Source organism: Nelumbo lutea, chromosome 1, assembly GCF_056320005.1.
Source record: "Nelumbo lutea isolate HS-2025 chromosome 1, American lotus-T2T, whole genome shotgun sequence".
Classification (NCBI taxonomy): Eukaryota; Viridiplantae; Streptophyta; class Magnoliopsida; order Proteales; family Nelumbonaceae; genus Nelumbo; species Nelumbo lutea.
Genome location: NC_142684.1, coordinates 174,415,659 through 174,477,159, shown reverse-complemented (window position 1 = coordinate 174,477,159; position 61,501 = coordinate 174,415,659). Strand labels below are relative to the sequence as shown.

General features: G+C 39.4%; 4 protein-coding genes across 5 annotated transcripts; 2 read left to right on the top strand and 2 right to left on the bottom strand.

Annotated features, from left to right (window-relative positions):
* Positions 1–9,039: 9,039 nt before the first annotated feature.
* On the top strand, positions 9,040–18,773 carry LOC148879313 (serine--tRNA ligase-like). The gene is made up of 9 exons (XM_088960821.1): positions 9,040–9,639; positions 9,743–9,813; positions 9,922–10,083; positions 10,181–10,286; positions 13,614–13,807; positions 17,407–17,510; positions 17,639–17,822; positions 17,971–18,150; positions 18,277–18,773. The coding sequence occupies exons 1-9, from the start codon at positions 9,507–9,509 to the stop codon at positions 18,493–18,495; spliced, it is 1,353 nt and encodes a 450-aa protein (XP_088816947.1). The 5' UTR covers positions 9,040–9,506; the 3' UTR covers positions 18,496–18,773.
* A 6,168-nt stretch (positions 18,774–24,941) lies between these two features.
* On the bottom strand, positions 24,942–39,808 carry LOC148879312 (uncharacterized). Of its 2 annotated transcripts, XM_088960820.1 has the most exons (7): positions 39,554–39,710; positions 39,389–39,428; positions 39,178–39,258; positions 34,994–35,186; positions 33,159–33,426; positions 25,530–25,770; positions 24,942–25,382 (listed from the first exon to the last, which is right to left on the bottom strand). In XM_088960820.1, the coding sequence occupies exons 1-6, from the start codon at positions 39,608–39,610 to the stop codon at positions 25,564–25,566; spliced, it is 846 nt and encodes a 281-aa protein (XP_088816946.1). In that variant the 5' UTR covers positions 39,611–39,710; the 3' UTR covers positions 24,942–25,382; positions 25,530–25,563. The 2 variants fall into 2 exon arrangements, with proteins under 2 accessions (XP_088816946.1, XP_088816945.1); XM_088960819.1 differs by lacking the exon at positions 24,942–25,382 and having other exon boundaries at positions 25,396–25,770; positions 39,554–39,808.
* Positions 39,809–40,056: 248 nt separating this feature from the next.
* LOC148879311 (Pentatricopeptide repeat (PPR) superfamily protein) lies at positions 40,057–43,207 on the top strand. Its single transcript, XM_088960818.1, has one exon. The coding sequence runs from the start codon at positions 40,059–40,061 to the stop codon at positions 42,327–42,329; it is 2,271 nt and encodes a 756-aa protein (XP_088816944.1). The 5' UTR covers positions 40,057–40,058; the 3' UTR covers positions 42,330–43,207.
* Positions 43,208–45,804: 2,597 nt separating this feature from the next.
* Positions 45,805–52,853, bottom strand: LOC148879310 (peroxisomal adenine nucleotide carrier 1-like). Its single transcript, XM_088960817.1, has 5 exons — positions 52,385–52,853; positions 47,891–48,122; positions 47,416–47,562; positions 46,408–46,568; positions 45,805–46,313 (listed from the first exon to the last, which is right to left on the bottom strand). Exons 1-5 carry the CDS (start codon positions 52,525–52,527, stop codon positions 46,022–46,024), a joined length of 975 nt encoding a protein of 324 aa, XP_088816943.1. The 5' UTR covers positions 52,528–52,853; the 3' UTR covers positions 45,805–46,021.
* Positions 52,854–61,501: the final 8,648 nt, after the last annotated feature.

The window sequence follows — 61,501 nt, the reverse complement described above, 5'->3', positions numbered from 1 at the left end:
TTGGTTCCACTCTTTGGAATTTGGACCATACATGTATTCAATCTTTGACAAACATTCACAATAAATATTGTGGAATCCTTCAAATTTTGTTCCACTTCCTGTTACATCTTTTATCTCCTTTTCCTCGATGGCAGAATGGAATTTATCAAATAGAAAGCTGGATAGGAATATAGGATTAGTCTTTTGTTAAGTGGAAGCATATTCCCGTGCGCTTGATTATGGTTCTAGCATCATTGGAGATAATGTGGATGCTGGAATGCATTAAGGGTCACACACTTTTCCCCCTTCGGCCTGGGGTATTGACACAGATGAAGAATGTTTTTGGGACATTAGTTTATGCTGGAGGACCTGATCGGTGAACTGGAGATCTTAATATATTATGTACATATACATATGAACGATGCTTAGTTTTTTCCCTTAATTTCCTGTGTACGGATGTATATCCAACACTGATGACCCAGTGGCCAGTAATTGAGAACTTGAGATAGTCACCTGACGTTCCTCCAAAATAGGTGTTGTATCAAACCATCGGAAGTTTGGAACTGCTGCAAGGCTCTCCATGACTGACAATGAAAGGAAATTCTATCTACTCTTCTTGATTGAGATGAGGTATAAAGGAAAGTAAAATAAAGAGAAATTAATTTGTTCTTTTTAGGGTATTTTAATAAATATACGTCTTAATGAAGTTGGTCAAGGGTAAATGTGGTGTTTTAAAAATATTAATGCATTACTTGAGTTTTTCTTTTTTTTTTTTTTTTTTCATTTGGAGAAAGGGGGTATTTGCATCTTTTTCAAAACCAAATGGAGGTTTTTGTTAGGATCAAAACACGGGAGGTTTGTAGAATTGCCAAAAGAGAGTCGAGGGAGAATTTTATAAATTTTCAATAAAATGAAAACATAGCAAACATGAAAGTATTCGGTAATTGTTTGACGATGTATACATTTGTTGTTAGTTTTCACTTTCTATTTTCCCACAGAAACCATATATTTATGCATTATACATCATGGGGAACTCATGGGATGGGGACAGACCAGAGTAAAGGTGAGGGCCACCTTGACCTTGTGACTAAGAGCCTGTGGTTACATGGGTTTGATCCTGTGCCTCCTCTTTTTAAGGAATGTGGACTGATCACTCAAATGACTAGGTCATCAACTCTGTTGTGGTTATATTCCAACTATTAAATAACCTCTCCAATCCAAATTGAACTTTAAGCCCACAAAAAGCTTAAAAAAGAGGCCTAACTTTGGCCCTTGCTTATTAAAACTTTTGGTTAACCAACAACTTGACCCAAATGGTAGCCCTGTTTCGGGTTTGTAGCATTCAATGAAATCATTATCATTCATGACTTACATGAAATATGTTTCACCAATCCAATTTATTTAAGTAATATCCACTATTAATTATTAGTACTTAAATCATTTCTTACCACTTCTACTCATGTCCTTTCCTGTCTACCATTAGCTCTTTTAGCTCATTTCATTTGTAACAAATCACTTCTTCTAATTGTAGTTGTTGGCAATCTTCTATACACATGACCAAACCATCTTTCTACTCTCTCTCATTTTATCACTTATTGAAACTATTCTTATGATAATATGGATGACTTCATTTATGATCCTATCCTTTCTAGTTTTTTATTCATCCATTTTAGCCATTGGTGATATTCAAATACTCAAAAGAAAAAAGAAAAAAACTCATTTTCTATACTAACCATCATTTCTAATTATTTTCTTTTTAAAATACCAAGCATATCTAACTTTCCTTTACTTCATCCAATATTTATCATCCATAAACTACCAACAAACGTCACAACAAGATACTACAACCTAGAAGTCTATAACATCTTCCCATGAATGGCAATGGAGATGTTCCCAGTGTGTGGCTAGGGGTGTTCACTATGGTGGTGTTCGGCACCGTGTTCATCTGTTTCGGTCCCGTCCATGGGATGAAGACCCGTACGATTGGGTGTGGATGGGACCGTTCACACTCCAATATAGCATGGACCGGTCCCGTCCACACCCCAATATATTGTCAACAGGAAAAACTTCGTGGATACGTTCCCTCCAAAGCTTATTTTTTATCCCATGCTTCAAGGAGAATGGGTCAGAGGCAATGTGATCTAAGACAGATTGCAAATACATAGAGATGCACCTTCAATTTTATCTCTGAAATTCATGTAGTTGCATTTCGGTTGTATGATCTAAAATATTAATTATTCTACTTATTTTTTATAAAATTTTTATGTTTTTATAAATAAAATAATATTTTTAAATATTTAAAATATATTTTTTAATTATTTTACTATTGTTTTATAAAAAAAATTAATATTTATTGGTTAATATTAATTCGTTGATGCAAATTTTAAAATATTTATCATATAAAATGAAAAAATTAGATATTTATGATTAATTGTGTATATTATTCATAAAATGTATATGAGATACATGGAATAAAAAAAGTGTGGTGTGGACTGGACTGTCCACACAGTTTGTCCACAGTTCAGAACAACTATGGGCTGTGGTGTGGTGTGGATTGGTCCTTGCCACAAGGTGTGTTGTAGACTAGACCTATTCATGGACTAGTCCGGCCCCTGGATGGGCTTGAACACAGATTTGAGCCCACGGGCTTGACCTTGGGCCAAAAAGCCCAACCCATGTTTATTTTGGGTCGGGCTTGGGATTTGTCAAAACAGCCCGGCCCGAGCCCGACCTAGCTCGACCTTTAGGTTAAATCAAAAACATTAATATCCTAACCCCTCTTCTCACTCATCTCTTCCATTTTGTTGTATTACGAAATTATTATTTACATATATGCTATTAGCCTATGTGCTTTTGTTTGCCTATATGCTATTGTTTGACCGTATGCTATTGTTTGCCCTTTGTTTATCCTGTAATTATTGAAATACTGGTTTCAGGCAAGTTCAGACGACCTGATACATTATGGTAATATTATACTATTAGGGATTTGTTAAGGAATCATAAAAACAACCCGATGCATTAGGGATTCACTACACATATTTATTGGCTTAGTTTGTCCTTTGATGAGGGGCATTTTAGTCAACCCACTTGATGGTGGACATGTGGACGTTGTCAGCAACATAACGTCCAACTCAACAAGACAGCTCGCCAGATCAACATGTGGCAGTTTATAACAGGTGCGTGGCCGAGCTGAGGCGAATTGGCTGTTCAAATGTGTTTAGTATGCAGATGATGGAGGAGCTGGTTAAAAGACTAGCGGAGCAAAACCTGAGCGATCAAATGGTCCCTGTAGGGTATGGGCCTTTGCTCAGAGCATCGCCATACAAGAAAGAATTTAAGTTCATAAACCAAGTAAATAAGCTGTCTGAGTAGGGCAATGCAGACATGTCGGCTGAAGGTCTGTTTTCAGGTGGGCAAATGCGTTTCCAAGGAGCAGAAATAGAAAGGGTTCGCTCAACTTGGGAATCACTGTGGCTGGGCAAGCTTCTCTCAAACATGTTAAGAACCACAGTGAGAGGTCAAATGTGAGCGGATCATGTCGGAAGAGTCTGCTCCAAGAGGAAGCTGGTACCAAACCAGGGAGCTGCAACATCTTCCCGACAGAGGGAATCTTTACTGTAATTATTTCTCTGAGGAAGCCTCGCCAGCAACTAGTGATGGAGAAGAAGGAAAGAAATGATGAGGATGGGATAGCTGACAGGGGGAGATCGAGGGGTGAAGTACTACATATAGGGGCACACCAGTCGCAAAGCGAATGGCTCCGGGTCCATAGCGAACAAGAAAGGGGAGATGATGTGGCAAATTTCCTTGAAGGTAAAGGATTATGTGGCAAGAATGAATCAGATGGGACAAGTATGGGAAGGATAAATAAAGGAAAAGGAAAGGCTTTAATGAAGATCCTAGAAAATGAAAGGTTGATTAGCTATTCGAGGAAAAGAGGATCAGAAGGAGTGGTGATCAGAGAGATAGAAGACTCCAACTCTGATTCCGACTTGCAACCAGCCAGAGTAATGACGGAACTGAAGTTATCTAGAAAAGGAGATTGGGATAGGATGGGTGCGGATTGGGGAAGTCAACACATTTATGAGGAATGGGAGGAAGAAGATGATTGTGATTTTAATGATTTATTGATTGATAACATAGAGGAGCAAGGGTATAGAGAAGAGGAAGAGTGCGAGAAGGAAGCGGCAGCAGTAGATATAGACTTAGATGCTATGAGCTGCGTTAGAAGGAGAATGGGATAGGGAGACATGCAAGGTGAAGAGGTAAGTTCCAGTTCCCTCCTTAAAATTTCTGTAGTTCAAGGTTTGTGGTAGCTTCGTCTGGATACAATATTAAATTAGGATTGAATTTCTATTGGAATTTTGCAAATGAAAAAGTCTGGAAAGTCTGGGGCACATTAAGGAACAATAGAATTAAAAATGTGATTATGGCCTTTGATAACAGGAGAAGATTAAGTAAGAACTGTTTGAAAAAGTATAGAAGAAAGCTAATAGGTACTAGTGACATATGGGTATTAGCAGACACTCTCAGGGTAAGAGAGACTAATATTAGGAAATGTAGAACTTCTATCATGAACTGGCAGAATTAGAGAACAAAAATAGAGCTTAGGGATCACAAGATTAAGTTAGAAACAGTAAACTAGGTTTTCATGGTTCATTAAATCAAGGAGGGGAGCTCATAATGGTCAAACAACAGGAGTGATGATGGAAATGACAAGAAAAAGCTAATAAGTGGGTTTGGGGACCTGTCCCGCAACAGACCCCAAGTGGCAAATGAAATTTTAAGTTGGAGTTGTCAGGGCATGGGGTCGGTCATGACAATTCGAGCACTTAGAGAGACCTGCACAAATCCTGGAGTAGATGTAATTTTCTTAATGGAAACAAAGACTATTTGCCTTAATTGTAAAAAATATGTCAAATGGGTAAAAGAATGGAAAGGTTGGGGGTGGACTTTGTAGGTCTCAGTGGAGGTCTAGCTCTTTTTTGGAAAAAAGAAATAACAAGAAATGTTCTATATGCTGACAAAAACTTCAGACATGTTGAATTTACCACCCCAAGGGGTCTGATATGGCACTATTCTTTCATCTATGGGGAACCCAAAAAAGCACATAAGAAATCTTTTTTTAACAAATGGAGTAACCTAGCAAAACTTGTTGCAGGTCCATGGGCATGTATGGGTGATCTAAATTTTATCTTGTATAATTTTGAAAAAGAGGGGGTAGAATCTATAGTGAATCCCAATTCCTGAAATTTAGAATTTTATTAGAAGATTGTGGGCTTTACGAGGTTCAAAGTGAGGGTCCAACCTTCACCTGATCTAATAAAAGGGAAGGTACTAGGCTCATCAGAGCCAGACTTGACAGGGTGGTTTGTAACTCTCAATGGCAAGACCATTTTGCAAATTGCAGAGTTAAAAATTTAATTACATTATGATTACATCATCACCCTATCCTGTTAGAGACTGATTCTAGGAACAACATCTGGAGGAGAATTTTTACGTTTGAGGAAATGTGGATAGACCATGAGGAGTTCTAAGGTCTACTGGAGACTACTTGGGGAAGTAATAGTAAGGGATCTAGTCAAATGAAGTTGGGGAATAAGTGTAGAGTTCTAAAGGAAAAAATCAAAGTGTGGAATATGGTAACTTTTGGCAATGTAAAAAAGAAAATTCAGGAATTCAATGACTTGCTTAGTGAGGAGGTGAAAAAAGTAGGGAAAGAGTTTAACCAAAACAAAGAAATTTTCTTAGAAATAGATCTGAATTCTTGGCTGAAGAGAGAGGAGTTATTGTGGTTACAAAAATCTAGGGTGAACTGACTGCAAGTTGGAGATAAAAGCTAAATTCTTTCACTTAGTAACTAAAGGGAGGAGCAGTAGGAATAGAATAACAACTCTCAAAAGGTGTAAATGGGGAGTGGCTATTATCTGAAGAGGAAATATCTAAGGAGTTGGAAAACCATTTTAAGAGCATTTTCAGCTCTTCGAAGTTAGTACAACAAGAGGATTTCCTAAGTTGCGTCACAACCAAGTTGAGTGAACAGGAGAGAGATTTGTTAGAAAGAGAAGTCACAGATGAGGAAATAAAGGGGGCTCTATATCATATGGCACCTAGGAAAGCCCCAGGACCTGATGGATTTCCAAACTTCTTTTTTCAAAAGTTTTGGAGAACTATAGGAGCTGATGTGATTAAGGTTGTTAAAACTTTTTTTTAGTCAAGATATTTACTTAGAGAGTTTAATGAAACCTATATAGCCTTGATTCCAAAAATAAAATACCTAGAGGAGGTTGCTCACTTCAGACCCATCAGCCTTTGCAACTCCATCTATAAAATCATAGCTAAGGTTCTAGTTAATAGGACTAAGCCTCTTCTAGGAGGATTAATTAGTGAAAATCAAAGTGCTTTTACTTTAGGCAGATACATACAGGATAACATCCTGATAGCTCATGAAATTATACATTTTATGAAAAATGCCAGAGGGAGGACTCCTTAGATGATGTTGAAACTTGATATGAGCAAAGCCTATGAGAAGGTGGAGTGGAATTTCTTGGAGAGAACCATGATAAAGATGGGATTTGGAGCAAGGTGGGTAAATTGGGCCATGAAATGTGTATCTACTGTATCTTATAGGATCTTGGGCAATAGAAACCCTGAACAAAAGTTTGTCTCAGAGAGGGGGCTGAGGCTGGGAGACTCTTTGTCCCCATACTTATTTTTACTTTGCTCTGAAACTCTGTATGCAAAGATCATAGAGCTTGCCTCCCAAAAGAAAATAAATGGCATTTCAATTACTAAGAATTGTCCAACTGTCTATCATTTATTTTTTGCAGATGATAGTTATATATTTTCTAAAGCAGTGATGGGGAAGGGCAAAGTATTCTGGATGCTCTCAAATCTTATAAAGAAGCGTCAGGACAGTAGGTAAATTTCTCCAAACCAGAGGTATTTTTCAGTAAGAATTTGCATCATAGATTGCAAAATCTTTTGGAAAATTTTTTAAGAATGAAAAGAGTAGAATCTCCTTCCACATATCTAGGGCTTCCCACAAAAATTGGTAAAACAAAGAGAACCCTTTTCAACTTCTTAATTGAGAGAGTGGAGAAACTGCTATTAAAGTGGCATGAATCTCTTTTATCTCAAGCAAGGAAAGAAGTCCTGATAAAAGCAGTAGCCAGTGCAATCCCAAACTATATAATGCCTTGTTTTCTTCTTTCAAAGGAAGTGTGTAATGAACTAAAGAAGATCCAAACTAGGTTTTGGTGGGGGGGACAAAGGACTAGAGGAAAACACACTAGGTCTGCTGGGAGGTTTGCAGCAAAAATAAATGTGTTGGAGGATTGGGGTTTAGAGATCTTTATAATTTTAACTTGGATTTGCTAGCAAAACAAGCTTGGAGATTATGTAATGAAGAAAATAACCTTGGGTAAAGATCATCAAAGCCAAATATATCAAGAGAAAAAATTTCCTAACTGATAATCTGCCTACTAGGGGTTCTTGGGGATAGCAAAGTATGGTGGCAATTAGAGAGGTCCTCTAGAAAGGGGCCTGTCGGGCCGTTAACTTTGGTACAAAAGTTAGAATATGGGATGATTCTTGGTTGAAACAGATTGAGTCATTTAAAATTATGGGGCCCAGGACAAATAACCCAAAGTTGACTTGGGTAAAGGATCTCATGGTAGAGGATGGTAGAAGATGGAATACAAGATTGGTGGAAGAAAATTTCGGGGAGGAAATTGCTAAAAACATTATGAGTGTAAATTTAGTGAGGGGAGTCTAAGAGGATAAACTTAATTGGGCCTTTCATCCAAAAGGGTTTTACATAGTAAAAACTGGGTACTATGCCTTAATGTTACAAAGTAGTCGGCCAACCATTGGGACCTCAGACCCTCTCAATGCAGTAAACATGGGGAAAAATTAGTGGGGTGAAATCTGGAAAGTAAAAATTGACCCAAAAAAAATTATTTGAAAATGTTTTCAAAATGCTCTAGCAATGAGAGAAAACCTCTATAAAAGAAAACTCTCGAATGATAGCATCTGTCCAATATGTGAACAATAGATAGAAACCATTATGCATTGCCTTTTGAATGTGAACATGCAAAAGCTACCTGGTTTGGTTCTCACATGAATTATATGGGTATAAGAGGAGGATCGATTAGTTCCTTCAATCTAGGGATCTCAACTTGGGTGGACCTGTGCTCAAAAGACAGGGACAAAAAATATGAATTGCTTTTTGTCTCCTTTCTTTTATGATGAAATATTTGGAAGGCTAGGAATGGTAAAATTTTCGAGAATGTTGACCCGATTCCCATAGTTACACTTGCTATTTCTTATAGGATTTGGAGGGAGAGAGTGATGACTTCCCAAGTAGGATTGCGGGATTCTTCTCCTCAACATCCAAGCCCGAGTGAGAAAAGATATTCTTTTTGGGAAGCACTAGAAGCAGGGAAGCTCAAGATGAATGTAGATGGGAGTTTTTTGTCCTGGTAGTTTAGGTGTTGGTGTAGTTCTAAGAAATGATGCTGGATTAGTTATAGCTGCAATTTTTGGAAAATCAACAGCTTTGTCTCCCATTCAGGCTGAAGCAATGGCGAACCTCAACAGTCTAGAGGTTTTGAGTATGTACAAAGAGAAAGATATAGAAGTGGAATCGGACTGTCAACTTCTAGTGCGGGTTCTAAGGACAGAATACTTGGACTTGGTCTCAGATGCAAACTTTCCACGCATGGATATTAAATTACTTATTGAAGATTTAACAATTTCCTTTAATCATGTAAATAGATCTTGTAATGCTGATGCACATATGCTAGCCAAGAGAGGTAAGAGTTTGGGTTGCTTGCCCAAGATCTACTTGGGTGGATCCAAGATTTGGCCAACCAAGACTTAATTAGACCCTAACTTTTACTTTTTGTACTCTGGGTCTTAGTTTAATGAACTCTTTTTGCTAGTTTTACAAAAAAAAAAAAAATTATTGGACTTTTTTTTTGGTTTGTTGGAATTGGTTTATGGCATTTCAACATATATGGCAATGAATAATACCCCATTTTGAATTAAGTTAAAGGTATTTTAAGAAATTTCTCTTTTCCAACAGTCCCATTAAGAGGAGTGGCAAACTGTTGGGAGTTCAGGGGTGTTTTGAAAGTTCTGGAATATCTTTTCAAATTTTCTTTTGGGCTTCATGATGGGCTACACACCGGGAGACGGAGACCGCAACGGGGATAGCCCGTCCCCAATAGACTGGCTTGTTTGATTGTTTCTTTGAGGTTTTCTTGCATGCAACTCTTCATATGGCTGGCTCAGCCCAGTTGGAACTCGGTAAGTCGGTAGAATGAGTTAATTGAAGAGCCAAGTGGGACGAGTCAAGTTCGGGTTCAGACAATCCGGAGGGAGTGATCGTTCATTTCGCGCCACCAAGTATTTAGGGATCTCGATTTCGATTAGGGTTTTGGGTGGTCCACTGGTCCGTCACTCTATCTGTTTCATCAACTATTCGCTGCCGCCTTCTGCAGTGCTTACACTAACTAACAGAGATGCTGGACATCAATCTCTTCCGAGAAGACAAGGGCCACGATCCCGAACGGATCCGTGAATCGCAGCGCCGGCGATACGCCAATGTCGAGATCATCGACGAGATCATCCGCCTGGACAAGGAATGGCGACAGCGTAAGCTTCGAAAGTTTTGGGTTTTAGTCTTATCTCATTCGTTGTGCAACTTCAATTTATGAAGAATTCAGACATTGGGTTCCTCTTCGCTTTGGTTACACAGGTCAATTCGAGCTTGATAATCTGCGGAAGGACTTCAACAAGATTAATAAGGAAGTTGCGCGCCTCAAAATTGTGAGCTTCCTTTTGCTTGTATTTCGTCTAGTTTTAGTTGAACTTATTTTATTATATTGGTTCGATTGGTCGTAGTTTTAGAATTGAATTGTATATTTACTTTGGAAGGCCGGTGAAGATGCGAGTGAAAGGATAAAAAATACGGATGAGAACAAGCGGTTGACGGCAAAGAAAGAAGTCGAAGTTCAGGAGGCCAGAGAGGCCTTGTGTTCGAGATTGGAAGTTGTCGGAAACCTTGTGCACGATTCCGTTCCTATCAGCGATGACGAGGTATATGGTTGGTCACAATTTCTTTAGTTTAATGCAAAATGAAGTTGAATTGGATATAATTAATATACGTGCTAACTTTATTTTTCGTTTGTATTAGGCGAATAATGCAGTAATTCGATCGTGGGGGGAGAAACGGGAAGAGCCTAAACTGAGAAATCATGTTGAACTTGTTGAACTTCTTGGAATTGCAGACATGAAGAAAGGCACGTAAACAATCTCTGAAAGTTTCCCTGGCAGTTTTTTGTAACCTGTGGTAGACTCTGATGTGAACAATTTCAGAAACGCGTTTGATGTTTCTGTATTTTCTGAATTAATAACACACACACACACACCATGGTTTTGTGATATTTGCAAATGAATGTTAAAGAACCTTGAAGGGGAACCATGCTGTTGGATCTATTTGAAGTTGCATGGGGCTTTTGATGAATTTAAGAGACATCTTTTGCTTCTATGCTATTTTCTTAAGGTATCTATTTCATGTGTTGTTAATCTCAACCAGGGGTGGAGCCAGGGGGTGGCAGAGGGGAGATGCCCCCCCGTGGTATGTGGTATGCCTTAAAAATCCTCCACAATCCCCATTTATATCCCACTTATATTTGCACCCCCCCCAAGGAAAAAATCCTGTCTCTGCCCCTGAACTCCACATAGTCTTGTATGATCATCTTGTAGCTCATCTTTTTAACGAATTTAAGAAAGTTAATCCGAAGATCAGTTTTCTTAGAGAGCATTCGGGTCAAAGGCATTTGAGATGCATATAAAGTTTGGAACTTAAACGAGGAAGTCTTGTGTCACATTGAAAGTTTCTCTAATAAGTGTTGTAGATTGTTGAAGCTAAGTTTGCAGTGTAATCCTCCTTGGCTTCTTTTTTAACCATTTTAACATTGAATTACATGATTTCCATCGCCTTTTGGCATAAATTATTTGTTAGTCTATGCATTTCAAATCTTTAAGCTTAATTTAATTATGAATTTTTCATTTGATCCTTGTTCCTGTGCATGTGTCTGCAAGTGTAGATACCTCTACATATACTCTCGTTATCATCATTGACTTGACGCATGGATGGTAGACCTGGAGGTTCACCAAGCTCCCCAATCAACTGTAGGTTTGAGTTTGTGGACACAACCCAATACATGAATAAAAATATTTTGACCTCCTATTTTCCCCACAACTGATGATTTGATTTATTAGTCATCTTTTTGCTGATTTAATTGGGCCTCTAACTTTAGTAATGAATTGCAAATGAGTCAATTGGCAATTGTAGTCAGAACAATTTTATCTTGTTAAGTTGGTTTTTACTCATTTATTTATTATCCATCTTTTCTCTATCTGTAATAGTGTAAATTTCTCCTGTACACCATCAATTGACAACTGGTTCCTACCTAAAGTGTCCATAACTTGGACCATGTGAAATGGAAAAACCCATCAAGGTGTAAGAGCATTGACATATGTGTTAGATAGTGTCACAACTTTATTCATAAAAAAAAAGACAGTGCACAGCTTTCAATATGAACCACCACATATACGGATATACCCTGTTTAATCCATTTTGAATCAGAACTATGCCAGCCTGGTCCAATGACAAACTATTGGCTGACAACTGGCCACCTTGGCTGACATGGAATATAAATAATAGGAATGATCAAATCTAAGGGGGTATCCAAGATCCAAATTCCAACTCTCTCTCTCTCCCTCCCCCTCTCTTCCTCTCTCCCTCTCTCTCTGTCTCTGATCACCAACATTTTGCAGGAACTACAGCAGCATGATCCCTCTCCAGAGGGTATGTTGTGCAAGCCCCTCTGGAGATCTAGCCATTTCCTTCCATCCCCAACCAAGTATGGCCATTTTCCCTTCAGACCTTTGGAGAAGTCAGGCCATGGCTGATCCATCGTGTTACACACCATAGTTGTCAAGGCGACACCTAGCGACAAGGCACCCTTGAAGGCTTGCCCCATCTAATTGCCAAGCAGTTTTGTATATTCTGTTATAAAATACTATTATATTCTTAAAATTTTGAGATTATAATTATAAAATAGACATCGTTAAACTAAAATTATCATTTTGTCTTTATATACTAATTTCTTTTTATTGTTTTCTTATTTGTTAGGGTTTAATCAACACAGACATTGCTAACTGCTATATTGAACCCTCAAAGACTTCAAAACCTGAACTAATAAGTAAGGAAGAACTTAAATTTTATCTAATCAACACATTTTCTTCTTCGACTTTGTCTTCTTCTTCCACCTTTTCTTTTCTTTCTTTTCCTATAACAAAAATAGGGGTTCAGCCCCTGTATTTTTTGAGTTTTCTTTTCTTTTTTCTTCTCATGAATATGTCGATTTTCTAGACTTTCTCATGAGGTTTATACTTTTCTTATGAAAATTATGGATAATTATTAAGGAAATATGGTTATGGAACCTAGGGAACTACCCTAGGATATATGTTTTTACTTAAAAAAATTCATCACCTAGGTGAATAGGCGACAAGGTGCCCCCCCATCGCCTAGCCTTGCCTTGGTGCCTTGAAAATTATGTTACAAACACCAGGTTGGAGGGGGAGGAAGAAGAAGAATTTGATTGTATGTAAGAGCAGGGTATCAAGTTTTGCTAATCTTAGTGAATGATGGATATAATAAAATCTTGTGTTTGAATGTTTTTATGTTCTTCTGGAATAAAGGCTTGCATATCCAATTCCCATATTGAACGAACTCCTTTCTACCTTACTGAGGGAATGAAGCTTCAAAAACTGGACTAGCTGCTATAGCATTGAAATCAAGCTACCCAATACTTGATATTTGTCCATTATTTCATGAGAAATGTTGGAGCATGATATTTTTTATGCTTTTTATAACATCTGTTTAAGCTAAAAAATGGTTAGATTATCAGCAGAGGTTCATTATATTGTGAAAAAAAAAAACATTTTGCTCACATGGATGATGATCTTGGTTCCAAGTTTTTGTTGTGTGAAATTGATTCTCCAATTGCATTCAACAATCTGCGAAGACTGCAAATATTATACTTTCCAATTACTATCTTAACTCCTGACAATTCCAAGCCTTATCATCTGTGCTTGAACTTGAAGATATGTACGTATTGAATGAAACCATAACAGTAACAAAACTTTATCAAACAGAAGAAATAAGTGATTACAAAATTATATGCAAACCAAGAAAAAACCTCTTTAGAATGGAGGCAATGAATCTACAAAACAATTGTTATGCACAAACATATATCTAAAGGTAACAGTCTTATTCATCTATCTTCACATCTCTAGCCAAATGATCAATCGGTTATTTGGCTGACTTTTGGATTCACACAAGTGAGATGTTCATGCTGTAAGCTGGAGTTTTGGTCTCTCTGAACTAGATGTTAACCTTTTTTGGTTCACTAAAAGTTGATGTATCCAACATGGGCATGGAACCCATTTTGAACCGTCCATGACCTAGATTGAAAATGGACAGTCTAGAGGTTATCTTAGTGCTTGTGGATGCTTCGTGTAGTGTTCTCATTTATGAAAAAATTCTTAATGTGTAGGTGCTAATGTGGCTGGAGGAAGGGGTTACTATTTGAAAGGGGCTGGTCTACTACTTAATCAGGCATTGATTAACTTTGGCTTAACATTTTTGGCAAACCGGAAATACACACCATTGCAGACTCCATTTTTCATGAAAAAGGATATCATGGCAAAATGCGCCCAACTAGCTCAGTTTGATGAAGAACTTTACAAGGTGACTTTTCTCATTTTGTCCTTTCTTTTGTGAAACTTGCCTAGTACTGTAGAGTTGTATAAACTTTAAACTGATATATTTTATTATGCTTATAAAGGGCTTTCACTTGTATCTATAAGAATATTTCATGTCTATTTCTGTAAAAACTGAAATTGTTGATCACATGCATGCTTAATATTGTTTTTTTTTGAAAGGCAAGTAAAGAAATTGTATTGCAAAAAGAAGGGTGGAACCCCAGAGATTATAAAGATGGAGCCTAGGCATGGGAATTGTAGCTTTTTTTATCAGTTATCAATTAACAAGAAGAAACAAATACAACTTATGAGTAGACCCGGCTACCTCACTGTGACTTAAACCTTGTCAAACTAGAAACTTTTTAGATCTTCAACCTTAAACTCAGCCCAAAATCATTGTTCCCTGTTAGCCCCTTTGTTTTGCTAACTGATCTGCTAAACTGTTTGCCAACCTTGGAATCCACTGAATTAGCAGCTGCATGTCCTTTGAAAGTCTTTTAAACTTTTTTATTTCATTTCCAAAAAACCAAGGAGTCTTTCCGTTCTGTTTCAGCCAGCTTATAACTACTTTGGAATCACCTACCATAACAACTTTCTCACTCCCAACTCTATAACTTTTTGCATCAAATACCACTGCATTTAGCTCAGCTGTAGTGGAGTTTCCCATTCCAATAGGGCCTGAATACAAGCCCTCAATAATTCCCTTGTCATTTCTCATCATCCCTCCAATTCCAGACGGTCCTTGGATTACCCAAACTTCTTCCATCAAAGTTCAATTTGAGAAAACTAGATTCAGGAGGATCCCAGTCCCTTAGGACTGGTTGATTGTTAGGCAGAGAATTTTTCTATGCAGTTGGTTGATTGTCATTTCAAGGCCTTTCAGCGAGGCAGCCTTTAGATTTTTTTTTTATTATTTATTACAGGAAAAAGAAATGCAAATGAAAACCATGGCAACGTTTGCTTCTGTAGTATTTACTCTGTGCATGACATGCATTTAATGTTAATGCAAGAAAACTAGTTATTTCTTAATACTGGTTGCAAGGAAAGAAACACCGAAAAAAGTAAAAAACTAAAAGTTGGGAATAGAACAAACTTAAAATATTTTCTCTTCAACCTTCCTCTTCTACTTTTATTGGCAATGAACCATGTCTGACCAGAACCTCCTTTCAATCTAGAATTCTAATTTTAAACCCTGATCCTTCAAAAAAAAAACCATTAAAAAGCTGTTATTTTTTTTCAATCATCTAAAAGAATGGTCAAAGCAAGTGGTGTTGTAGAAGTAATTCAACTGTTATGTTACAAAGCAGTGATTGCAGACTTTGCCAAGTATGTTTGTTTTTTTCGAGCTTGTACTATGTTTTTTTTTTTTAATTTATTTTTTATCAGTAACTGAAGTTTTTTATTTATTTTACCTTAGCTTTTGATAACAAACAGTTAGTTGTCCATTCACTGAAGTATATAGGAGGGTTGCCATATAGTTTATTATCTTCTTTTGGCTTTAAGATTTTAATTAGAAAAAAAATAATAAACCATAATCAAGTATCTAAATGTTCTTTAGACCAACCGATTCATGTATAGTTTATTATCTTCTTTTGGTTTTAAGATCTTAATTAGAAAAAATGATACTTAAACAATAATCAAGTATTTAAGTTTGAAAGGACATGTCTGAAGAAAGTAGGGAGTTCCATTGAATGGAAGGAAAACATTTGGATGGTTGACATTATTTTGAGGATTCCAAATTATAACCTTAAGCAACTATTTTAAGAAAAGTTGCAACAAAAAATAAGAAAAAGAAAACCATAATCTAGTGATTTATAACCACTGCTACCAAGGCCAATTTCTTGAGTGCGTACCAGTGTTTTAAAAGCGCAAGGCACAGAAAAGGCACAAGGCGAGGTGCACGCCTTTTTGAAGCAAGGCACAAAAATACCAAAAAAATGCTAAAAAATAAAAAAAGTCAGAAAATTCAAAAAATGCAAAAAATATTAAACATAATGTTAATAAAAAATATAAACTTAAATTTTAAAATAAATGTTTTTAAAAACATATTATCTAAAATTAAAATACATAACATAACATGTAAAGCATATTCAAATGAAAATTTATAAATAAAAGCAAACATATAAAGTATTTTCAAGCATGTAAAACCCACAATCTCTTTTTTTTCCTCAATTGCATTACTTCAAGTAGCTAATGTAATGTAAAACATATTGCATTCTTGATTCTATGAGTCACCTTTGTACCATGCCTCTCGAGGTAAGCCCGAACAAGTCCATGTTAGGATCTTAAATTCTTATTTCTCACTTAAAAAATAATTTTATAACTTTATTTGCCTTTTAAGAAGATATTTTATTGGAATGAATGAATGAACAACATTAGCAAATAGGGGGTTCTCAGAGCTTTGGTGAGCGAGCGAAAAAAGCACAGAATTTTAAAAAGGTGCACACCTAGGCTGAGGCTGAGGCGCACCAGGCGTGTACCTTTTGAAAGGGGTGCACCTAGGACCTGGGCGAGGCGCATACCCTAAAATGCGCCTCGCCTGTGTGCCTAGGCGTGCCTTAAATCGCTGGTGTGTACACAGTTGAAATAGGGAAGGAGTGTCAGTTTTGCCGTTACAACTCCCACCCCCAAAGGTTTGTTGCATTGATTACATGTCATACATACAGTGCCTATAAAAATAAGTGACTACATTTCCAACTTTCATTAGCACTTCATAATAGAGTTCAACCTGTGATGCACAAGTTATTTCTTTTTATCAATAACAACAGATTTCATTAAATAATAGTAAACTTACAAAGAAGAGGAGCTAAGGTATCTTAACTCCCTAGAAGTTGGGAATGCGCCTAAACTGATAAAAACAACAATTACAACTAAGCCCAGAACCCAGAAACCCTATTAACCCCTTTCCTAGCTAATCCGTCAGCAAAGCAGTTTGCATTTCTCTTTACCCAAGTACACTGAACTTTCATATTCTTGATCAGCCATTTGAACTTTCTCTTTTCATTACTGTAGCTCCACATCTTAGAAGTGTCTCCTTTTAGCCAGTCCACTACAATCACAGAATCTCCCTCTATAATCAATTTCTTGACATTTAGGTCTTTAGCCCTTTGTACCCCTTCTAAAGCTGCTAACACTTTAGCCCTCAAAGAGTCTCCCACTCCATCAGGCACGTAACTGTGATGCACAAGTTATGATATATGCTGTATCTGTTGGGGAATATCATTACAGTACCGACTTTGAACTTCCCATGCACAAAGCTTGTCAGACTGGTATATTCCGAGGGCTAAGCACATTATTCCTATTAATCTGTGTCAAGGGAAGCTCTTTCATCTACTATGTTCACAATGAACCTCTTTTCTTGCTCATCAAAAGGCAACTTCGCTACATTCATTTTAGACTTTTTATGTGGATCTATTTATGCTTATGTTTTCTGCATATTATGTATTCTGAATAGATGACAAATGCCTTTGAAAGTTCCATGGTCATTTATTTGTTGATAAGAACAAATGTGCTTTTATGTGGGTACCCCTTCTTATGGAAAAAGAATGAAGTATTTATGCTTACAATTGATCAAATTACTTACAGGTAACTGGTGAGGGAGATGACAAGTATCTAATTGCTACAGCTGAGCAGCCACTGTGTGCTTATCATCTTGATGACTGGATACATCCTTCAGAACTTCCCGTAAGGTATAAACCAAGACTTCTGGGATATTATTATCCACAAAAGGATCATGAAGTCATATAGTTACTGTTGATAGTATTTCACTTGATGATTTAAATAAATCCTTCACCACAAAGATTGGATCTGTGGCTAGATATGCAGGATATTCAACTTGTTTCCGTAAGGAAGCTGGTTCACATGGTCGAGATACACTAGGTATTTTCCGTGTCCATCAATTTGAAAAAGTGGAACAATTCTGCATCACCAGCCCAAATGGTAATGATTCATGGGAAATGCACGAGGAAATGATAAAAAACTCGGAGGACTTCTACAAGGAGGTATAGATCTTGCTCAGAAACCCTTAGGAAACAGCAACCATGTTATCCTTGCATCTCTCTATTTTATTCTTATAATCTTATTTTTTTCTATTTGAATGATGATCTGTTACCCATGGAAGTTGTCTGACATATGTATTCTTTACTGCAGTTGAATATTCCCCATCAGGTTGTGGCAATTGTTTCTGGTGCTTTGAATGATGCAGCCGCCAAGAAGTATGATTTGGAAGGATGGTTTCCTGCATCCAAGACATATAGAGAGCTGGTTTCCTGTTCGAACTGTACAGATTACCAGTCGAGGAGATTAGAGATTCGATATGGGCAGAAAAAGGTAGGCGCCTTGCTTCCACTTCAAACCATTACTTTAAAATGCATGCCTTGAACTCCAAATCCATTTATGAAGGACTCTTTCGCTATTTGTTTTGGTATTTACAGCTTATTATTCTTTTGGTTGCAGAGCAACGAACAAGTAAAGCAGTATGTTCACTTGTTGAACTCTACCCTTACAGCAACAGAGAGGACTATTTGCTGTATTCTCGAGAACAACCAGAAGGAAGATGGTGTGGAGATACCAAAAGCCTTGCAACCCTTCATGGGTGGCATTACCTTTATTCCTTTCCAAATCAGTCCACAGACAGAAGCCAAGGGGAAGAAGTCCAAAAGCAATGGAAAATGAAACAGGAAGAGATTCTGGCCCAGATGACAGTTCAATTTCTTTCTCCATTTCAAAAAGGTGTTGCGAGGTTAAAAGATATTAAATTAAATGGTAAAAAGCCAAAAGGTGACATGCCAACACATTTATAATGTTGGTTCCATGCTCTTAAACATCATTAATCAATAACTACTACAAGATTGATTTGAGATGTTAGAATTTTGAGAGAACTCCACCGATGCCCATACGAGAACTGTTGCGGGTGGTAAAAGGTGATTATTAATGGATTGGATGGTATCAAACGTGCCAGTGATCTCCTCTATATTAGTTACTTAAAGGTTTATTGACGGACAGGATCTGGTATAGTCCCGGACACCATCCAATTTCCTCGCTTTCCATGCTAATTTGCTAAGTAAGAACTTAGATCAGGCTCCTAACTTAGGCCCAGAATCAACGCAATAAACCGATGACATTCTACGTGTACTGTGGACACCAACTACGCGAGGTGGAAAAGGGACCAAGCAGATGATAAAGTGGAGATCTGAAAAGATCAATGGATAGCCTTGAATTTTTGACGTTTATTCGAGATGGTAAATCAACGGCGACTGGTGGAGTCCTATTAAGAGACCATTATGAGAAATCCGTGGCAGTTGAGGCTCAACAGAATGCGATACATGCAGGAGAAATGGCATATGGCGTATGGTTAAAAATGTTAGACGATATTGGAGCGGTTTTCAGTAGGGGTGTTTATGGTCAGTTTGGTTTGGTTGCAGGTTGTTTGGCCAATCAAATCAATTTGACTGGATTGAAGAATTGGTCACCCAAAATCACTGACCATTAATGAAAATTGGTTAGCTTACATTGTATATGTTTGGGTTGGTTGAAAAAATTATTCCAATACACTAGCAGAATTGTGGATAGAGAACTATACTAGCCACTTACCTAATTATACTAGCCACTTACCTAATTTATTGTAGAAATTTTCGGGATCAATGATTGGACCATGCAAAATAGAAATACCTTTTCTTGGATGAAGGAACAGATGACTCGATCCATTTCCGTATGATCATGATATATGTAATAACTCGGACATCCATTTCAAATGCATATCCCATTTTTGCACAGCAGGGTTATGAAAATCCACGAGAAGCGACTGGGTGTATTGTATGTGCCAATTGCCATTTAGCTAATAAGCCCGTGGATATTGAGGTTTCAGTACTTCCTGATACTGTATTTGAAGCAGTTGTTAGAATTTCATTTGCAGAGAAGGAAACAAAGGGGCTGATTATAGCCATTAGTTAATATGGGAACATCACCCAGATCTGATTATGTGCGGGAAGCAACCAGGGTTTGCCATTGGACGGCTTTATGAGAAGTGTGATGGGAAGTGCTTAATATGTGACTCGTATGTTCGACCTTGTACCCTTGTGCGGGTCTCTGATGAATGCAATTATGGGTCATTCCAGGGACGATGTGTGATCTGTGGAGGCGTGGGGATATCCGATGCCTACTACTGCAAGGAGTGTACTCAGCAGGAGAAGGATAGGGATGGATGTCCAAAGATCGTCAATTTGGGGAGTGCTAAAACAGATCTCTTGGCTTTAAGAAAAGATGATGAGAGATGTGAAATAATTCTTTTTAGTTTTTACTACTTAAAGGCGACTCCCTCGTTTTCTCTTTTATTCTGCTGCTTACTCTATGGCGTCCTTACGAACTGACACCATTCATGTTTGATGAAAGGCGTACTGTCGGTCAAGTTTGTAAAAGTGAGTATGGTAGGTGGAATTGTTGATCCTGTAATCCTGTTTAGTACTTACTATTAGCTCAAGTTGAAATCAGCAAAATGAAAAATTTGATGACGGTCTTCCAGAAAAAAAAAACTGGATGTTGTGCTCTCAGATTGTTCATTGACTTCATTCAGCTTTTGCCTTCAGGAAATCCTGTCTTATTTTGAATTGTAAAATGGGCCAAATACTGTGGGGTTGTCATTTTCTCCAACTATAGTAAAAGCACTTGTATTCTTAGATTGAGGATGGAAAGACTGATATTTGAATGAATACACTAGAGTGGTTATGCGTTCCCCTGGATCATAACAATTCAAGCAGGTTCAAACTTATTTGATAAGAAACTGAAAAAAAAAAAGGAGCAATAAAACTTTGATTGGATGCTCATTTAAATGCATCCTTTTTATGATAAATAGGGCACATTCACTACCGTTGTAGGCTTAAGACTTCAGATAAATAAGGGGCCTGCCGAAGTCACCTGTGTGCATGTTTCGGGTTGATCAATACAATTTGGTGAGAGATATGCATAGTCATATCACACTATCACATAGAAACTAAGCTAGAACGATTAGTACCATTGTTGTTGTTTCTACGTGAAATGCCAATTTGACATTTAAACTTTCAAGGTATACCTGTTTCAACTATAAAGCCTCAAATAACAGTTGTATGTCAATTGGTATTGATCAACTCAAAACGTTTTAGGTAGAAACTGCAATGGTATCAAATACAGTTTTAATTTGGTAAGAAAAATAAAAAAGAGATGAATGCTATGGTTAATAAGGTTAGCTATTTTATACCCACTCGCAACTTTGTTTTTTTTATAAGGATCCATCAACTCATAAAAGTACCAACAGAGGGCTGGCTCCTTGTGTGTTAACTAGTTTGTTCTGGCTTTGACGTGGAATCAAATTTCGCAACCAGCACTTTGAGGAAAAAGGAGTCGGGAAAGTTATTAATGGTGCATAACATCAAATATCAAAAAAAAAAAAATCGACTCATTAAAGTTCTTCAAAATAAGCAACAATGATTCTCTTTCTTCTCTTACATGGATATAACCAGACCAGAGGAGAAGAACAAAACGATTATTAAAATCATGCGGATCTATAACACAATTTTTGAATAGCAAGACTAACAAAGGAGGATATCCTCTGATATTCTGACTTACCCAGATCAATCTAAAGCCGTCCAAGAAGGCAAAACATAAAATTTTGTTCCACCTTGGGTAAGTGATGTAAAAAGCCTCCTATTTACACAACTCCACTGTAAATCTTTAACCCACCTATGATGTAACGAATCAGGACAGGAAGGTATGTACTTTTTGGTGGTCAGAAGGTGAAGGGAAACCCAAGTCTGAAATTTTGCCAAGATACCCATTCATTTAATTGAGAAAAAATTGGTGATTAGTATTCTAAAATGCAAATCATTGCTTCCTCAATATGTCTCGTCCCTGATTAATCAGTAGATAGATATAGGATCAGAATATAAAATGAGATGAGATCACTGATTTGACAAATGTTATTATACCTAGCTATTCTTTGTCTTTGGCCATTGGGTCGATTACTTGATCATCAGGGATTCAAAACTTTGAATACATTACTTATACAAAGTTGTACTAGTAGCAGGTAATCAAAGACCATTTTTAACTTAGGTTCATCTTGTGTTCTCAAAGGGTTGGACTGGAATAAAAATCGAATCTTTGGTAACGTTTGCACAAAGTGACTACTCTTGGATTCAAAAACCGCATTTTCATTCTTTGTCAGACTGAGATATTTACTATTGCACCAACCAAATGGCCGCTTAATTACGGTCATTTTAGCCTCCCAATTTGAGGGAGTCCCTAATCGTCGAAGCCGATTAATCCTTCAATAAATTAACAAATGGTTGCTAATTTCTACACTAAAAACTCAGGATCAAAAGAGTTTAGTCTTTCTAAAGTGATTATTATGGAGCAACATGGTTTATAACCTGATTGTATTTCTCAAGAGAAATGCGATTAAAATAGGGTGGCTCAGGAAAATAGATAGGTTTTTTTGGGTAAAAGACTAACCCCCTCTAGTGTTTAATCTCCCCTATCAAGTTTATGATCCCTAACGTTATAAATAAAAAGTCTCCTTTTCCCTTTTTAATTTTTCAAATTTTCATAATAGCGGAATCCATCATTCCATAAAATGACCCATGTTTTATCTCAGTTAGTTCAACAGTTCTCTATGCAAGGATGGGTATCCTTTATCTACTCAAGGTATCCGAGGCCTAGACAACAATGAAGCAAAATACATATAATGAGTATAAATGTTGCAACTGAATCAGTGAATAAAAGGTTCAATATGAGAAGAGCACAAATACAAATATATAATGTAAATACAAGATTTAGAAATACCAAAATTTGCATCCTCTCCATCTATGATGCAGAAAAATTTGTGCAGCCATGAACCAATCGAGGATACGTCACGTTTGGCCAAATCCACTAACTTAGCAGAGTCCAAACCTTAAACGGGCGTATGGGCTCCAAAATTCCGTCTCTCAAAAATTCGCTCCCCTCCATCTAGCCCAAATTCAAACTATTCTCTCTCTAGCCACTGAACCGCCCCAGGGCTCTCAGATTTCTGCAACCACCAACCGCATCTGCTGCCGCCAGCTATTGTTTGAAAGAGAAGATAATAGTGCATCCTGAGTTTCTCTAGGATTCCTTTGACATAATAGCGTTATCAAGAATACTTCGTGCTCATACGAAATCAAATTATTGTTTTCGGGTTGGTGACTATTGAAATGAAGAATGCTAAGAAGTAACGCTTGTTGATGCTAGATATGAGGCTGAGGGCAATAAAATAATATCCTTAGTATTTGAAGTTAATTAGTCCGATCTGTAAATAAGAGAAGAGTACACCATAGAAGCCCCGGTTGTTATTCCAAGGGTGGAGATTCGGACAGTTAAGTTAGCCCAATACTTAAAAAGGGGTCAAATCAAGCAAAAGATGAGATCTTAGAACTTAGTCCTTAATGACTAAGGATGATTCTCTTGGGATTTTGAATGTGAGTGCCTCTCTTTTATAGTTAACCTTGCCTTAGGAGTGATTAGACACAATTGATGATGTGCGGCCAGGATTTGATCTCACCAACACCACGTGGCGCGATATAAGACCTGCCAAGTATCATTACAGAAAATCATTACTGCTTGAGAAATCAGGGTCCCATAGTTTTAACCAGGTTGACATGCTTTTGCTCTGATCCTACCTTATCTATATTGTACGCAAAGGTGTTTTTGCGCCTTGTTAGTTGTTGCTTTCTAGCATCCCTTTTACTGTGACTGTTTGGAAAATGAATTTGTTTAAAGGATTTCCTGGTGGAAAAACTTTACTTCATAGGCTGCCATTGCATAAGCCTAGTACCATTTTAACTCCTCGTACTTACTTGCTAGCATTCCTTTTATTCTATCAGTGTTCAGCAGTTTATTTAACGCTCTTAACAAAGTTTTGAGACTTGGCATATTGTTTCCTCAAATTGAAACACTACTATTCCTGTTTTCTATGAGTTTATGCATGAATCATCCTTTTAGTTTCTGGCTTTCTGCTCCACTATTTTAATGCCGTCGCATAATGGGCATTTCATTAATGATCGAGAAAGTACCAATGACCCTTGACCAAACTCATGATTGGGCATTACAAAATCTCCCCACACCTCAAACAGTTTTCATGGTACATTGAGTGGTTCACAAAGGCTGGATTTAAAGTACCAATCAATCATGGTACATTGATTGGCCAAATCCATTGCAGTGGCGGTGCTATTGAGAGGTGATTGTGTTGGGTTGAAGAAGAAGAAGAAGAAAAACGGGGAGAGAGGGAGAGAGGAGAGAGGGCTAGAGGGGAAAGGATATCTTTGAGAAGCGGGATTTTAGAATGTTTGGATTTGGCCAAGCGTGACGTGTCCTTTAGTGATTCATGGTTGCAAAAAATTTTCTGCACCATGGATGCAGAGGATGCTTGCTCGAAATACCATATTCTAAACAGATAGCCTGTATTCTAAATAAAGATAGGAAACATGTCACACTTTAAAACATAAATTAATGTTGCAGAAATTTATATTCTAAGATGAATGAGAAGAAAAACTAGAAATGACAGGATCAGAAATAAAATCATTACAAAGAACCAAAAGTAATTCAAACAGATGACGAAATGAGATGAAATAAACTGACATGCTTTGGTTATAATCATAAAAGACCATTTAGAGAACTTATAAGAAGAAGAAATCTGCTGCAAGCCTACAAGTTGAAGGGACAGAACAAAAAGGATGAGTTATAGTAGTAAAAAATAATTTAAAAATTTAAACACCCATAAGTCAACAATGGATATGACATTGAAGAAAATGGAATGATGAAAAAGGATTGATAAAGTCGACCCCATATAGTTAAGGCTTAGATGATGATGATGATAATCCATCCCACTCCTGTTATCGCCGTAATTCTATGTATTTGTTACACTCCATTCTTGGCTTCCTTCAATACTCTGTTCAGTGTCTACCAATTAGATGAAGGCTAAGAGTGAGCATATGAATATTCCAATTAAACGACCATAACCCTGAGCAATAAAGAATTCTCAAAAAGTCAATCAAATAGTGTGTAGAAGTACATGCGTCTAAATGATGACCCTAGCTGAATGTAAACCGGACCACTTTGGAGAGCCAATAACCAAATTCTTCAACACATGGCAATGAATGTAACTTAACTGGTAATTAAGGATCAAGCGAATATCTAAAAACATTTCAGGCTGGTAGCCATTTCAAGCGTCTTAATCAGCTAACAGCTAACAGGTACCATGTACCAAAAAATGAAAGATCAACTAATAGATATCAATAATTAGGTAAAAAAGAAAAGACGGAACACAAAATCATTTCAACTCAATATAATTAATTTTTGCTGGCCCTCTTTTTTTACCACAATCACAAAATATATATAACCAACGATGCTCCTAAATGGCCGGCATTTCACTTATTGCTAAGCACCACCTTCCATGGCTGTCCGTGTCCGATGCTTGTAGGTATCAACTCATGGGTATCCAAATATGCACCTCTGTGACTCTGACAAATGGGCAAGAAGGAAACAATGCGATGCTGTTTATAGAATGAGCTCATCATCTGTAAAATGCGCTTGGTCGAGGAATTCGGTCATTGCATTTATATTTTCCAAAATGAAAGAAAACAATTCATAAGTTCCACCAATGAAAAGCATATATGATTAAAAAGTGGAACTACATATAGCCATTGCTCAAAAAAATCTGATACCTATGATCTATGTCCCATTAACTTCGCTGTATGTTTATACTGTAACAGTGAACAAATAGAGCTTAAGCATGACGGCCAGGGCCAGCTGCAATAGGAAGATGCCCGCCACAATTAAAATCCATCTTTCACCTGAAGACATAATGTGAGCTCTGAGATTGAGGGAAACAAAGGCTGCTGACATGAACCCTGCAACACCTGCAACCGCCCACCTAAACACTTCCAGAGGTATCACGGATAGACACTGCAGTCAAATGTAGCAAAGATTTCATCAAATTAAAGCAGCAGGTGTGCGTGTAAGGTAGACCATGGATCAGTATAAAATAATAACTGGCTTATTAATTGGACAAAATGATCCTACCAACATTAGATGATCTGTCTAATGGGGGGGGGGGGAGGGGGGCGATGGGGGTGAAAGATTATCCCACCCACATTTAGAGTGGTCAAAAGTCAATAGATTAATTTTGATGGACATCTAAACGTTCTATGCAATCAGAAGCCTCTTATTATCCCCTCCACCCCAAGATGCAGGGAGTCTGGAACTGCTTTTAAGTTTACTTCTGTTAAAAGTCTGTTAGTATATGTTAAAAGTCTGTTAGCATATGTTAAAAGTCTATTAGTATACTCAGATTAGTACCGCAGGGTACTGTTGTAATTTCTCCCTTTTGTTTATGTGTTTATGTCTCCCTAATATAAATACTAAAAGCTGCTGCCGCCAGCCTAACTTTTGGCTCTCAAATCTTTTTTCTCTTTTCTCTCCTCCCTTCCTTCTCTTCTTCTCATCTTCCGGACAATATGGTATCAAAGCGGGACTATTAGATCTGAAAGGAGATCAAGCAAGCCTTCTTTTTCTGTCTTCTCTCTTCACTACCTGCTGTTGGTTTTACTGAAGATCCAGAGTACAGCACTGGATTGTTCCAGAAGTAGGTTCACTCCATTTTTTTTTTAAATTTTTTTCTGGTCGTGTACCAACTACCAGGACAGAACCTGTAATCAGTGTTTTAAAAGGCGTGGGAGACGTACGCCTCCAGGCAAGGGCACTCCCAAAATGCTCTGAGGCATATGCCAGAGGTGCTGACACCTCTGAGGTGTACTAGAGGCGTACGCCTCATGCACTTTTTTTAATGAGGCGCGCTAGAGGCATACGCCTCATGCACTTTTTTTAATGAGGCGCGCTAGAGGCATATGCCTCATGCACATCTGATATAAAAAGACAGAAAAAAAAAGGAAAAGAAAGGGAAGGGAAGGAAGGGAAAAGAAGGGAAGAAAAAAGATAAGAAAAAAGATAAGAAAAAAGAGAAAAGGAAAGGAAAGAAAAGGAAGGGAAGAAAAGATAAGGGGAAAGAAAGTGGTTTGCCCCCTGCCCCTTTGGCTGGGGGGCGACCCCCCTGCCCCCTTTTTGATGCAGCCCAATTTTTTTTTTGAGTTAGGGGGGTCTTGCTTCACTTCAGCAAGTTCGCTCGCTCACCCCCGCTTCGACAAGAACCCCCACTTCAGCGAGTTCTTCTTAATATAAAAGATTTTTATTAAAAATAAAGAAAAAATGAGATCCCCCCTTCCTCTTCATCCTCCTCCTAACCCTCCTCCTCTTACGCCTCCTTGTGTTCGGGAGGCTTACGCCTCTTGCGTTTTGAACTACACCTCATGTATCTAGGTAGTGAAACACCTCGCGTCATGCTTCCACGTTTTAAAACATTGCATGTAATAGGTTCACTTAACTGATGTGAGGTGATCAGCACCTCTTCTTTCCTTTTTTGTGGGATCGGTTGATCCTTGTGATGATTTGTAGGTTGGCGATGACCTGTATATGCTTTGACAGCAGTCCTATAGTATGTTTGTAGGTCAGGAGATGACCTGTATGTACTGTAACAGCAGTAGACTTTTCTTCTTTGATGATTGAAGGGCTGTGTTTGAACTGAAAGGTGGTTGTTTCTAGTTTCCTGGGGTGTTGGACTGTACTGTTTTAGGGTTTTGTGACTAATTTGGGTGTGACCTAAAACAGTTATCATGAGTGGTGAAGATTCTGCCACATTTGGTGTTTTCTCAATGCAGAATGGACTGAGTGGGGGTATGGATTTATCTTTCCCTATGGCTGTCCTACCTCTTGATGGTTTGAATTACATAGAATGGTCGAAGGGGATTAGGTTGTACATTATTGCAAGGGGAAAGATAAGATATATAAATAAGGTTAAAAAAATCAATACGATACGCCCCATATTGGGCGTATCGTATCGTATATTTTGGGTCCTGATACGCCTGTTTACATGTGTTTTGGGACCCCGCTATTTTTTAATGAAAAATATGGGTATTAAACTACCCAAAAAACAAATTTTGAAAAAAAAGACCATATTTCCGCATGGTTCAAAGTACCGATACACCTCTGCCGATATGCAGAGGCGTATCGATACTTTGAACCATGTATATAAATGAAAGAATTAAAGAACCTAATTTTGGCAATGCTGAATATGATATATGGAATCAAGAAAACAGCATGGTTATGTCCTAGCTTTTAGTCTCTATGCAACCTCAAGTGAGACGAAATTTTACATAGGCTGAAATGGCTTATGAGATTTGGGAACAAGCAAAGTCAAACCTATTCTAAATTGCGTCACTATGCAAAGATCTATCAATTACAGGCAAAATCATCTACTTACAAACAGGGGGAAAGGAATCAACCTATTTAGACTTGACCTCCATCTTGAAGGAGTCAGATCACTATTAGAGTGTGAACTGGAATTGTGATGAAGATGCAAAAGCATACAAGTCCCTTGTTTCCCAGCAACGGGTATTTGCATTTCTCCATGGCTTGAACCCCGTGTATGAATCCATTAGAGTCCAAATCTTAGGCAGCAAAGATCTTCCATCTATCCAGGAGGTATATGCATTAATACAGTAAGAGGAAAGTAGAAGAAATTTGATGAATAATTTTGGGGAGGATGCAGTTGTGTTGGCAGCGAAAGGGAATGCTGTTATAGGTGGGGGAAATCCCTTTAAGAAGGGAGACTTTCAACAAAGGGTAGACAAGAGCACCCATTGCCAAAAGTCTCGACAAACCCGTGATACATACTAGGAACTTCATGGGAAGCCAAAATGGGCTCAGGAATTGAGGTGACGTTTGATAACACTTTTCAGACCTCTTAATTATGAAAACGTTGCTTTTCAGACACCACCTATGTTTGGGTTGAGTCTGAAAAAAGGATCTGAAATGCATTTTTAGATCTTAAACTTTAAGACCCAGGCCAAGCACTGAACGCGGTCAGATGCATTTTAGACCTGGCCGAAAGTCTAAAATATCCTTGATATTTTTAATAATGACAAATTATACCCTCATTTAAACTCGATATAAGCCTATTTAATCTGTTGCCATCGAACGAGAAGGGAGACAACGATGGAGAACTCAGAGAAACCCTATGATGGAGATCTCATCGGAAAGAAAATCTCTCTCAAATTAGACCCTCTTCAGATTTTAGACACTTAATATCTTTTTAACTTTTCAGATTTCAGATTTATCAAACACTACCTAAGTAAGTAATAAACAAGGTTCAGATCTGAATAAGAAATCAGGACAGCAAGGTCTGAGAAAGCTCACTACGGCAAACATGGCTACTCAGGAGAATCAACCCCCTACTACTATTGTAACTTAGATACATACCTCTAGTTCTGACCCTAGGAAGGATATCATTAATTCCTTTCATGACCATTTAGAACTCTATGGTAGGGCAATTTGTCAGATGGATGCTCCTCCTCTCTTAATCTAATTTGTGTATACATCAGGTAATTCTGCCACAACTTTCCATGTATCGTATCATTCCCCTGACTCTCCTTGGATAATTGATTCTTGAGCGTCAAAACATATGACTGGTAAGTCCACTTACTTTCAAATCTATCATCTTATCTCTAGAAGAGACAAGTGAGACTAGATGATGGGTCATACACTTCTATAGCTGGTCAAGGAACCATTTCTCTTCCCTTTGGTCTTACCCTTTCCAATGTTTTACATGTTCCAAAATTCCCTATTAACTTGTTCTCTGTTAGTAGTATCACTAATTCATTAAAATGCTTCGTCCATTTTTTCCTTCTTATTGTGTGATCCGAGATTTGGCCTCAAGGAAGACGATTGGTAGAGGACGTATGGTGGATGGATTCTACATGCTGGAGAGTAAGGTTGGTCTTACAGTCTAAGAGTCAGGTTTATTTATGGCACATTCGTCTTGGCCATTTATCTTTTGAGTCTTTGAAATTGGTATTCCTAGAGTTGTTTAAGTCAGTGTCCATGTTAGAGTTTACGTGTCAAACGTGTCAATTGAGTAAACATTGTAGATCTCATTTTTCTTCAAAGAATAATAAATCTGAATTTTCTTTTCATATTGTTCATTATGATGTTTGGGGCCCTGTTACTTTACCATCTGAGAGTGGCTACAAGTATTTTATTACCTTTATTGATGATTACTCTAGATACACATTGGTGTATCCCATGTGAACTAGGGATGAAGTACCAAAAGTTATCCAAACTTTCCAATGAATGATCTTCACCCAATTTCAAACTGAAATCCAAGTCTTCCAATCCAACAATGCCAAAGAATACTTTCATAATGATCTCGCGGAGTTCTTTGCTTCACGTGGATCACTTCACGGTAGCTCATGTGCCCAAGCACCCCAACAAAATGGTGTTGAAAGAAAGAACCGACATCTTCTTGAAGTGGCTAGGAGGTTATTGATTCATATGAATGTCCCAAAACGTTTTTGGCTTGAGGTTGTTCTTTGTACTGCTTATCTCATTAATTGTATGCCCTCTTGCTGGTTAGAGTGCAAAGCCCCACATCAACTCCTTTTTCCCAAAGCTCCTTTCCTTTCTATTCCTCTACGTGTGTTTGGTTGTCATTTCTTTGTTCAAAACTTGTCATCCACTTGTGGAAAGTTGAATCCTCGTGCTATCCCTTGCATCTTCTTGGGGTACTCCACAACTCAGAAGGGGTATTGGTGCTTTGATCCAATCTCTCGAAAATATTACATTTCTATGGATGTCTCTTTCTTTGAGAGTGAGTCTTTCTTCCCTGTTTCTCCTCAGGGGGAGTGTAGGAATGAGGAAAAACCGGTTTAGCTCCCTCTTCTTCCTGATCCTCCTCCCTTTTGTGTTTTCTTTCATCGTCATAAAGGCTAACCTTATTCAAGAGATGTGGAGCACCTAGAAGCTATACAACCAATGCCATCAAACTCTCTAGGGGTGGATCCTACCCAACCAGGTACCTTGTTTCCCATTGATGTTCCTAACCCTATTGCTATTTATACCTCTATTGTTGATGACCTTAACCTTCCTATTGCTCACCGGAAGGGTATTAGGTCTTACACTACTAAACATCCCATTTCCCATTTTGTTTCCTATGAGAACACTTCACCTTCCTTTTGGGCCTTTCTTTCTTCCATTAACAGTGCTCCTATTCCTAAGAATGTGGCAAAAGCTTCATTGGTGCCTAAATGGACAGATTCTATGAAGGAAGAAATTAATGCTTTGCATAAAAGTGGCACATGGGAATTGGTAGATCTTCTTGAGGGGAAGGAACTAGTTGGATGTAAGTGGGCTTTCATGGTAAACATAGGGCTGATGGCACAGTGAAAAGGTATGAAGTTTGCTTAGTGGCAAAAGGGTTTACACAAGTGTATGGAGTGGATTATGTAGAAACCTTTGCACCAGTTGATAAGATGAATTCCATTAGAGTCCTTTTTCTCTTTAGCTGCTAATCTCGATTGGGACCTTCATCAACTAGATATCAAGAATGCATTTCTAAATGGTGATCTTGAAGAAGAAGTGTACATGGTACAACCCCCTAGTTTCTGGGCTTAAGGTGATCAACAGAAAGTGTGTAGGTTAAAAAAACTTGTTGAGTGAGTTGGGATTTGCAGTTGATGAACCTATGACCTTATATTGTGATAACAAAGCAGCCATAAACATTGCTGCTAATCCAATGCTGCATGATAGAATTAAATACATCGAAGTCGACAAACATTTTATCAGAGAAAAGGTTGTCAAAGGGGAAGTGTGTACCCCCTATGTCAGTTCTGAAGACCAACTTGCAGACATCTTCACAAAGGGGTTACATCACTTACGACGTCATGATTTATGTTCTATGTCCCAACTTGAGGGGGAGTGTTAAAAGTCTGTTAGTATATGTTAATAGTCTATTAGCATATGTTAAAAGTCTGTTACTATACTTAGATTAGTACCGCAGGGGTACTGTTGTAATTTCTCCCTTTCTTTTATTTGCTTATGTTGCCTTAAAATAAATACTAAAAGCTGGCGCTGCCAGCCTAACTTTTTGGCTCTCAAATATTTTTTCTCTCTTCTCTCTGCTCTCTTCCTTCTCTTCTTCTTCTTCTCATATTCTAGATGATAACTTTCAAACAGGGGCCACTTTTTTACCAACAATGGTTCATTGTTTTCAATACAACTCACTGGAAATATCTGCATTTGGCATCAGTTTTCTGTAAGCTCATGAAAGCAATGCTTGATGGCGTAAAAGATAAAACCATTAACACTTATAAGATGCTACAACAGAGGCAGAACTCTTGGTGCTTGTCCCCTCATGTGTGTCCTCTGTCCTAAGAGAGGGCAGATCATCAATCATCTCTTTTTATCTTTGCAATTCAGGTCTGGAACCATTTTTTACTCCTTTTTGGGACTTCTTAGTCATTGCCTTCAGATGTTAGTATGCTGTTTTCTGCACAACCTGATTCTTGCTATATAAAAAAGGGGGGAAATTCTATGGCAGTGCACTAGAGATGTCATCTTACAGTGTCTGGGATAAAAAAAATGTTATGATTTTGACAAGTCAAAAAATAATTTTTTTTTTATCTTGTTACAATGAGGACCATCCAATGGGTTCTTATCTGAGAAGAATTAGTGTCCATGAAGTATCTAATGAGGGTCTGGCAGGATATTGCAGGATATTTTGATAGACTGAGTATGGTAGAATGGAGGGCTCTGGAAGGAGGGAAACCAAAATTAAATTTTATCCCTGGCAATCTGGGAGTCTCTGTTTTTGTTTTTTTTTTTTTTTTGGGGGGGGGGGGATGCCCGGAGGGGGTATTAGACATGGTTAGTAATGGCAGCATTCCACTCAGTTTCTCAGGGAAATGGGTTTTGGGAACTCAGTGAAAAGCAGAAATCTTGGCTTTACTAACATGCTTGCTCACAGTTGGGCTATGTCTGGATGGAGAGAATTAATTGTTGAAGGAGACTATCAGGTAATTCATCAAAAAAAAAGGAGACTATCAGGTAGTCATCAGCTGGCTGAGAGGTCAGAGAGAAGAATTACGTATCTTCAAATTCCTAGTTAGAAAAATAAGAGCAGGTTGAAGACTTCAATGCCATGTTTAGGTGGGTCCCAAGTACAGAAAACAGTGCAGCTGATTATCTGGCCATAAAAGGGGTCAACAAGGATGCTATTGTATTGGGAATGCCAGGACCTGGGTCTTAGTTGTAATGGAGTTTTTTGTTCTATTAACATCAGTCGTAATGCAACCCTATTTTGCATTGTTAACCATTTTTTTGTTAAACTAAACTGACTTCTTCTATGATAAAATTAACATATGACTGTTGTTTTTCAAAAACAAAAAATGAAAAAAAACACTTACCGAGGCAGGAATGAAGACAAAGAGGGAGTACCCATATAGGCAAAGTAGGTGCACAAAGCCGAATGGTGCTGAGAAGTATTTTAGGATGAAATACACGGCAAGTGGAACAATGGTGACATAACCATAAAACAAACCAGCTGACCATGAAATAAGTTGGATGTCATAGTCCCACTCTTTGTTTTGCAGTTTGCGTGCTAGGTATGTGACAAATGTTGCAATTGATGCTGCTACAAATATTAACGTAGTACATATCCAAAATGGTCCATACCTGCCCAGAATTTGCTTTTAAAATTATAAGACATTTCATCACCATTACAAAAATTGAGAGTAAATCAAAAAAGTCCCTAGCAACTTTTTAACAATTATGAGTTGAAGAATGGTAGAGCTTTCAAAGAGATCCACATGATGGGAATGGCAAGTCCTAGCTATGATTTTTATAGTTCAAATAGTTCAACTTATGTAGGACTTGTCAACTTGAACCTATAATGTTGCAACCGTCATGTGTTAATAACATGCTCTAATCAATTTAGCTTATATGCTTCTTTTTTTTGGGATCAATAGCTTAGCTTATACGCTTCTGGAAAAAAACTTTTTTGATCAGTACTTCTGGAAATATTTTTTTAGAACATAAATTTTCATATTCTTATATGTAAAAATTTTTCTAAGTGGCACATCACTTCATTTGGGAACACACCTCACCTTGCACCTTGCACTTCAACTTCTGGGAATCCTTTTCAATTCAGTTGAACTTCTTACTTCTAAAACACTGAACTTGTCATAGGAGATACTCAAATGGTAATGGATTGGATATGGGGCAGATCAAGTTGTACCTGGAGGTTATGCCATCATTAGGGATGCAAGTCTGTCAGGCTGGTTTAGGTTGGGTTGAGGTCCACCCTAATCCAACCCGACTTTTTTGGGTTGGCCTGGTTTCTTCACTTCATCTTGCTAAAATATTATTATTTCTTAGACTTAAGGTTAGTAGATTAAGGTTTACCGATTTTAGCATTATTACATGCACAAACACAAAATCTTGAGTTGACAAGCATTAGAATGCATGTTTGAGTCTGAAAATGACCACTCTGGTGCAAAAAATTGCCAAAGGTTAGGTCTATATCCAGTTCATCCCTTCCAAGACCCCAGATAGCTAGGACCAATATTGGGTAATGGCCTTTAATATATTGGATGCATACATGCAACCATAAATACATATACTTTTTCATGGGCTCGACTACGATGCTAGAAAGACATTATATGAAAAAATTTATAACCCATCAACAGACATCATAAAAGTGGTGACCAATCAGGTGGGTTTTCATCAAAATTCACAGGGAGGTTTGATTGGTCAAAGGCTTTCTGGTATCATGTTTTTCTGGCATCATATATTTTACCACTACTGTATAAGTCCAAGTTGTAATCATCAAAAAAAAACCTGGTCCAAGTTGTACCCCAATTCATCATATACTAAGGAGGGGAGAACAACTGCAGGCTGAAACCTCCGTTCATTTGGGTTCATGGGTCCCTTAATTCCTTACTCCTTAGCTGATTTGTCGGCCAGAGCAGGGTTTGAAAGAACTGTTTTTCAAGAACAAGGCAAATTATTTTATTTTCAGGAACCTTTTGGACAGGATAGGATACTTACGCATATTTTTGCACAAGGAAGCCCTTTACTTAGGTTTGAGCTACCCCAGCTCCCAGGCACTCATTGTTATGTCTTTCTAATTACTCCAAGCACTGCTATTCTTTGACAAAATGACGGTTATATATGGTTTCATGTAGTTGATAAAAAGTATTTTCCTGAAATTATAGAAATGGTTAAAGATCAGACATCTTACAGGTCTGGGTTGCTAGCAATCTTTTCAGAAAAATTTCCTTTAAATGGAAAGAGTGACTCCTTAACCCTCTCTAATACATCTGAAGTGTCTACATCAAAGTATGGCTTGTAAGCAGCTACCGAGAAAATTCGAAGCCAACCACTTGGCTGAGATTCATCAGAGCTACTACCAGAAACTGGCTTTGAGAATGTATCTACAGCAATTCAAAACAAACACAGTTACAAAAAATAATAAAAAGATGTTAAAGAAGTGAAAGTACTAGCCACTAACCATAATTAAAATAATTGCAAATTACTAAACTGTTCTGATCCATGTACAGTCATTCTACAACATTAAATCCTAAGAAGAATTTTATGGTAAGATTTATCAGCTATTGATTACCTTTATGTACACTATCCAATCCTTCTACAAAATACAAAAAACAGAACTACCATCTTCTAAAACTAATATTCTACTGAAAAGAAAGAATATACAATATAAGATAAGGATTTTCTATGTCTAAGCATGATCTATCTATACAATTATTAATGAAAAACTAGAAATCCAGGGACATGCAAACATCCTTGGCCTTTCAGGGGCGTGCAGTAATGAGATATTGCCCATCTTTTCCTTTTATCCTGATCTCCCTAAACCTTTCCTATCTAAAAGAAGCATAATAGTTAATATTTAGAGGAAGAAAAAAACTAATATGGGAAGTCTACACTAAAAAGTGGTTGAAGTGGCAATTTAGTCAACTGGGATGACAATGGCATATAAGGGATCTTTGGTCAGCCCAATCCTTAGCACTAGGCTGCTGTCCTGAGCCAATTAATCATATTATACATTGCCAATTAAAAATTTCAAATACCATGTATAATTTGTATGCTATGATTTGAACAAAAGAAGAAAGAAAACGCAACCAAATACCCTAACACCTAAAATGAAGGCAACCATTTTTTGCTTTATACAAAGTTTAAATTGTATTACCATATAAGAAGGGCCATTGCCCCATATACAAAAATTACAAGATATGGCATGTATGGCATGCACATCAAATTTCCACCAGAGGAAAAGAAAATAATGTCATGCTAGTTGTCATGAAAGTTAGAAAAATTAAGGTCACTAAGACCACTAATCTGTGAAGGCAACCATTTTTGTTTTATATGTAAGGTATAAGTTGTATTACCATATAAAAAAGGGCATTTCCCCCATATACAAAAGTAAGAAAATATGACATGTACAACATGCACATCTAATCTCTTGCTGATAAAAAACAAAATATGAACATCTAATCTTATTACAAAATAAATAAAAAAAAAATATTTTAAGGTCCCTGAGATCTTCTGAAACAGGTTTACAAGAATAAGCCAAATGCTCCACTTTTGTAAGGATGGACAACTTAAAGCACCTATGTTCTCAAATATATGCCTGCTTATTTCACTCAATAGGCTCCACCTAATAGCAAAGAGGGCAATCTTGTTTAACTCTAGACTGTCCATAAATAAACATTCATATACACATTATAGAAATTGTTAGGGAATATCAACCTATTCAAGGACCTCATCTAACAACTTAAGCTTTTAGGTTGAATGGTTCTTTGAGATGGTACAGAGACACTTTGACCAAGTGGTCTAGTGTTCGATCCTCATTACCCCCATTATAATTATTTAAGTTTCAGCACAAGATATGGGTGGGCCTGTGCTTGTTCACACTTCAAGCCCAATGGGCTTTCGTGTGTTAGAGAATATCAACCTATTCAAGGACCTCACCTAACAGTTTAAGCTTTTAGGTTGAATGGTTCTTTGAGAGAAAAGTTACAGTGAATAATATAACATGGGATATGCAATGCCTGTATGTAACTATGTATTATAATGCAATATGCATTACATACATCCCCACACCATGTACAACAATTTGGTAATATCCACCTTAAATACATGTATCAAGTCCCAAAATCATTTCTGGGTGTCATAGATCAGAGTTGGTAAATGGATTGTATTTCCTTGGGTTGTCAACTATTTTATGCATTAGGCCCCAATACTAACCTTAAGTTCATATTTTACATGTTAACACTTAACTTTTTAACAATTCTAATTATTATAATAGCATTATTACCCAAATCTGTTATCAAATGTACTTTTGATCCATGCAAAATGCTACTGATACACTGACCAAAGTTACCATCTACCATCCTATACATTAGAATGGAACTGATTCAAGTATGCTGTTCATTTTGTAGGGAAACAAATGAAAGCATCAATTACCTATTTGTATCTTGGAAGCTTAGAAGAAATCTTTCCACCATAGGATTATCCTCCTCAAATTAACTCGAATATTTGCACAACCTAAGGAAATAAAATTCATTTGCCAACTCTGAGCTATGATACCTGGATACCTATACATGCCAAGCTTATTGGTGTTGGGCACCATACTTACCAGATATGACACTGGATATTGCATGGACACTTCTAGATGTACTCTATGGTATTAACACTTTTAAAATAGGTAAAATGGTATGTTTTAACATATTATACTATAAAAATCTGTACATGTCAGAAATTTAAATAAATTTAGCAATACTACGGGATACCTGAACCCATAACTGTGTCTCAGATTTCAGGTAATGAAGAGTTGTATCCCCATTTCTGATATTCGTGTCTGTGTCCATACCTGTATCTGGGCATCCTAGATTTGAAGTAAATCCTTCTTTATAAATGAATACTGAAAATGCGTAACTTGTTCTCTAGGCCATTACCCAATGTTGGTCAACATCATTTGGAGTCCTTGGAGGAGTAGACTGGATCCAAAACCTAACATTTGCTTTTTTTCTTTTTTTTCTTTTTTGCATAAAATGGCCACTCTTAAACTTGGACCTGCATTGTTATGCTTGTCCTCCTGATATTTTACTGTTTTACCAAGCAAACTTGCTCTAAAAGGAAACAAATAGCAAAGAAAAGCAAAAAAGTTCCCATTCATAATTGAAATAACTGCATCAGATCTTCAAAAGTTGATACACAATTTGGAACTATTCCTATAATAGTATGGTTTTTTGTCTGGTGTTAGGTGCACTGAATCTGAATGTCCTGCATCACAAGGATTTTTCTGAACCATAATTCCTTATCTGGTTTTATAAATATCTTAAGATCCAATCTGAACTTATATTGTGAGAAAGACTTTAGAGTACCATATCGGAATGTTTCTAGAGTGGGTAGAAAATTCATAATAGATGATCTCCTTACAATATATACATTTTCTTGGACAAATTATGGCTTTATGCCATTCCACATTGTCTGGTTATGTTTGATAATCAGATGTTGTTGTAGTTCTAGGATGAAGTGCAGAACAGTGCCAAGTGCTAATGAAGTGAAAAATGTATAAATTCCCCATATGGGCAATGCTAAATATTTATAGCTGCAAAGGAGCAACAAGGAATATGACATTTTTATGTTTGTACTATAACAGTAGTTGAACAAACCAAACATTGGGACTTGGTGAAGTGGCCCGGTGTTTTTCCATAACCAGACCAAAGCCCTCATCTTAGTTCATTAAGGTAACAGAATAAGAGAACCACGTTAACAAACTAGTGTGATTAGATTTGCTCAGAGCTCCCACCATATGCAAATTGTAACTCCGAATACCTACCAGATGGTGCAACTACAAGTTCAGAGCTCCCAATGTGGATGCAATTTTCAGAAACAATACTGCTGGGAATACTAAGAGCTCAAAATAGTCAATATTAGAAGCTACTAATTGAAATTTTAAAATCCATGCATCATCTTTATTTCTTTGGTGGTCAACCTGCTAAACAAGATTCCCCACCTAACTCATGTTTATTCAAACAGTTCACAGCGAAACCTCCAACACAAAAATCGGGTTCTTCTTATAGGAGGACTGCAAAAGATTAGGACCATATCCAATCCAACCATCTCATGAGCCCAGATAGCTGGGGCCAACATTAATGACCTTACAGGTCTGCACTTTGGTTATATCTTGAAAACTTGAAAATTAATCAAGGAAACATCAAATGTTTATTGAGACGAATTAAAATGAACTGGTTTTATCTCCGTTATGGTTTGAAACAAGGTACTTAAGTTCTAGTTTTCACAAGGATCAATGAGCAACAACTAACACCGCCTTTCTCGAAAGTATGAATTTACCCAAAGAAAAAACAAAAGGGAAACTCAACAAAGAAACAAGATGCGCACCATCAGCATCACGCGGGGGCCGAAAGCCACCGGAAATCTTCCCTTGTGTTTCGGAAGGTGGAAACGTCTGAAGATTCGACTCTGCATCCATATACCATCGCATGAACTAATAAGAAACACGGAACTAAAGAAAACGATAACCAAAAAAACTCCTAGACAAATTCGAAGAATGGCAAAAGGAAAAATATGAGAAAAAAAAAAAAAACTTAACCTGCGAATTTGACGGTTACAGGAGTAGGATCTGGAACCGCCTGCAAATAGAAGAAAACCGGTAAACAGAGATCTAATGATTTTCGAAACAAAACGTGGAGAGAGAGAAGAAAATGCGAATTGAAAATGACGAGGCTAATGGGATGATAGAATGTAGAATAATTACAGGGACGGATCCAGAAACTTTGTGGTTGTCGAGACTGGTATAGCCACTCGACATCATCTTTTCCCGACTGGAAATCGCGGGAAAACCAAATTCACCTCTGCTTTCTCTTTTCTTCTCGGACGGATCCTTCTCACTTCTCAGTGAGCGAAAGCAATGAAACTCCCCAACGGCCAAACCTGTAGGCTGTAGCTGCAGGGCCGTAGTCCCAGACCCCACTCCTACGTGGCGTCCATCAAGACACTGGATGAGTATAACGTCGTCTTCCGATTCTGAGAAACCGTGCGCAAAATAGGCAGTTGAAATAACACGTGGCAAGAATACGAGGTAGATCCCACGATGACCCCACTTAAGAAAGATCCTGATTAAACCATATTGCGGGTCAAGGGTCCACTCATTAATGGTTCGTACCGAGTTGAGGGAGCCGGACCATCCGGTCTTGTATCCGTTCGACGACCGTTGGTGTTCAAAATTTTCCTTATTACGATGGAGTGTTCAGAGGGAAGCCATGGCAAGGCAAGCTATCCCGCGTATCGAGACTGCATATTACGCCATTCTCAACCATCTAAACCCAGCCACAGCTTCTTTCTTACAAGCCCAGCAAGCTCACGCCCACATTCTCAAAACAGGGCTCTCCAACCACGTCCACCTTGCTACCAAGCTTCTCTCTTTCTATGCGAACCACCTCCATTTCAATGAAGCAAGTCTGGTGCTCGATTCAATTCCCGAACCTGATGTCTTCTCCTTCTCCACTCTTATATCAGCTTTCTCGAAATTCGATCGTTTTGACCAGGCCCTTCGCCTCGTTTCTCAGATGCTCTCCCATGGCCTCCTGCCAGACAATTTTGTCCTCCCTAGCGTCCTCAAGGCCTGCGTGGGCCTATCGGCCCTCGAAATGGGGCGCCAGGTTCATGGTCTTGCATGCGTGACCGGGTTTGCTTCGGATCCCTTTGTACAGTCCTCTCTGATTAACATGCATGTTAAATTCGGTGATATAAGAAATGCCCATAAAGTTTTTGATGGAATGACACATCGAAATGTAGTTAGTTGGAGTGCTATTATTGCGGGTTATGCTCAACAAGGATTTGTAGGTGAGGCCAAGGAGCTTTTTAATGAGATGAGGGATTCAGGGATGGAACCCAATACAATATCTTGGAACGGTTTGATTGCCGGGTGTAACCATAGTGGCTTCTCAGCTGAGTCGGTGGCTTTGTTCCAGAAGATGCATTTAGAAGGCTTTAAGCCTGATGGTATTAGCATTTCTTGTTCTCTTCCGGCAGTGGGGGACTTAGGGGATGTGAAACTGGGAGTTCAGATCCATGGTAACATAATCAAGCAGGGTCTTGGATCGGACAAGTGTGTGGTTAGTGCACTCATTGATATGTATGGGAAGTGTGGTCACACGTTAGAGATGTGGCAAGTGTTTGATGAGATGTCAGAAATGGATTTGGGTTCATGCAATGCTCTAGTTGCTGGACTCTCTCGCAATGGCCTTGTTGATGATGCATTGAGGATATTTAGGCAATTTGAGGCCCAAGGAAAGGAATTGAATGTTGTTTCCTGGACATCAGTTATTTCTAGTTGCACACAAAATGGGAAGGATATCGAAGCTTTGGAGCTTTTTAGAGAGATGCAGATATCTGGAATAGAACCCAACTCTGTAACAATCCCATGCTTACTTCCCGCCTGTGCCAACATTGCAGCCTTGATGCACGGGAAGGCAGCTCATTGCTTCTCCATTAGGAGGGGGATTTCCTCTGATGTATATGTTGGTAGTGCTTTGGTTGATATGTATGCCAAGTGTGGCAAAATTGGAGATGCTCGGAAATGTTTTGATGGAATGCCCACAAGAAATTTGATCTGTTGGAATGCAATTGTGCGTGGATATGCTATGCATGGAAAGGCTAAGGATGCTATGGAGTTGTTTGATTTGATGCAGAGGAGTGGACAGACACCCGATTTCATAAGCTTCACTTGTATCCTCTCTGCTTGTAGCCAGCGCGGTCTAACAGAAGAAGGATGGTACTATTTCAATAGTATGTCCCAAGACCATGGCATTGAAGCTAGAATGGAGCACTATGCATGCATGGTTACCCTCCTAAGTCGTGCAGGAAGGATAGAAGAGGCTTATGACATGATTAAGAAGATGCCATCTGAACCGGATGCTTGTGTTTGGGGAGCTTTGCTTAGTTCTTCCAGAATTCATGGTAATGTGAGCATGGGCGAGACTGCTGCAGATAAACTTTTCAAATTAGAACCAAGTAATCCTGGAAATTATGTTCTTCTCTCTAATATTTATGCTGCTAAGGGCATGTGGAGTGAAGTAGATAGAGTCCGGGATATGATGAAGGACATGGGTTTAAGGAAGAACCCTGGTTGCAGTTGGATTGAAGTCAAGAACAAGGTACACATGCTTCTGGCAGGGGACAAATCACACCCACAGATAACCCAAATCATAAAGAGATTAGAAAGATTGACTATAGAAATGAAGAAGTCAGGTCAACTTCCAATTACCAACTTTGTATTGCAAGACGTGGAGGAACATGACAAGGAGCAATTCTTGTGTGGGCACAGTGAAAAATTGGCCATTGGTTTTGGGCTTCTAAACACTCCACCAGGTTCTCCCCTTCGAGTAATCAAGAACCTTCGAATCTGCAGTGACTGCCACACTGTGATAAAATTTATATCCAGCTTTGAAGGGAGAGAAATTTTTGTTAGGGACACAAACCGCTTTCATCATTTTAAAGATGGGGTATGTTCCTGTGGAGACTATTGGTAAAGGATCTTTATGGTTAAGTGGGATAGGCATCTTGGTCATTGAAAATCCTATATTTTGGCATTTGAGATGGATTTATTACCCCAAGCAGCTATTCTTCAGTTTTGCAACATCATATCTGAAGAGATGGATACCTGCATTCTTTGTTGGCCATGCGTAGGGCATCAGGGCTGATGCATGAATTTGATCTTACAGGAGGGAAAAGTTGCATGCTATATATACCAATTATTGATTTCAGTAGTGAGAAAAACTTTCCATATTAGACCCATCATTGATTTCAATAATACTTTGCCTTGAGGGAAGGGTGGGGGGAAGAAATAAGTACCGCCTTGATTTTAATGGACTAGAGAGATCTTTATCAATTGAAATGTTCACTGGAGGTGGAGGTCATTTCATTACTTAAGAATATTTCCCTTCAATTTCAAGGTCATGTCTCAGTGCTATCTTTGATCCAAAGCTGGGAACTCAACAGAAATATTTGTTATTTGAAAGCTTTTGGGGCATGAATAGGCTCTAGCAAGCTATATCTAGTTTACAAGGCAATCCTGCCTTTCTTTAACAGAGTCAATGAGGTCTTGGAGTGTTGGTATGAGGCTGGCATTTTAACTATCCTGCTAATGCTACCTGGGGAAAGGATTGTCAAACTCAACATATAGAAATGCAAGATGCGTGGAGTTGATTAGGAACTGGAAAGTCTGGAATGGGTCCTTTTTATTTGGGTTCTCCAAATTCTATGGGTATTGTACAGGTACAATAGCAGATGAATGCACAACTGCACACCATTGTGAATGGCATCCATTATTTAACAAATTAGGTTTCCAATTGGTTGAAATTGAAAATAGTTAGTTAACAATCATCAACATAATTGTTTTTTATTAGCAGCTATCTTTGAATGTATTGTTGGTGAGGCCTTTAGATGAGCAACTCAAGGTATTATTATGTTGGCCATGGATTCAGAGAACTGAATAGTGGCTCTCCTTAAGACTCTTACTGGAAAATACTCTCTGATTACTGTTTGATGATGCAATTATCTTTTGCTGTCAAACATTCAGATCAGATTGCATTTTCTGCTAAATTTAGCATTGGAAGATCTCTTATTTTACAATATTCTTGTGATTGATTCAGGTTGAAGTTTCTCTCTCCACTTTGCTTAACATTCATTTATATTTATCACTCATAGAAATATTAGCCTTTTTTATGGGGGGAGGGGGGTGGAGGAAGGTGCTTTTCCAACTTCAAGGGACAAGGGTGGGGAGGCCTGGAGGGCCTTTTGGAGCTTTTTTTCATCCCAAGTGCTCCCGTTTTTATCTTTTTTTCTGGACAAAGAAACTACCATAACCGGTTCATTTAATTTTTCTGATAACTACTTTTACATGGATTTCTATGGAATTCCCATGCTAAAAAAGGAAAAAGTACACTCTGGGCAGCAAGTATTGATGTATCGTGAAGGGAGAATTGATTTTTTGTAGTAGACACAACAGAAGTCAAGTTGAAGTTTCTCTCTTTCTATCTCACCTTAGGCTGTGTTTGGAAACAATGCAAATAAGTGTGAATGCAAATATGTAGAGTGTAAAAAGGTCCATATAAATTGTAAAGTTGGGTTAGTTTTTCACCGACTAATTTACTTCTTACCAAGTAAACTTAGCTGTAATGGATGCAAACACAAATTCCAATAAATCATATGCATTTTTTTTATCAAAAGCCCACTTGAATGCAAATTTACTTCTTTTTTATTGATGTACTTTTACATGTCATTATCAATGTATATGTGCATTGGAAAATGTGTTTTTTGTCATTTGTCAATATATAAATGCAATGTTGCCAAACATAGGCAAAAATGAACCAGAGTGCAAATTTGCCATGAATCAGGATTTACACTCCATTTGCATTATTTCCAAACACAGCCTTAGGTGTTGTTGTCCAGGATGTTAAATGGACCACCATTTTCATTTATATGGTTATTATGGACAGTTGATGCCAATACATGTAATAGTTACACATCTTGACTTGTTACAATACAGGTAAAACAACATCAAAAAGATGGTCAGGGACATTCACAAATGATCCATTGGGCGAGCTCAGTTGTACCAGTCCAATAAGTTCTAATAGAGATTTCATATATGTAATTCGTCAATTGTTTCATACAAATAATGGGATTTGCACTGTTCCATAATGTTGACAGCCCATTGCCATGGGAGTTTTAGTGAGTGTTCTGTAGTGTGGATGAGAAATTGGGTAGTGTGGACTAATCCACATCACACAACAGTCCACAGTTGTTATAAATTGTGGATAGACTGTAAATTGATCCAGTCTACACCCACAGTGGCTAGGACTATCAATGGGTCGGGTTCAACCTAATAGACCTGAACTGATTGGGCCAGTTCTGGTTCTAAGAATTGGAACTGATGGATCGGTTTTGGGTCTTGATATAGGGTCCCAATTACTATTGGTTCGAAACCAGTTCCACCTAATGTTGAACCGATTCAGACCCGATCCGATATATAATGTATAATATATAGAGAGAATATTTAATATATATTAAACATAAATATTTGTTTTTTATTTATTATAAAACGAGTATAAAAGTATTGAATAAAAAATGGAGTGTGGATCGACCATAGACATGAGAAATTGTTGCTGAGATTTTGGGGTGTGGACAAAGCCAGTCCACATTAGTCCCGCTTACAAGCAATCGAACAGTGTGTTCACGCCTTGGCGTAGACTAAAATGGTCCATCCACGAAATAAACACGTTTTCAAACACCACATTAATCTTTTAAGATAATGTACAAAACAGTTCTGACATTTTTTTTTCTCTTTTTGTTTTCTGGTTAAAATTTTAAAAAGACAAAAATTTCATTAAACACAAAACAGATTACAGGAGACAAAGGGTCTATTCAAAATTGCTAAGCTTTTCTTGGTTTGTGTGAATCTCACGTTTCGCAGATAAGCCGCAATGCACCTATACAGCTCCTCTCGACCCAAATGATCTTCTACCCACTTTGGGCACATAACAAAAAAAAAAAAAGAACCCCGAGACTCCTCTAGACCCTTTTTGTGCTAGAACATGAACGACAGAGTTTGTAGATCTTTTAACAAAAGGGAAACAAACAGATTGATATTTGAGCGTTGAGCTTGTCTGATGCCCGGGTGGTGCTAAACAAGTGTAAAGCAGGTTCAGTTTGGCAAGAGTACAAATACAAATATGTACACTGAAACATTGTATTTGCACTCTTTCCAAACTGACCCGCAGCATCAACAATATATATTCTTCTTATTGAGCTACAAGCAAGCAACTTGTTCGACCAAAAAAAAAAACCAAAGCAAATGTTCAAGGCATAGGATTCACAGTTGGACAAACATGCAGACATGGAATTACTTGGCGTGTGGTGTCTGATGATGAACAAGCCGGTCAATGGCGGTGGTAATCTCCTACCATTTCATGTTGATTGATACCACAGGGTGTTCCAGAGAAGAGATGGAAGAAGAGAGGATTGCATATTTTCTTCAAATATAACAAAATGGCTAAAAAGCCATGACTTCAATTAACAAAAGAAAACTACATTTGTCGACATAATTTTCCATCCTCCTTGAATGATTAGATTTGGCTTACAATTCTAGAAATTCTTCCTCTGGGTCATCGACATCAAAAGCCACATTATTTATAAGAAATCCATGGACACCATACCATTGTTATTATGGAGCGGTTTTTAGTCTAGTCCGTGTAACCAATAGATACCTATGGAGTGCAAGCATGAAGACCCATGTGGTCTTGGTAATCTTCTCCTTGATCATGAGAAGCAAAGCAGAACTCAAGACAGTCTTCAATATCTGAGCCTGCAATCCTTTGAAGAAGCCCAAGAGCCCTTCTTTTCTCCAGATGGCATACAGTGCACCCGACATGGTCTTACGGGGCCTCCGGGACTTCCGTTTAGCTTCCTTGGTCCCATCTTCCCCTTGGTCAGCAGCTTGGATCATGACTTTACATCTGTCCAAATATAGGAGATTGATGAATTCAATGTATTGAAAATTTGAAACCAAGTTCTTTGGAGGAAGGGTCCTGAAAGAAACTATTGGGTTACCTGATTGCTGGATACGTCAAGAAGGTAGCTATGCTCTTTGAGACAGCCCCCAACACGAAAGCTGAGAAAGCAGAAAGGGCTTCCTGGGACGCCTCTGTACCTGCTTTGTTGCTCTGTTTACTCTTCAGAACTCTTTGTTTCAGTTGATCAAATACAGTGTACTGCATCACGTAATGCATATTTTATTCTTAGTTCAACTTCCATTTCTCTACAAACAAATTTCTCTCTATAAAAATTATAGTCAAATAAAAAGAGCAGCCAGTGCACAAGGCTCCCGCCAATGTGGGCAACCTTACCCCTGCAAATACAGAGAGGCTGTTTTCAAGATTTGAACCAAACCCTGGTCATCCAGGTCGCAATGGAGCAACCCAACTGTTTGCCAAGGCCCATCCTCAAATTATAGACAAATACCATAACTACAATAAATTATATTAACCACCTAGCAAACGTATTCTTACCATCCTCACTTGATGACAGCGGAGCTAGGGGAGACCCAGGGGAGCCATGGCTCCCCCTATGGTCCAGAAATCCACACACTTAATACATTTATCTATGTAAGTTTCCTCCCTCCCCTCACTTCTCACCCAATGGTTGGCCCCCCTACGGCCCATTCATAAGTTTTGCCCCCCCCCCCACCCCTAAAAATTTCCTGTCTCCGCCCCTTCTTAACATGTCCCATCTAAGAAAATCTTCCTCATTCCTCATTTATCATTATCATCTAGGGTGTTCAGCAATATGATTCATTTTGTTGATGTGACAGTTGTTTTTGTTTTGAAAAACAAAATCATGCACATTGGCAAACACCCCCTTAATGTATCAAGTTATTTTGAAACTTAAAAAAAAAAAAGGGCATCTAATACACCAACAATAAAAATCAAGACAAAATGCAGGGTAGGAGTCAACTGTCAACATTTTGCATTAAGTATTTACTGATTCGTCTCCTAGAGGGAACACATCAATCAGACAACCAGCATAAGCATTCTATAACTAAAAGATATCGTTGACTACCTGAATAGCAGGGTTTGACGTCAAAAGAAGGGAGATGCCAAGTCCGTCAAATGCCTCACTCCAACTTCCCTCTGAAAGGGTTTCCAAAAGCCCCTTGGATTTCCCAAAGGCACTTGTCTGCATTCTTGATGATGCTGTATCCAAGGGCTGTACAGTAAAATCAGAAATCAGGGAAAAAAATAAGATATCAATGTAGTGGTGTATAGAATCTCAATAATGGGCGTCAAGCACCCAGATAACAAATCTAGTGCAAGTCAATATTAAATGGAATTACACATTTGAGTTACCAACCACAGATCCTAATCATGCTATGTATATGTAGGCTGCACAACACATTAAAATGCCAACTTTGAATATTAAAAAACCAGATACCGTGAGTTATCAGATTTTTGGGATCAGAGTCCATGTTCAACTACTAGAACTGTGGCTATAAAAAAAATCGGTGCAATACCAAATAGATAAGAAAAAGATTTACTTGTGTCACTATGGCAGTGCAAGCCCCAGCAGCAGCAGCAACAATCAAATTGGCTTTTGTTCCAATGGACTTTGCTCCACTCCTCCTCAGATACAACCTTTTGAAATAGCTATACCCATAGAAATAGATAAACTGTGATATGAAAGACTGCAAATTCTTGGTTCTAAGGCCCTGGTACAATGAAAGAACCTGTCTTTTGGAAACTGCTTCCCACAGAACATCTGAGAGGTTCCTATATAAATTGCAATCAAGAGTCATTATAAAAATATTAGGGGTTAATTATTTCCTTAAGCTAATCTATTAGCCCATCTATCATACTTTCCAGATCGTGGACTATATTCCACTCATGAGAAGCAAGACCAATTCAGCAGTTCAGAGAGATGAGAAGGCAACAAAGTACAACTGCTGCTAAAGAAGAGTCAAATAAAATATATAGCTCTCCAAAAGACAAAGGCCAAAAATCCAAGTCACAAAACTTCTGAAATTGACGACTAAAGACCAGTTGTAGTTACACTATACACTCTTGGGTGAATGAAACATTATAGCCCTGTAGAGAAATGAAGCAATGAAAACTCTCTCTTTCTCTCTCTCTCTCTCTCTCTATTTTTGTGAGAGAAGCAATGAAGAGTAAGAACCCATCCAAAATGTCTACCATCAAGCAATGCCATCTTGTAAGATAGAAACCACAAGTATCATCCACGAAATAACATTAAGAGATATAGAACCAGAGTTAACCAAATATAGTGCAGGATGCAGCAAGATTATATTTCAGGAAAAAGTAGTAACTTTAAAGAGAGAAGTCCTTCTAGACCGTCTACCCCTGCTATCCCAGACTGCAAGAGAACTCCCAACATGTGTTTCTGATATATATATATTCATTGTCTTCATGCACAGAAGCTTTAACGTTCAGGGTTGAAGATATAAAAAGTTGCAAAAGCTATGCAAGTTCTATTTCCTTTCTCAATGATACAATAGCAAACATTTTTTTAATAAGAAGTATCAATTCATTCAAGAAAATAACCTTCTTTGCTTCTGCTTACAATGTTTCTTTGACATCAACAGCAAGAACAAATGGCCTTTTTCATATGAAGATATATAAAAAAATAAAGATTAACAAAACAGTTGGAAAAAGATAGAAAGTCCCTACTATACCACACAAGGTCTGCAAGAAAGAAACATGAAAATGCACGAAAGGTGGATCACTTCCCTTGAAAACCAGGGGATGTTCTTTTTGCAGTCATCAATACACAGTTCCAATTGCCCTTGAATCACCAAAACCAACTTCCTTGGAATCTTTACTGGAAAATGACCAAAACCTCATAGAGATGGGTCGGTACAGTTCCCAAAGGCCATTTATTCCTCTACACCAGACACCCCAACATATTACTTATAAAAACTTCTTGCAGAAATTCTTCCCAGAGACCGAAGAGTTGTGTTGTCCAGAATGATATTGGTTGGAACTTAATACTGGCATAACCCAAGGCACTCAGGAAGATAGCATCCCCAATTAGACCTTTTCTGCAAAAGAATGATGCATCACCTGGCACAATATAATATTTGTACTCTACTTGCATCGCACATATGACTCAACATCTGCATCAAGCAAGTGCATCCTAGTCTTATGTTGTATTGTATCTGAAGTAGGATTTTAGCATTTGACCAAAACATGTTCCTTCTTAGATCAATCACCACGCAATGTTTTCTTTTCAAATTTTCTCCTCATCAATAACAGATAAGTTGTTTTATTAATAAGAGAACAAGAGAGTACACAAATACAAAAGAAAGTTGTCACCAAGATAACAGAAAAAGAGAAAATATCCTTGTGCTGCTCACCTGCACATTATACGTCACCCCAGCCCAAACCATCATCAATAACCTAGGGAATATGACCCCCAATATAATCCTGCTTAAATTCTCTACTTCTACCAAGAATATCTAGTAGAGTATTTGCGGACCTTAAAACCCAAGAGAATAAAGCATACACATTCTAAGCCAAAGATACAGCTCCTCTAATGTGATGAAGATACTGCTATCACCATACAACTTTACTGTAACATTTCCTTTATCGCTCCTTCCAAAATGATCTATATCTTTATTGGTTCAATACCTTTATCCCAAATCCACAACAATAGCAAAAAAAAACCAGATGCCTCTTACAAAAATAGTCGTGTACCTTTTCTAGAATTTAGTTTACTCATCAAATGGAAAAGGATATGAGGAGGGAAAGGAAGAATAAGACAACAGAGGAGGGAAAACCACAATCTTTTAGGTTGTGTTTGATTTATAGGAATATTTGGATTTGGATCCTGCTCCCACTCCCCAGGATTTGAAATGACCACTCTCCCAAGCCATTTTGAGTTCTAAAATATGGCACTGGAAGGATAAAATCATAAAAATCAATATCTTGTCAATTCCAGCCACCAAGGACCTGCCTTAGACATCACCAAAGACTAAAAGCTTATAAGCGCTCACAGCATCAAGAAAAAGCCCCATTGCAAATTCAGGTGGCATTGCAAATTGCATATAGAAAAACAAGGATTAGGCGATTAGCGGTAGCGAAGCCCAGGTCAAAACCTTCATCAGCTCAACCCTGCCCTACATGATTGCAGTTTATGGCCTTTTACATAAGAAACAAAAACCTATTATACTTTGGCAAAGGCATTGAATTGAAGTTCCAACAAGTCAAATAAGCAACTGTACGAATTTTTTTCACATGAACAATGTAAGATATGATTTGTTTCATTAAGAGCTATGAAATATATCATTCTTACAAGCTCTCCATTTGAAGAAGCATCAACACAACAATGAGCAATAAGTGAAGAACTTTGGTGAGCATTCCTCATCAGATAACATAAAATAATAAGCATGACAAGAGCCCAGAGAAGATATCTTATGCATGCATTTTGGAATGGAGAAAGGACATGCTTTGCAAACCCAGTATTAGGCACATGGCATGGTAACAGTCTCAACTCTCAACTCAACTCAGCATTAATCCCAAATTTTTGGGGTCAGCTAACATAACATGGCAACATTGACTTCCCAAAACTTTACAAGGAAAAATATAACAAACAGTTGTTATTTTTTCAGGACCTAATGAACTGCTTATATATAGTTGCATGCATGCAAACTGTCTAATCAATAAGCCATCTCCAAAGCACAAAACTACAACAGAAAGCCAAATAAGGTTTATTACCATTCAAGAACCATACAAAAGAAAGTGAAACCCATGATTTTAACCAGAATGAAATAATCCGATAACAGGAATTTTGGCCCAATACTGTAGCCGGATTGCAACAGGAAACTGTCTTTCTACAAAGTTCATCTTTTTTCACCTTAAGGTTCAATAAAGAGTGAACTAATAGAGCCAGGTGTTGAGTGAAGCGGTTGGACCCCAATTGAATACACGGTTTTTTCTGGTAGAGCTTGGAAAGATCTTATTATGGAACCAACTCATTTGAGGATACCTAGACAACAAACTCCTTACTCCTCAAAAGAGATTCAACCAACTCACTACAATTTCTCTTAATGCCTAATTGGTTTAAAAGGCGGTGTTCAAGCTCTCTAAGAACTTCAGCTGCTTTCTTAAGATAAGGAGAACAAAAAAATAGACACCAACCATGAGAGCAAACTTGAGGTCAGTGGGCATTGGACTGGAGTTATAAGTTTTTTTTTTTTTTTTATCAGTAATGTCAACGAATACTGAATTAACTAACTTTTTTATCAATCCCTTCCCTAGCAAGTTTCTACCATAATATTGACCATCTAGGGGCATTCAACAAATAATGCATACACAATTCTTACAGAATGTCTAGATCTTAGTTGACCTTCTTTACTCTAGACTACTGGGGAAAAAAGCAAATTCTTGCAGAGGAACAAATGACCCGATCTACTTTACAGATTTGTGTGCAAGCATCAACTGGAGTTTGAAAAGGATCAATCTAGTAATAAGCAAGAAACTAATAGATCCAACCAAATATGCAAACAAGGTCCCACTTTCTGCTCCAAATACAACTATAAGCTGTCACAAAACCTCTTGGAGTGCACCTTGTGCAAATGGATGCAAACTATGGCCTCATGGTTTATAATTTGCAAACATAATCGAATAAATTAACAAAAATAAATGAAGACTTTATGGAGCCAGGGAAATTAGAAAAAAAAAGGCAAACAAAATAAAAATTTGAAAAGATAGTGTTATTATAATTTTAAAAAGAAAAGAAAAGAAAAAGGCCCCATGCACAAAAATAGATAAATAAATAAGGCTGCATACAAAAAACAATCTAAATATTGTAGAAACTTAAAAATGAAGGTGTAAATTTGGACATATAAATAAAGAACCCGATCACGATAAACAGAAACATAAAAGAACCTCATAAAAAGGAAAACCAACATAACTAAGATCATATATTCACGAGGAGCCACCATAATATAAACGAAGAAGCACTTAAAAATCGCGAGACCCAGATCACGGAAAACAGAGAAAAAATCCACACCGACCTGTACTTTTGCTGACCATGTGTTCGAACTTCAGCCTGGTACTTGGTTTTACAGGTATCGAGAGGATATAGAATTGTTGTGCTTAACAGAGCTCCAATGGCTCCCGAAGTTGCCTCTGTTATGGATTCGAGATTAACGGCCATTTGACGAATTTCGAGAAAATCAAGAAAAAAAGGCGAGAATTTTGTAGGAAGAGACGGCCAGTGATTTCCGCAATATTGGGTTCCGAAGGAAAAATGAAGAGAATCTCAGCGAGTCGGAACGTTCATGATCGACAAAAGAAATCTTGGGTTGGTCTCTCTCTCAGGAGGTAGGCGAGTTGGAGAGGGTAGATACAAATTACAAATGCAAGAGAGAGACCAGCAACTGAAAATGACAGGAACACAGACAATACATATTTATAAAGTGGTGGCATGGCAAATTGGCTATGGCATGGTTATTTATATGGGGAATTGGGAAGGGAAAACGTGAGTGAGATGACTCAGCGCGAATGACCCTAACGGCGTCAGTCGAATGGGCTTTGGCGGTGCCTCGGTTGAAAATTGGGGCACGGGTCTTCTTTGTCTTTTAGCGAGAATTCGAGAACGAGGCACGCAGAGGCAGAAGAAGCGTATCTTCACGGGCGGGGCGAGCTGGACGGAGATGGGCCGGGTTAGATGGACGAACAGACGATTCTTCCAGGGTGGGTTCGTTTCGTGGACGTACGTCACGTACCTTCATTGGGCTATGCCCGGGTTTGGGCCGTTTGGCCCATTTGGACTCTAAGAAAACGACAAATAAGTTGGGTTAGTGGGTTTAAATCTGGGAGCAGGGCCTCCAGCAAGGAAACGTTTGCCAATCTATCTGTAACCCTACTCGCGAGTGGATTTACAGATATATTTTTCCTACTGCTTTTACACGTGTGCAGATAAGCTGTGTAATTACCAAATTAACCATGCGCACAAGAAAAAAAACCTGGATATAAACGCGTGCGAAAGCATCGAGGATAGTAGATTTCGAATCCTACTCGCTAGAGTATAAATTAACTTCCCTTACAACAGTATACTAGTAAAACGCGGTCCATTGTGGGCCCGGACTGTTGTGTGTATTGGTACAACATGGCCCATCGTAGCCTGGAATCCATTTTTATATTTGGTTTTGAGTTACGGTAGTGAATCCATTTAAGAGAATTAATTTTTTTAGGTAATCAGTTTAAGAGAGATCAAGTGACGTCTGATCAATTATCAAAAAATGACGTTTGCTCATGCGCAATCTTTTGCAAGGTTTAGGTTGTGTTTGGTTTGATAGAAAACGAGATAGAGAGAGAAGTAAAAAAGTTGAGGGAAAGTTATTAAAGATAATTTTGAAATACAAATTGATTTGGTTGGTTAGACAAAGGAAGAGAAATACAAATTGATTTGTGGAAAATCCAAGTAGCAAAATCATGATGTCTGAGTTTGATTTTCCTGAATCCATTTTCACTGGGGGGATCTATAGAATGGTTTTGTGACCTCTAGAGGTCTAGCCCTAGACCCTGGTGACGACCTTCACCGGTGGGGCAGCTGATATAGCTGAAGTGTTTGGTACGGAGAAATCCGGATTAAAGTTTCTGTCCCTCACACTTAGGGATAGGCAATTTTTATCTTACTGGGTGGGTATGATGGGTCCTGGGTGGAACAGGTATAATAGGCTAAACTCAACCCTCTCTCATATGTATATTGTTGAAAAGCATACAATCTTTATATATTAGGTGTTAAATTTCATAATGTTTTGAGTTTTATATAAATAATAACTCATAGTTTGTGTTTTTTATATGTCTTAATCAAATATTTAGAAAATTTGTTGTTTGTTTATGTTATTTTATTTATTTATTGCTTATATATAACAAGAAATAAAGGGAAATCATATTTGGGGTCCTAAACCCAATTCACCCTTACCCTTGAATGCGGGGAGGATAGGGTTGGAGAGGGTTTAGCATTTTCCTGTGTAGGGAGGGTTTGGATTCTCAAAATCCAACCCACTATGGGTTTTGGGGCAAGTAAAGGTTGGGAAGTTTAGGGAGGCAGCTAGGGTCTAAAATTTACAAAACCCTCCCCGAACTTGCCATGTTGCCTTCCCTAATAACACTAATCTCACATCACTTTCAACGCCCATTCTTAATTGGGCTTGGACTTGAATTTAGGCCTATGGGCTCAGGCTTGGGCCCAAAACAACTGGCACAATTTTATTTCTTTTTTTTTGGAAATTGTCTAAAACTCACATTGCGTTTTCAATATTTCTCTCAAACTCACCACAACTTTTCAAATTGTCAAAAATTCACTGTGTCATTAAGCTTTTATTTTCCAAAACCCGTCTTCTGTTAGTGCACCATTAATGCTTCTGATGGAGGATGATTTGACCCGACCTATTGAGACGATGGCACGTGGATCTGACTCAGTACGAGCAACAACTCAATATCATGGCTTGACCACAACTAAGTAACGAGCCTGTAGAGTAGCTCGCTACGCCATAGCTCACTATAGGGGGAGCTCGCCACAGCGCGAGCTCCAGGTCCCCCGAGCTACTGGAAAGGGAATACTCCAAGACTATTTCAGCTCGCGAGCTAGGGAAACCGGCTCGCTCCGGCACCTGGGCAGAAGAACTGCCCCAAAGACTAACATTGATGAGGGTCACCTCGAAGTACCCCTAAGAGCTTACTACAAAGTAGCTCGTTGTGCGACAGGGTAGCCCACTACAAAGTAGCTTGCGACTAAACAACGCGACACTCTTAGGAAGCTTCTATCTGACAAGACCATACTCGTCAGACTACACCACGTCTCTCGATTGATAGCGCAGTCCCTACCCACGTCTCCCGACAGATGGTGGCATGCTTGTCCCTTCAAGACGTGTCACTCATCCAAGCGGGTAGTACATTGTAACAATCACCTGTGCAGCCCTAGCAGGTAACGACTGTGATAGGTGCCTAGTGGCGGTTACGCCTGATTTGGAAAGAACGTCCCTATAAAAGCCCTTTAATCGAGGAGGGGAGGACTCTCACTCTCTCGAGTTTTACTCTGAACTTGAATTCTTACTCCCTCACGAGCTAATCTTGAGACACAGTGATCACGCGCGACCTACACTCTTAGCCTTTCATACTCTTTTCTTCCTCCCAAGCGTTCTAACTTAAGCTTCGGAGTATTCCCGCCGGGCAAATCCCCTAGGATTCCTTCTTTTTCATCTTCTCAGGTGTCGTCCGTTGCCAACAAGGAGCTAGTCAGCAGCCAGCTAGGAGTGCTCGGATCATGCCGGATCATTTGGCGCCATCTGTGGGAAACGCTTCTAAAAGCCTTTCTCTAAGCTTTTACAGTTCCTTCTTCCGAAAAACTCAGCATTCATGGCTTCTTCCAGCAATGCCGGACGTGGTACCAGTCAGAACGCTTCTGGGGGGCAGCCCCAGCTTCCTACTATCTGCATTGCACAGTTCACCATCCCCCTCTCCGTGGACGGAGTCCCCAGCTTGAATGTGCCTCTTGCAGTTGCACCCGCAGTCGCTCCACTCCCTTCCACAGTTGGGGCAACCTTTGTTGAACCCTCAGTTGTGCCCCCAGCGGCCAGCCCGAACTAGTTGGAGGACTTAATGCAATGCATGCGAGCCATGCAGGCTCAAATGCAACAATTTCAACAGTTCCAACTCTACCAACAACAAGTGTTGCACCAGGTTTCCCAGTACCAGTACCAGCAGCAGTTCCCCTCTCTGCCTCAGGCCTAGTCGTCCCTTCCCCCTCGGCATCCGGCCACAAAGCAGACCAAGCCTTCCCACCGGAGTGAGCGACCCCGCCGGGGAGAGGCCTTCCAAGCTCAGGATCTTTCCAAGAGCCAATCCTCCTCCCATAGCAAGAAGGAGAGGCCAACTACCCCCGCCTCGCAACCTGTGGGCAGGTCGGGGGCCTCCCAGCTAACCAAGCCTGTATCGCCCCGGCCTTCACAGTTCGAGCTCCCGCTCGCGGAGAACCTGTTTGAGGTCCAAGCCGCAGACTATAGGAAGGGCCCTTCGGTCTAGAATCACCACCAACAATCTGAGCCTATCGAGCTTGGCGATACTGAAGCGTCAAGCACCAACGTCGAGCCAACAAAGCAACAACGAAGACGTCGGCGAGCTCACCGAACTACTACCCGAGTCTTTCCCGGGCTCAAAGGAAAAGAGGAGGCATGCTCAGGTGAAGTGGAAGCTACCCCTCTCCTCTTAGTTTCTTCCTCATTATCTCCAGAACTCCTTGTTGTCCCCATGCCAAGGGACTTTAAGCTCCCTCCACTGGACAAGTATGACAGATCCTTCAATCCAAATGACCATGTGGACGCTTTCCAGTCCCAGATGCACCTGGAAAGAGCTAGTGAGTCCTGCATGTGTGTGGCCTTTTCCACCACCTTCAAAGGGGTAGCCCGCACCTGGTATTGAAACCTCGCACCCAACTCGATAAGAAGTTGGGCGCAATTCGTGCAAGTTTTCACCTCTCACTTCGTCACCAGCAAAAGGTGCCTGCAAACTCAGGAAAGCCTCCTCGGCATAGTGCAAAACGAAGGGGAGTCCATCTGGAGCTACATCAAGCGGTTCAATGACGCTTGTTTGCAGATACCCGACCTGGATCCCGCAGTTCGCCTCACAGCAACCAAGCAAGGTATCACCCACAAAGAGTTCAAGTGGCACGTAGTTGTCAACCAGCTCAAGACCGTGATCGAGTTTCTGAAGCTCACGGATCGGTTCATAGGGACAGAGGAGGAAATCAACCAGAAGGGAGAGCAAGCCCTAGAAAAAAGAAAGAGGGAGGCATAACCCTCGCCTCAAGGCGATGGCAGGAAGAAGAATGACACAGCTCGGGGAGCAAGGGCAGTCCAGCCCTTCCAAGCTCCAGCAACAGAAAGGGACTATACACCCCTCAACGCGATCAAGGACACTCTGTATGTGAAGTGCCCACCTCGGCTGAAGGCCGACCCTAGTGCCAGGAATAAAAACTTGTATTGTAACTTTCATAAAGATCACAATCATAGTACTGAAAAATTGTAAAAATCTTCGCGATGAGATAAAAGAACTCATCCGTCGTGAATATCTAAGAAATTTTGTACAAAGTAATAATAATAATAATAAAGCAGATAGACAAGGGGAGCAAAGTAGAGACGCTCCCGAGTCCAGCAAGCAAGCGGAATAGCCGCAGAAGCAGGCCCCCAAAGAGAGACCAGTTCGGGGGACCATCCATGTCATAGTTGGAGGTTCGATTGTGGAGGGCTGCACCTCAGCAGTAGCTCGCATGCACGGTTCACTACTCCCATGACGACGCGCTCGTCATAAAGATGAAGATCAATAACTTCGAAGTTAGGCGCGTCCTTGTCGATTCGGGCAGCTCGATAGACATCCTCTTCAAAGCGGCCTTCGACCAACTCCAGCTTCAAGAGTGTGACCTAAAGCCCGTGGACACTCCCCTGATAGGCTTCAACGGAGAGGAAGTTCAGCCCCTGGGAAGGGTAACAGTACTTGTGGAAGTTTGCACCTAGCCTAGCATAGTGAGGCTGAACCACGATTTCCTAGTGGTCACAACCCCCTCCTCATATAACACCATAGTAGGTCGGCTGATTACCCATGCCTTATGAGCTGTGGTGTCCACCAACTACTTGGCCATGAAGTTCCCCACGGACTTCGGCATCGGGGTGGCGCGAGGTGACCAGCTTGAGTCCCGCAAATGCTACATCACCGCCCTTAAGGGAAAAACCAAGGTGGCCGATGACCTCGAGCTGGAGTGACCTACGGAGCAAAGCGAGGAGCGAGCTGTGCCCATAGAAGAGACTGTCTCCATTCCGACCTCAGCGGAAGATCCAACCCGAACTCTTCAGATCGGTGCTTCCATTAAGGAGCCTCTGCGATCTAAACCGGTACACTTCTTACTTGAAATTTTAGATGTTTTTGCATGGTCTGCGACAGAAATGCCCGACATAGACCCTAGCATCATGACTCATAAACTTAATACTGATCTTGTATTTAGGCCCGTTAGATAAAAGAAACGCAACCTAGCCCCAGAGCAATGGAGGGCAGTCGACAAGGAGGTCGGGAAGCTCCTTGCATCCGATTTTATCAGGGAAGTCCATTACCCAAGCTGGGTGGCCAACCCCGTTCTGGTGAAAAAAGCTAACGGTAAATGGCGCATGTGCGTCGACTACACTGACCTGAATCGAGCTTGCCCAAAGGATTGCTTCTCACTCCCCAGAATCAACCGCCTGGTGGACGCGACCTCGGGGCACAAGTTGTTGAGCTTTCTAGACGCCTACTCAGGCTACAATCATATCAAGATGGACCCTGTTGATGAAGAGAAAATCGCCTTCACAACCGAGCTCGGCCTGTACTTGTAAATAAACTGTTTGAGCCATTGATTGGCCAAAAGGTAGAATGTTATGTAAATGACATGGTCGTCAAAACCCAACTTTCTTGTGACTTAATACAAGAATTGAATTTAGTTTTTGAAATCCTGCGTAGATTCAATATGAAGTTGAACCCGAATAAGTGTGTCTTTGGAGTCACCTCGGGTAAATTCCTGGGGTATATTGTGAACTGACGTGGCATTGAGGCCAACCCGGACAAAATAAAGGCCATCCTGGATATGCGACCACCCCGAAAAATGAAGGAGGTTCAGAGGCTGAATGGCCGAATAGCCACCTTGAGCCACTTCATGTCCAAGTCGGCAGATCGCTGCCTACCTTTCTTTAAAGAAATTAAAAGCAAATGGTTTGAATGGACCCAAGATTGTCAGCTCGCGTTTGATGAGCTCAAAAAGTACCTCTCCGGCATACCGGTCTTAACCTGACCCAAGGAGGGCAATGTTTTGGAGCTGTACCTCTTGGCAAGTGACGAAGTGGTCAGCTCGTTGGACCTATCTACTATGTTAGTAAAGTGTTGCATGGAGCAGAAACGAGATATCCAAAGATAGAAAAACTGGCGTATGCACTGGTCATTGTAGCCTGAAAGCTCCGCCTATACTTTTAGGCTCATACTATTATCATTCTCACCAACAAACCTCTGAGGCAAGTCTTACTCAAGCCTGAGGTCTCTGGTTGACTGACGAAGTGGGCCATTGAGCTTAGTGAGTACGACTTCCAATATAAGCCGCGAACTGCTATTAAGGCCCAAGCCTTAGCAAATTTCATTGCGGAGTGCACTTTCAGCTCCGAAGTCCCCAGGCCGATTGAGCACGAGGCCCCCAGCTCGGGCGAGTCTGGAGCTCCCAGGCCAGTTGAGTCCAAGCACCATGAGGTAGCAGCCAGTGCGGCATCTCTCCTAGTTAGGCCAAGAGCGAACTAGGATGAGGAGCCTTGGATCCTTCACGTAGATGGCTCCTCGAACCAGCAAGGCAGCGGAGCTGGAATAGTTCTACACAGACCAAGTGGCACGAAACTAGAGTACGCACTACGCTTTGAGTTCGCGACATCCAACAATGAAGCAGAGTACGAAGCATTGATAGCCAAGCTAGCTCTAGCCAAAGAGATGAAAGCCAAGCACATTATCATTTGTAGTGATTCCCAGCTCGTGGTCAATCAGGTCACAGGAGAATACGAAGCTCGCAAATCAACTATGATTACCTACCTGGCCAAAGTAAGAGAGGCTCTGCCCAACTTCCAGTCACACTTCACCAGGCAAGTCCCAAGGTTTGAGAATGTTGAGGCCAACGCCCTGTCCTGGTTAGCCAGCACCAGTGATAACACCATGAAAACTGTATACATAGAGAATCTGCCTCAACCTAGCATTCTAGGGGGGGCAGAAGAGGTTGCTCCTATCGTTCAAGCAAAGCCAAGCTGGATTGACCCACTCACGAGCTTCCTGCTACATGGGGCACTCCTTGCAGATCGCAATGCCGCCAGAAGGGTAGAGCGTTAGGCAGCCAAATACGTCATGATAGACGAACGGCTATACTGAAGATCCTACATGCTCCCCTACCTGTGCTGCTTGCGACCTTCCGAAGCTGAGCTTGTGCTCCGCGACACTCATGAGGGCCTGTGCGGCGGACACTTGGGGGGCAGGACCCTCGCCCAAAAAGCACTACGACGGGGATACTACTAGCCAACAATGAAAGCAAACGCCATTGAGCTCGTCAGAAAGTGTGACAAGTGCTAGAGACATGCCAACATCCACCATTAGCCTGTCGCCGATCTCAAGTATCTCACTAGCCCGTGGCCTTTCACGCAATGGGGCATCGATATACTTGGACTGTTTCCACCAACAACAAGCCAGAGGAAGTTTCTAGTGGTTGCAGTGGATTATTTCACCAAGTGGGTGGAAGCCGAACCCCTTGTAACGATCACAGCTTGAAACGTTCAGAACTTCTTTTGGAAGAACATAGCGTGCCGCTTCGGGTTACCTCAGGTATTGATTTCTAATAACGGTAAGTAGTTCGAGGACATCAAATTCCAGAACTAGTGCCAAGACATGGGAATCCGATAGAACTTCACTTCGGTCGCACACCCCCAAGCAAACAGTCAAGTAGAAGTCACGAACAGACCTATACTCTGCGGACTGAAGGCACGGTTAGACCGAGCTAAAGGACTATGGGCGGACGAGCTACCTAGTGTTCTATGAGCTTACCGAACCAGAGAGAAGACCGCCACAGGAGAGATTCCCTTCAACCTCACCTACGGCACCGAGGCAGTTGTCCTAGTTGAGATTGAGGTTCCCTCGCTACGACTAGAATCATACGACGACAAGGCAAATGAAGATGAGCTACGTACCAACCTTGACCTACTCGATGAAGTAAGGGACCTCGCATATATTAGGACCACAACCTACTAGCAAAGAGTAGCTCGGTACTATAACGCTAGGGTCAAAAAGCGGAACCTTCGCATCGGAGACCTGGTCCTTCGTAAAGTTATGGTACCTGAGCCCGATGCTGGCAAGCTCGGACCGAATTGGGAAGGACGATACTGAGTGAGATGAATGCTTGGGGAAGGAATATATGAGCTCGAAACCCTTGAAGGGAGACAAGTACCTCGGGCATGGAATATTATCAACTTAAGGCAATATTACCTATAACTACTGAGTAGACCACGAGTCACTCTCAGAGCCTAAGGGCCAGAATGCCGAGCTAACAAGACCTCGACGCAACAAGACCCAATCGCCTCTATGAC

Coding starts and splice junctions, on each gene's coding strand:
- LOC148879313 (XM_088960821.1), top strand. CDS start 9,507: ATGCTGGACATCAATCTCTTCCGAGAAGACAAGGGCCACGATCCCGAA. Junction 10,287..13,613: donor AATTGCAGACATGAAGAAAG/GCACGTAAACAA, acceptor CTTAATGTGTAG/GTGCTAATGTGGCTGGAGGA. Junction 17,823..17,970: donor CGGAGGACTTCTACAAGGAG/GTATAGATCTTG, acceptor TCTTTACTGCAG/TTGAATATTCCCCATCAGGT.
- LOC148879312 (XM_088960819.1), bottom strand. CDS start 39,610: ATGATGTCGAGTGGCTATACCAGTCTCGACAACCACAAAGTTTCTGGA. Junction 39,429..39,553: donor AAGTTTCTGGATCCGTCCCT/GTAATTATTCTA, acceptor TTCTATTTGCAG/GCGGTTCCAGATCCTACTCC. Junction 25,771..33,158: donor TTGTCTTCATTCCTGCCTCG/GTAAGTGTTTTT, acceptor ATTTGACTGCAG/TGTCTATCCGTGATACCTCT.
- LOC148879311 (XM_088960818.1), top strand. CDS start 40,059: ATGGCAAGGCAAGCTATCCCGCGTATCGAGACTGCATATTACGCCATT.
- LOC148879310 (XM_088960817.1), bottom strand. CDS start 52,527: ATGGCCGTTAATCTCGAATCCATAACAGAGGCAACTTCGGGAGCCATT. Junction 48,123..52,384: donor CATGGTCAGCAAAAGTACAG/GTCGGTGTGGAT, acceptor CAATTTATATAG/GAACCTCTCAGATGTTCTGT. Junction 46,314..46,407: donor TTGACGTATCCAGCAATCAG/GTAACCCAATAG, acceptor ATATTTGGACAG/ATGTAAAGTCATGATCCAAG.